The sequence below is a fragment of the Populus trichocarpa genome, chromosome 12 (assembly GCF_000002775.5).
Source record: "Populus trichocarpa isolate Nisqually-1 chromosome 12, P.trichocarpa_v4.1, whole genome shotgun sequence".
Classification (NCBI taxonomy): domain Eukaryota; kingdom Viridiplantae; phylum Streptophyta; class Magnoliopsida; order Malpighiales; family Salicaceae; genus Populus; species Populus trichocarpa.
This window is the reverse complement of record NC_037296.2, coordinates 3,699,355-3,770,720: the sequence shown is the minus strand read 5'-3', so window position 1 is coordinate 3,770,720 and position 71,366 is coordinate 3,699,355. Positions and strand designations below refer to the sequence as shown.

Here is a 71,366-nt window from a genome sequence, read left to right as displayed (position 1 = left end):
CACGATTTAGAATTGCGTTTACGATGCATTTATAAATACCTCTTTTTTTTTTTCATGGCCGCCACTCCTGAGAGAAGAAAAACCATATAAACCAAAAATACCCAAGAGAAAACAACTTCCAATTACCCAAAACACAAGAATAATCATCTTCCCCTTGTCTCCATGAGTATTTCAACTATTTTTTTGTTGCAAACTGTTGACCCCAGCTTCTATGTCTAGCCTTCCTGCCACCACAACTAGTGGAACTGCCACCTACACATCACAAAATCAAGGTAAAACATTAACATTGTCTATAAGTTTGATGGGTTTAATCATTGTATTGATAAATTTTGTGTTTTGATTTAATTAGGTATTTGTTTTGTGTTTGATTATTAGATAATTTGAGGTTTAGAATGTGGCAATCATGTGTTTTTAATACAATTGATGAGATTTATGGAATCAATTATGCTTGAATTAGAGAAGTTAGACTTTAAATTGATTATTGGGTTAGTTTTGGTATTTAATTTATTGTTTGAATTGATATAAACTTGATTTTAATTTATGCAATTACACAAGAGTTTGCGTTGAATTTTTGTAATTATATATTTTGTTCAATTGAGATCATTTTCTTTTTATTTAATATTCAATTATCATAAATTATTTTTTAATTGTAAAATTATTGTAATTGAGCTTTTGAAATTAATTATTGTTTTATTGCTATTATTATGGTCTACGTAATAGTTGTTGTCCCCTTTATATTTTTTAAGCTTGTTGAGAAACATTGTATAGACCGTGTAATACGATAATTTAACTTTAAACAACACATCTCATCTGACACAGATATGCGTGATCAGTTGTATTTCATTAGTTGTTTGAGTAGACACTCTGATTATAATTGGATGAGCCACCATCTCCAGCATGTATCAATGTGGGATGCACGAAGAAATTTTATTTTTAGAGAGGTGCATCCTGTAATTTCTAAGAAGGAGTACATGCGCTGGTACTTGAGTATAACATACCGAATCATTATTTTTAACCCAGTGAAAGTCCTTCCACGTGACGAGATGGAGTATAAACCACATGCATGTTGGATTCAAAATGTTATAAGTATTTATTACTTTTTATAGGCTTTGAATAAAAAAAATGTATTTTATTTATGGATGAATAATTTATATTTGTTTTATATTAGGTTGGATAATTGTTACATAATGGTCGACATGCTGCTACTAATCTTTGTGATCTCGACAATGATGATGGACTTGCTTGTTATTATGTATTTTCTCGGTTCAAGATATGTCGTACTACACTTGACTGTTAGGAGAGACATTAAGCCAATATGATGTTGTCTCAGAGGATGAGAACACACAGACAGATGGAAGTCATACTATTGATGAAGTTGGTCCATACACTAGTCATCACAGATGTTGTTACCCATTTTTTACCCTACAAAAAAATCAAGAAAAAAAATCCAAAAATATAAAAGGATACATATGAAGAAAGCCTAGAAGATTGCCTAAGTTAGTGGTGAAGGACCAAAATAAAAATTGGAAAAGTTTAAGAACCAAAATGTACAAGATTGGAAAAATTGCGCGACCCAATTTTGATTGACAAACGACCCATTCGGTGTAACTATTTTTATTTGGGGTAAATAAATACAAATTTGGATGAGTAAGAAATCAATAAGAATGTTGGAAGGCTTAATTAAAAAATCAGTTTTTGGAGTCAATTTGGGTGTTAATTGGAAGAAATTAAAGTTTGGGGGATGGAAATTGGACTTTAAAAAGTTTAATTGGTCCAATCAGAGATTTAATTGTAAAAAATTCAAATTTTAATAGAAAATTAGGGGTTTGAATGAAGAAATTCAAAAATAAGGATCAAATCATAAAAGACGCGAAACTTTAATGGCTGAAATTAACTAAATCAGGAGCCAAATTGAAGAAAACTAAAAGTTTAAATGGTCAATTAAGGGTTCAAATACACAAATTAGAAACCAAGAACCAATATGAAAATGACACTAAACTTTGGGGATGATGATTAGTTTGGCAAGGGTGAAATTGCATGAAATTAAAAGTTTAGGAGGTAATTACGGATGCAATTAAAAGCAATTGGAAGAATAGAAACTAAAATAAAATCTGTCATATCCCAAATTAAAAACACCAATTTCTAGGGGTTTAACCTAGATGATGCGCCATTCACCCATTCTTCATCTCCTTCATTGACAATTGTGGATGATCGGGTTGGCATCTTTTAGGGCTCGTCTTGGAGTTCTAGACCTGCAAATGGCTTGAGGTTTCTTGCAAATGGCATGAGGTTTCTTGCAATTGGAATAAAGACATCCCCTCTACAACCCTATTTACATGAAATTAGATGTTTACATTCCATTTCTTCCATAAAACTCTCAAATATCTTGTCCATGATCAATTATTATTGCATTTTCAGATTTTGAATTGATTAAGTAGCACCTTCAAGAGAATGAATATAGACCTCCAACCTCCAAATAGATCAATGATAGATCCAAATGAAAGGTTTGCATCTCCTCTACCAAGTTTAGGTGGTATCCGATGATGTTTACATTAGAGTTTATCCGGCAAAGCCTTGAAAGTGGCTAACTCAGTCAGCCTTGACTAAGATACTTATTTATGCAAAACCACCTAACCTTTTTATGTGTTCACACTTAAAAAATCCTAGAAGGTTCTTATCAAGGTCCATAAATCTTCATCCAAGAATAGAAGGTGAGAAATGCATGTCTTTATCTTCAAGAAAGAGAAAGCCACCTAGGCAAAATCATCCTCCTAAACAACCATTGAAGTACAAAGGTTCTAGCTATTAATATTTTTCTAAAGCTCTCTAATTTCGATCAAATGATTGAGCTTTAATCAATATTTGAGGGAATCCATTAAAAAAACATAGAAAAAACCTTATTAATATCCCTAGAAATCAAAGAAAAAAAAGAAAGAGAAAAAGAAAGAAGAACGTGAGGATGTACTTTGTAAAAAGACCTTCGTGTGAAAGTTCAAAGACTTAACATAGAAGGTGAAAGAGAAAGAAGGAAGGAAAAAAGTATGGAAGTGACATCTTATAACTTGTAAACTTGGAAAAGGTATATAACCATGTGAAAACTCAATAGTGGAGTCCATGTGGCCTACCCATTCATGATTTCTTAATGTTTAAACATGTTTTGATGTTGTTTTTTTTTCCGGAAGAGTCTGTTTTGTTTTTGTTCTTATTTTAAGCATGTTTTAGATTGTTTAAGCTTTTATTATGATAGTTTATTCTAGTTTTAGTCAATAATATGTTAGTGAGGCTTGCACTAAAGGCATGATTCTTGATTTTTAGCCCAATAACATGTTAATGATATATTTGAGGTATTTTGATTGGTGTTTGGATATGTTTTTTAATAAAATAGTAAGTTGTTTTTGTTTGTGGGTTAAAGATTTTAAAAACATGTGATCAATTTGATGTTTTTTAGTGCAAATTCATAGTTCATACAAGTATGTTTTGGCATATAGATTTTAAAAATATCATGTTTTGAATTCAAATAGCATGATTATGCTTGCTGTTTATCTTTGGTAGTTTTGAACTTTGGAACTTCATACATGTTATTGATGATTTGATGTTATTTGGATTCAACTATGCTTGGTATTGGTAATGTGGTTTGTGATGACTAAAAATAGTGTGTTTAAAGACCTAGAAGGTCAAATATGGGTTTTGACATTAGTTCTTCAATTTCTGGAAATTTTCTAGATTTTAGGTTCATGTTCTTCACATGAACTTTGTCGTAACCTCTTCTTTTTTAGCTATTTTGACGATCAAAAGTAATTTGTTTAGAGGCTAGGAAGCCAAATCTGAGTTTCGGCATTAGTTCTTTAATTTCTGATAATTTTCTAGTTTTTAAGTTCATGTTCTTCGCATGAACTTTGTCTTAGCCTCTTGTTTGTGAGTTGTTTTGGGTTAATTCTTAGCACAAACATGTTAGTTTGTCATCTTTAGCAAATAATCTAGGGTTAAAATGCACTAATAACACGTATTCATAATTTAGATTCTTTGGTTCTTTTGACTACCCAAATATATTTTGATCAAATCATAGCTTCTGAGTGTTAATCGAAGAACACGGATGCTTGATTTTTTTATCTTTGCATGATTATGAACAAAACCTTGCCTTTTATTGCATGAAATCTGGTTTGGTTTGGTTTGATTTTTACGTTGTCGTGTTTGAGTTTGAATGTCTTCATTGTTCTTCGTGTTCTTTATTTTCTTTGGTGTTTGATCTGTTATCGTTAGAAAATTTTACATTTTTTGTGTTTTTTTAGTTTTGATTTGTTTTGGTTTAAATCTCTGTTTGATTTAGTTTTTGGTGAAACCTTAGTTTTTTCTATTCTGTTCATGGTTGAACAAGTGTTTTTAGGTCGACCTTGTCGGATCAAAATCAGGTCAAATACTTAAGGTTTTGTTTGGTTTGCAATTGTTTTGATAAAAGGAATTTTGGCTTAAAGACATGTTTGGCAAATACGTCCTTAAACCTGTTTTGATAGTTTTATTTTGAACAAAAATATGATTTTGCCAAACATGACCTTAAAAGAAAAATAAAATAAAAAAATTTATTTTTTCTTACTACATACGACCCTATCCTTATTAAAATTACATTTTTATTTGTAAAAAAGAATAGAAATTTTAGCATGATTTTAGAAAACTACTTGTGTTGATTTTCCTTTACATCTTTTGTAATTTACACAAAGTTTGTAAAATTTCTTAAGGATTTGACCAATATTTCAATAACTCTTAAATTTTAATTCATAAAAACTGATGGTCAACATCCTAATATAAATGTTGAATCTATAAGTTGGCTGGTGTTTAAATACCAGGAGTTGATTAGAAAATTTTTAGAATTATTTTAATTGGAAGTATTTTTCACCAAAATATACAAGCTGTAGAGAAACATTTTACCTTTCTAGGATATGTGAAGCTTGTGAGGATACCTATTTAGTACATTGCTAGCAAACATGGCAGCTTCAACGTGCATTAAATGCTTATCAGTTTAAAAAGCTTAGACCCACCCGTGCTCCCTCAAACCTGTCTTTAGCATACTGAACTTCCCCCAGCTTGAGCAACCTCTTAAGTTTATTTTTAATAATGTTGTGCGTATTATAGTTGTGCATATAATAGTGATGATTTGTGTCCCAAGCTAGGTTATCAAATTTAAACAGCCCAAGTGACGAAAGCCCAAACAAATTCGGCAATTGAATTCGGCCATGAAAAGCCCTGAAAAGTTCATAAAAACCCACATGTTTGACCTAATTTCCAGTTAAATTTATTTCTAAATATATATATATATATATATATATATATAAAGAGAGAGAGTCTGGTTGGTTTTTTTTTTTTTCAAAAACCATACCAAATATGGGTTTTGACATTAGTTCTTCAATTTCTAGAAATTTTCTAGATTTTAGGTTCATGTTCTTCACATGAACTTTGTCGCAACCTCTTCTTTTTTAGCTATTTTGACGATCAAAAGTAATTTGTTTAGAGGCCTAAGAGGCCAAATCTGAGTTTCGGCATTAGTTCTTTAATTTCTGAAAATTTTCTATTTTTTAAGTTCATGTTCTTCGCATGAACTTTGCCTTAGCTTCTTGTTTGTGAGTTGTTTTGGGTTAATTCTTAGCACAAATATGTTAGTTTGTCATCTTTAGCAAACAATCTAGGGTTAAAATGCACCACTAACACGTATTTATAGTTTAGATTCTTGGGTTCTTTTGACTACCCAAATATATTTTGATCAAATCATAGCTTCTGAGTGTTAATCGAAGAACATGGATGCTTGATTTTTTATCTTTGCATGATTACGAACAAAACCTTGCCTTTTATTACTTGAAATCTGGTTTGGTTTGATTTTTACGTTGTCGTGTTTGAGTTTGAATGCCTTCATTGTTCTTCGTGTTCTTTATTTTCTTTGGTGTTTGATCCGTTATCGTTAGAAAATTTTACATTTTTTGTGTTGTTTTAGTTTTGATTTGTTTCGGTTTAAATCTCTGTTTGGTTTAGTTTTGGGTGAAACCCTAGTTTTTTCTGTTCTGTTCATGGTCGAACAAGTGTTTTTAGGTCGACCTGGTCGAATCAAAATCAGTTCAAATACTTAAGGCTTTGTTTGGTTTGCAATTGTTTTGATAAAAGGAATTTTGGCTTAAAGACGTGTTCGGCAAACACATCATTAAACCTGTTTTGACAGTATATGGTTTTGCCAAACATGACCTTAAAAGAAAAATAAAAAATATATATATTTTTTCTTACTGCATACGACCCTATCCTTATTAAAATTACATTTTTATTTGTGAAAAAGAATAGAAATTTTAGCATGATTTTAGAAAACTACTTGTGTTGATTTTCCTTTACATCTTTTGGAATTTACACAGAGTTTGTAAAATTTCTTAAGGATTTGACCAATATTTCAATAACTCTTAAATTTTAATTCATGCTAAAGAAATGTTGGACCAAGTCTATATTTCCCGCATATGAAAAGGCAGGATAGTACATTGCTAGCAAACAAGGCAGCTTCAACGTGCATTAAATGCCTATCAGTTTAAAAAGCTTAGACCCACCGGTGCTCCCTCAAACCTTTCTTTAGCATGTTGAACTTCCCCTAGCTTGAGCAACCTCTTAAGTTTATTTTTAATAATGTTGTGCGTATTATACTTGTGCATATAATAGTTATGATTTGTGTCCCAAGCTAGGTTATCAAATTTAAACAGCCCAAGTGACGAAAGCCCAAACAAATTCGGCAATTGAATTCGGCCATGAAAAGCCCTGAAAAGTTCAAAAAAACCCACATGTTTGAACTAATTTCCAGTTAAATTTATTTCTGAATATATATATATATATATATATATAGAGAGAGAGAGAGAGAGAGAGAGAGAGAGAGAGAGAGAGAGAGAGAGAGAGAGAGAGAGAGAGAGAGAGAGAGAGAGAGAGAGTCTGGTTGGTTTTTTTTTATCAAAAACCATACCAAATAAAAAAATATTGACCTCTAAATACATATTCCACAGACATGGATGGACCCTTAAAACTTCATTACAACAATACCCAGAATTCACTTGCATTTTTTGTTCAAGAGCAGTCACTTGATAATATAAAGCGTACTACTATATATTAATTATGTCTCAGTTTTGTTTTATGCACCATGATAGTTGGACCAGCTGGGTAGTGTTTAGCATCGTGCTAATAATTGTTTTATAAATTATTATTTTTTTAAAAAAAGCAGGCATGATTGCATAAAGAAATATATTTTTAATGTCACGTGAAATAACAAGGAAGGAGGGCTTCTATTGATGGGTCTTTTCATCGGTACGTTTAATGAATTTTGGCCTCTACAAATCAGTGATGCATGTGGGCCAACGTCAGAATTGAATGATTAGTTGTAAATTAATAAAAATTAAAAAGCCATGAAATTATTATTTGAATATTTCTACAGAAGAGAAAAGGAAAAGTTTGCTAATATGGTTGAATATCGGGTCAGGCACAGACCATGGAAGCCCGGCCCGGCCCAAATTTCCTCAACATGTTTTCAGAGATGTATTCGCTTCCCCCTTTGATGCCTGGTTGGTGCTAATTTCTATAAATTGTGTTTGGCAATTCGTTTTGGATAAACTCGTTTGCTGCTTGTCGTTTATAAACTATTTTAGCATTAGCATGGCTTAAATTATACTTGGTCTCTGTCTGTACTCTGTATGAATGAAATTGCCCCAACAATTATTATTATTATTATTATTATTATTATTTTGGAGATGAAATGGACAAAGCAGTAGACTGTTGTGGTTCAAAAATTGGACAAGGCAGAAGGTCATAATTGGTGATGAGCAACGCGAGAGAAGATCGCATAACGACCGTATGTTTCACTATAATTCATGGAAATCCCTTTTGCATGGAAATCTATAAATTCCACGATCACCCCTATTTGCCTTTTCCAACACTAGAGAATTGATAGAAGGTGAAATATCAATTCAAATTTTCACAATTAAATGAACGGTTAAAATAAAAGGTTTTACAATATTAATTAACTAGTTATCTGACTTGTACTTAGTCATGGATCAAATGCATTTAATTAAATGAATTGAGAACTATTTGTGTCAATAAAAATAAAAAAAAGTGTTAACGCATTTATTCAACTCACCTTGTTGTGGGTCGAATAATTTTTTCTAAAAAAAATAATGAACGTGCAGGTGTTATCAACGTGTTTTTTTTTAGTAAAAAATATAACTGTGAATCAAAACGTCAATGATTATATATAATAAAAAAAATCTTAATCATAAATCGAAAAGCTTTTGCATGCATTTAATTAATTAAATTGAGAACCATATGTGTCAATAAAAAAGTAATAAAATGTCTATTCGACTCGCCTCGTTGCGGGTCAAATATTTTTTTAACGCAAAAGAATGAATGTGTAGATATTATTAACATGTTTTATTACATCGAGTAAAAAATATAATTGTGAATAAAAAAATCAATGCTTATATATAATCAGATAAAGTGAAGATTGTATGTGTTAATAAAGACGTGTAAGATCTCAAGTTAATTTTTAACGTGGTAGAAAAATGAAACAATGTTGCAATTGTTATAATGAAACACCATTTTCTTTTAGTTTTGTATAATAATTTTTCAAAAAAAAATATAAAGAAAAAAAACATAAAAGAATAAAGATAAAAATAAAAGGAATGATACAAATAGATCAAGCATATAATGATAAATATTTCAAGTATAAAAAATAAAAAATAATAATTCTTTTTCCAAAAAAAATCTAAAGAAAAAAAACCTAAACAAAATTGCATAAAAATAAAGATAAGAACAAAAAATGATGATAAATAGATAAAGTGTAAAGTTAAAAATATGTCAAGTCTAAAAAAAAAAAACTAAGCAACTTCTTTTTTTAAAAGAAATAAAATTACATATTTTCCACCGCTGCATCACCCTCCTAATGGTAGAACAATTTATAATTATATAATTTCTACAATGATTTACTATTATCTTTTAGAATATGTATAATGGGTGGGTTCTATATATATATATATATATATATATATATATATATATATATATATATTCACATTTTGCTCGGATATAAGGAGAGAATATTGATAGACTAAAAACTAAACTAATAGTTATCTCGATAAAGCCAGGAGAATGATTCTTATAGTGTAGATGGGGCAGCAAATTTACAAGTGTTCTGACAGCCAAAGTAAGTTACAATCCTCCTTTTGACCATAATTCGCAATGAATGTGGAGTCTGTGTAGTTCAAGTCAGATTCAGACATTCAGTATTCTGGTTGAGCAAACAAATACAAGAGAGAAGACTCTCTTATAGAGTGTTGTAGTCTAGGTCTCTCCTTGATGTTCAAGCCATGCAAGGCAATGTCACAATCTGTGTGACATTGAAAGCTCGGTCGCCACCAGTTTAACCCTCGTGTCCTTTCCTTCCCTTGAATCCTGACTACCTACACAGGGCGGTGGTGTTTTCTGTTTTGTTAGCCTCGGTTCCCGAGGTGAAAAGGAACCAAGAAAGTCAAAAAGAAACTCCTCAAATCCCAGATAAAGACAAAGCATTCCAAACCCACCATTTTTCACCCTAAAGCTCGACATATACCTATTCCATAGACTTTACTTGCTATTATTTCTTTCTTTTTTATGTCAAAAAGTTTAATGAGATTGCTCGATATTATCATAATATTAATCTACAGTCAATCGTATAAAGCTTCTCGCCCTCCCTCTCTCTCTCTCTCTCTCTCCCCTCATCCACCTCCACTTCAATCATGAAGCACTCGATTGCAAAATCATTTCTCACTCGTCTATTTGTATCCTGAGTGCCCGTACCTTCTTGGGACTCGCCATCCTGTTCTCTTTCTATGTTCAGCCTATTAATAGATTCATTCAGAGCATTTAGTTTGGATAGGAAAGGATGCACGCGCAGCAATTAAGACTTCATCCATAAGCTCTTAATTACTTGTAGGAAAACGAGATGCTTTGTCCCTTTTCTTTCCGGGTTGCATTTGAATGGAATTTTATCAATTGGTGGTGGTGTGTTAAGAAAATCCCACATCTTAAGTTTGTGCTTAATTTTGAGTGTTGATCAAGTAATAAAACATTGATCAACGATAGTTATCCCCAAAAAACAAAATGATAATATTCTAATGGGAATTTAATTAAAGTACCACGAATAAGATATGTCGATCATGTTAATCTTGTTCTTAGAAGGATTATTGAATTGTTAAGTGTTATATATTTAAGATATTTATAAATCCCAGAATTGTAGATTGAATTCTGTCAATTTATGAATTTTTTTAAAAAAATCTTTCCCCTCTTTTGAGATGATAGTTTTGCCTCTTGGAAACATTCTCTACATCAATATATACCTCAATAAGTACACGGGGGGCTAGGTGTTCAAAATGTGTATATATATATATATATATATTGCTAGTCGCAAAAGGTTGTAGTAGCCAGCCAGCCAGCATGTCCACCTTGTAAATATTGCAGCATGAGCACCCTTTTTATCGTATCCTCTACATAGTCAAGCTGATGTTGATAGTCGGTAATGCTCTTCTGTGTGCATGGGAAGAAAGATATATTAGCTGTATGGCAACCTTGACAAGAGAGGCAGAGAGATCAGTGATCTTGACTACCACAGGTAATGAATCCCATACTGTTATGTACTTCAAGATGCTGCTGCTTAGAACCACCAAAATTATGAGGACAAGGACGTTTTCTAGCCCAGGCTTACAAGCCCAGTTGGAAATTTAAGAAGCCAACTCAGACGAACAGTGAAGTTGATGTTTGTGCAGATAATAAATTAATCAGTTAAAAAGAGAGAACGATTTCGTGACTTTTTCTTCCTTTCATTTCATGAGACTATTAAATGTCGGCCGCGACTGTTACTGTATGTTCATCACATGCTCGCTAGTTCCCATGCTCTACGACTCACGCGTCCTAAGATTACAATCCAATAAATGAAATTGTGAAATTGAATTGCAACTTCTTATGACTTAATGATGTAGTAGTGTTTGGGGAATTTGAGTTGTAATTAAACTACAGGGAACGTGTAAGAAATATTTTACGGATTAGACTGATAAATTTAAACTCAAAAAAAAAAAAAAAATTGGATGCTTTAGATGAATTTTTTAACAAAAAAAATATAAATTTTAATTTTAATCCTAATTAATCTAGTTTTTTACCGTGTTATTTTTAAACTTTATAAAAGTGCATTCAAAGAATTGATTTAAGAAAAAATATTCAATTTAAAGTCTTAATTACTTTCCAGTCAGAATATTTTTTTTTGAGAAATATATAATATTTTTTAAGTTCCATAAATAGATTACTTATAAAAATGTTAGTAAATTACATTATTTGGGATCTACCCGTTCTGGATTCAAATTGAAATGGTGATTTAAAAAAACTATAGAGAAATCTCCATGATGTTTACTATATTGTTTCAAACTTTTTCATATAATTGTATTAAAATAAAAACATTGATCTAACAAAATACAGAGCTAATTAACAAGATCATTTATCAATTAAAAACATTGAATTAGCCACACAAAAAAAAAAACAAATGAAGAAAAAAAAGAAGCAGAGAAGAGAATATTGTGGACTGACGGGATGATGGCACCCTTGATGATGTTAGGTGTCATCAAAGACAGGATTCGAGGAGAAAAAGACAAGACAAAGTGAGGAATGAGGACTTAATGAGCACTTGACCAATTATATAGCTTTTGGTTACTTCCCCGGAATATAAGAAATGAAGATAATGAAGATAAAGAAAAACAAAAAGATAGAAAATAAGATTGTGACAGAAGTTTGTTTGATAGTAATGTAATAGATAAAATTATTACCTTTTTATTTTGTTTAGTTATGATGGATAGGATATAATAAAATATACATAAAAAATTAAATTTATATATTTAAAAAATAAAAATTTAATAATTTATTTTTTAGTTTAGTTTATATCGAGTGTTGAAATTAATAATATTATAATAATTCTAATTATAAAACCAGTATTAACTTTGATGGGTTGATTTGAGGCCTGAACTAGTTCGAGTTTAAGAAAAAAATAGAGGAATGATTGACTCGACATGACCCGGTCAAAAACTCAAGTCAACTCGAAACAAAACATGGGTCAAGAACTCGTTGAATTTTTTTGAAAAAAAATAAAAAGTTTTGGGTCCACTGAGTTAACCCTCCCAACTCATGACCTAAATCTTGCCTCGAGTTGACTCCCAAGTCAGGTTTTAAGACTAAAATATTTTATCCATACATTAACTCATGTTAACCCGTGTTGACCCTTCCAACTTGTGACATGGACTTTACCCGAGTGGCCCCTAAGTCAAGTTTTAAAGTTATAATAATAATTATTATTATTTTTATATTGATTTAGATCAACCCGAATTAACTTTTCTTATCTGTAATGGTGGCTTGCTTTGAATATATATATATATATATATATATATAAAAGCTAAATAAGTGATGACTGTATTAATTAAATTGAAGAATCACCTTCAACCCAGTGAATCATTGAACCAAAGCATTCAAAAGGTTCCTTTCTCATTTCATTTATGATAATTATGGATTTTAGTCTTGTTTTTTTTGTGTATACCTCTTTTGACCTTTACGGTAGCAATTAAAAGCCCCAACTTATACGGCCAATCTGATTTTATTAACATGAACAATTAAAACTAAAAGAAAAAAGATTTTGTAGACATATTACAAAGTCACTTTAAATTTTATATATAGAGCAAAAGATGGCAAAAATATACTCATGAGACAAAAATATTCAATTTTATTATAGTTTATATCCCAAATTCCATATAGTTTATTGTTTGAAGATTCGGTTTTTTGCTAGTTAATTTCAAGATTGTCAATTTCATTCTGGTTAGCGTTATAATTTTTTTATTGGAACAATAAATTTTTTTATGGAGCATTTCAAAGTTATGTTATATATGGAATTTTAGATAAATCATTCATGTTCTAACTAAATGTATTTATTGTTTCGATAATCTTCTCATGTAATTGACTCCAATATGGTTTTTGAAAAGCAATTGTGAAATAGTCAAGTAAATTTGTTCTATTTTTCTTCTTCTTCTTTTTTTTTTTAATAATATTAGATATACCAACCATTCCGTTCCAAACAAAACTGAATTGACAGGTTGCTTAATCTTGGTTTTCTTTTTTAAATTGCCCAATCATATTTTGGAAAGCTTCTTAATTTATTCGTGCTTGCTTAGCTATACTAGCTACAAGGTTTGAACTCGATATTACCAAAAAGAAAAGTGGGCATTTCCTACTCCCAAGTCCCAAGTATATACGGAAGAGAAGACTTGTGCAATATAATATTATTAACCTACACTTCTACATCCATTAAATGCATTGAAGAAAATAGAGCGCACCCTCTCTTGATACAAGAGAATATTTACGTGCCGATATATATATATATATATATATATATATATATATATATATATATATATATATATATATATTCTTTGAATTAGATTTAGACTAGGGCTTGTGAAATTCATTCAGGTAAAAGAGTCAATTGGGCTCATGTGGGGATGACATAATAGGATAGACAAAGTTGTTGTTGGAGGATTAGAAGGGAATATTTGGGAGAATTGAAAAGGAATAAGAAACTTACAAAGGTTTTTGTGGAGTTGAGGATTTTAGGGTTTACGATTATCACCATATGAAAGCAAACAAACAAGCCTTTAAGGTTCATAACTCTCAAGTCTCCACACTCGTTCAGGTCAATGGGTCCATCATGCTTATCAATATAATCTTGACATCACACCAAAAGTCCAAAACCCATTAAATTCATCTACAGGGAACACCATCTCTACCCAAGGATTTATGGTTCTTTTCACCATTGCCGAAATTAGCATAGACGTGTCACAAGCTTAGCCTAATATCTTTGCCCGATGTAAATTAGCAGGTGGTGCCGGGCAGAGCTCCATGTGATTATTCTAATGGGGCCATGGCACCCAAAACTTTGAGAATCCTTCATTTTAGTCCTTCTACTTGAGGCTTTTGTCATTCTATATGCGTACTTGGCCCTCCAAAATATATTTTGTTTCTCCGAACCCTTTCTTACTTTATTTTATTCACATCAATCCTTCTATTTTCATAGTCGGCTCCCCTTTTACAATGTTGTGATTCTGCCCACTTTGACCAGTCCTAAATTAATCATAAATTAACCCCATAATGTCTCTAACTAAACGTCAAGCACATAGGGAAAAACATTAAACATTAATTCTTCTCCACTGCATAGATGAGTGAAACCCGATTGGTGTTCTTCCCTTTTGTCTATGGGCTACAGCTCTTTTCAAAATCACCATTGTTAACTTCCTTAGATCTATGTGAAGCTAGAATAGTTTGATGGGTATTTCTTCTCTTTCTTTTTATTTCTCCCCCTATGTACGAAAAAACACTTTTCCTTAAAAAAAAAAACAAAAAATAACGTTGGGTTAAGCACGAATAGAGTAAGGAATTGATTTTAGTTTACATGGAAAATGTATTGAAAAAAAGCTATGCGCGCGGACAAATTATTCTAAAATTCTAGACAAATAGATAGATGACGAGTTATGAATCTCGTAAATATCAGACGTTTGGTTAAGCACGAATAGAGTAATCTTCACTTGGAGATTTTGCATGATGATTTTGTATTAATTATGCCTCAACTTTCAAGAGTTAGTGTATTCAATCTTGTAGAATAACTTGGCGTCACTGATCAATTAGTTAGCTTAGCTAAGCCCTGGAATTCTCTTCTTGAAAAAACCTCGAGGAGTTGATCCACTTTTCAAATGATATTTTTTTATCAATCAATTTGTTCAAAAGGTCTGCATAATATATATATATATATAAACAAGACATGGAAATCGATGATATTGTGCTAGCTAACTAAGCTATAGACTAATATTATTTGACAAAAGAAAATAAAAAAGAAGTATTGTCACGTTAGAACCAATGAAGGATATTTCAAGTGCCCAAACCCGGCAGCTAATTTGTTGGTTTATATATATATATATAGGCAAGCAGGGCAAGTTGAAGAATAACAAGCCAAAGAGGGCTGCTAAATTATAATTAGAATGGAAACTACTCCACTTAATATTTCCTATGTAGTAAACAGTACGGAGACCTTATTTTTGTTGATTTGTCACTAGTGCAATTCTACTTTTTAAAAAAAGTAAGTGGCCATAAAAAGAGATAAAAATAAGAATTTATTTCTTCGAAATAATAATTTACATATCCAACCTATATAAGATTAAGAAAATCTAGGATATGATGGGGGAAAAGTAATTGTTATTCTAATTAGAGTTTTTCAAATTGTAATTTATATCGATTTCCATAGTAATGGCTTGTTAAGCTTGGGATCGATCGAAGGAGGGAGTAATATTTATGAAAAAGTAGTATGATTCTTTGTGTTTCTTTTACTCCACGAAGACTTGATAAAGTATTTATTTGGTCATTGGATATAGAGATGATCATAGCTAATTTCACAATGTCCCTTTATTCCCTTTACAATAAGAAGAAGAAAAATGCAAGACTCTGCAATTATCTCCTTGCTTTTTGACAAAGATTATCATTGAACCAAGACAAGACACATATGATGTCTTGTTTATCTCATACGACTAGCTAGGTGGTCATTGCATTATTGTTTTCCTCGTTTCCCCCTTTTTTTTCTTATGTAGTTAATGAGAGAGAGGCCCAATAGGGTGGGGGAGGGGAGAATTGAAGAATATTTAGTGCTTACTACTCCTTCCTTCCTCACTATCTCTTTCGTATGGTATATTTTAACCCCGTTGTCTACGGGGAATTTTAATTTTTAATAGGAAAAGAATTGCAAAAACCTTTGCAGTTTTGCGTGTATTGACTATGGAGAAAATGAGAGCTGATCAGCTTCTGTACAGAGGTATAGAGAGAGAGAGAGAGAGAAAGAGAGAGAGAGAGAGAGAGCTTTGTTGAAGTGTCATTTTCCTATATCTATATACTCTTGAGGAAATAGGAAACCAAAATCCCTCACCTTCTCTCAACCCTTTCCCACATTTTTTTTTCTAGCTACTCTTCTTTCATAACCACACATCTCTCTCTCTCTCTCTGAGTGGAGTGTGTCTGTTTCTTGGAGAAGAGAAAAGGACCTTCTTTTTTTCAGTTTTTGCATTAAGGCACTCTCTACATCAGACTTTCTTTCTTTCTCTTCTTTGGTTTTGTGAAGTTATCAGAGGGTTTTGCCTTCTTTAATTTCATAGTCATCTACACTTCTAACCTCCTAAAGATTGCTTTTTTAGTAAGCTTAGAAAAGATCCCACTTCAAAAATCTACTCTATTTTTTGTGTTCTTGAATCTTGGCTTCTCTTTAATTATTGGAAGAACAAGAACAACAGCCTGCAACCATTGATTTCTAAGGGAATATTAAAAATGTCCCAGAAAAGAATTTTTGATAAACAGTCTTTGAATCTGATTCCAGACCTTTCACTGCACATAAGCCTTCCAAACAGCGCTCCTTCTTCGATTTGCACTGGCACAAATGATAGTGATTCTGCTTTTGATATTTGGCTCAAAGATGATGGCCTAAAATCACATAGTGATAGTTCCATAAGGGTTGGGTCTCAAGCAGACACTGAACTCTCTCTTGCAAATCCAACAAATACTGCTTTGGAGGCAGAGAGCCCTTGGAGAAGGAACTTTTGTGGGAGCGGAACTGGCAGTGTTGAAGGTCACCATGGTCAAGCAAGGCAAAGAAATCTTCTTCTTCAATGTTCTGGCAATGGCCAAATGAGTCATATAAATCATGGGATCTCAATTCTTGATGTCACAGGATTGAAGCCTATAAAGGGGATTCCAGTGTACAATAGCTGGAATAGTTCAGGAGATATTGATCCTAGATTTAGCTTAAACCAAATGCCTTATTCACCTTCTTGCACCCCTTACTCTTCTTCTAACCCATCAGCTGATCACCATAAATCTCCTTTCCAAGCTTACAGAAAGGATACTGCTGCACCAAGATTCAATGGAATGTCAATGGACACACTGAGAGCCCCACAATACCATCAATATGGAGCTGCAGGTGTAGGGAGTGGTCCTGGTGCAGAGGTATATGGTAGTGGCATGATCAGATCAAGATTTATGCCAAAGTTACAAAACAAGAGGAGTATGAGAGCTCCAAGAATGCGTTGGACTAGCTCACTCCATGCTCGTTTTGTTCATGCTGTTGAGCTCCTTGGTGGCCATGAAAGTATGAATCTTTTCTCCTTCTATAATAACCACTCACTCACTACATGATATATATAGTTCATTTCTTGCCGTGGTGCAAGAGCAAAATTATAATATCATATAGTACTTGAGTTAAATTAAGAACTGGTTTTATGGACTTTGTTTTGCTCTAATCTTTGTCGTGATTGTTTCCTTGCTATTAGGGGCAACTCCAAAGTCAGTTCTAGAGCTCATGGATGTCAAAGATCTAACACTTTCTCATGTTAAAAGTCATTTACAGGTCTGGCATGAAAACTCTGTGCTATTTTCCTTCTTATTTGATCTTCTTTTTCCATCCTTCACAAGAAACCAAAAGACTACCTCAATAGCCCAGTGTTTATTAGTTTAGAGTCCTTTCTCTCTGTGTCCTCTGTGTGTGTGTGTGTGTATTGGGTAGTGAAGAAGACTTTGGCTCAGGCTATCCAACTGGCACGAGAGCCGATGAACGCAGTGAATGAATGAACAGTTGAGTCTGCTGTTTTCTGATACAAGACAACTTCTACTTTTTGAGAGAGAGAGAGAGAAAAAGTAGCCATCATTTCTCAATAATACAAGCAATTACTGACCTTACCAAACATCAACCTCGTGGTTAATAAACAAGGGAAGAGAAATTTAGAACAAGAAGCATCTGATTTGATTTTTTTGACTGGGGCTTTTCTTCTTCCTTTTTCTTTTGCCCTTTTAAATTTATTCAAATATTATATATACTGGTGCTATAGGAGCATAGATAGGTCTACCTTGTGTTTTCTATTAATTTTCTTTTGTCTTCTTTTGCCTTTGCAGATGTATAGAACTGTTAAGAGCACTGACTGCAGACCTGCAGCTTCCTCTGGTAATTCGTCTTCCCTTTCTTTAATTTTTAGCCTAATTACTTCCCCGATTTCCGCTACCCCATTTGCAATTTTGAAGATTCCTCCCTTATCCTGTTACCATAATAAAAACAGTGCGCATTCCTATATGTATTAATGCACCTGTACAATGTACTTTATTAAATTACTCATAAAAACAAGCTTGGCATCCACAAAAATCATCATCTTATGCACTTGGGCTGACTTGAGTTTTATTGATTGTCTATTAGATGGCTCTGGTGATGAAGATTTCATGCCTGGAACAGCTTGCTTTAATCAAAATGCCAACTATTTACTCACCCAGAAAGGAGGTTCAAATGTGCCTAATTTACAGCATGATAATGGTTTCTCTCACTCTCCCACCACTCTATGGAGCAACTCTTCTAGGTAACACCCCCTAGCTCTCTCCCCCTCCTCGCCTCTCACCTCTCTCTCTCTCTCTCTCTCTCTCTCAGACACACACTCCCACGCACTGCATTTATTGATTTTTGTCGAGTTTGTATACTAAAAAGGGTGCATTGCTTTTCTCTTTTATGGCTTCAGCTTTAAAGCTGGTTTTTACCCTTCCATGCATGGGTGACTTTAGCTTGTGCATTTAGGAAAACCAAATCCACGTCCTCCGAACTTTCCCTGAAACTACTAGGAGCTATGTACCTTCTTTCTCACAGCTTTTGCTTTTGATATATTTTGCTTTCTTTCTTTTGTATTTTTGCTTGCTTTTTCTGCTTTTCTTGGGATGGTCTTCTACATGGCCATTGATCATATTTACCTTACCATGGATCGGGAAGAAAGTCCAGTGATGGAAAACAAAACTGTAGATAACTGTTAGAGAATAAGTTTAAGTTCTTGGATTACTGAGATGTTTGTGTTATTACGAGTTCGAATCTTAGCTAAGATAATTTAATTTTATAAAAATAGTTCTTAAATAATCATTCAACTTTTTCATGTTTCCTTGCCACCCCTAGCTAACTTTGATCATACTAATACCATCTATAACAACTGAGAGCTCCAGAATCTGTATTAATGGATCCCATAGCAAATTATTTAAGAAGAGTTCATAAAACACTCTCTTCAGATGTATTTCAGATTCTTATAATGGTTGGAACTCATATAGTTTGATTTGAATAAGATTTGAACTAATGAGAAAGATTAATTAACTATAAATCTTTTTACATAATTAAGTATGAACAATGAGCAAAATTAAATCAGCACCATATTTGTCATATTAATTAAAATGGGTACTTATTATTTAATGTAAAATTATTTGATAATTAATTAAGAGATGTTAAAAAAAAATAGCATTGAAAATTTTATGCCTTGAGAACTGATAGGACTGTTTTACTATTCCATTTTGTATTTAAATCTTTCTTGCATTACACAGGTTTATGGCTAATGAATCAATCGTACTTTCCCAAATTGTTCACAGAATTCTAAGGTTTTTAATAGGAAATTCTTTATTTTTCCCTAACTTAATTCTAGAATAGCAGAAAGCGAGCAGTTTTTTCTCGTATTAACTCAGACAACTAGGAGGATTTTTCTCATAAATGTGATTGAAAATTTTATTAGAAGCTTAATTAGAAGAAATTGTCAAATTAAATAAATACTACAAAAAGCTAACGAGGGGGATGGCTTAGCAAATAAAGGACCAATTAAATCACAAAAAAAAAATTAAAATTAAAAGGATCACTAAAAAGGTTTTGGGCATCTAGATTTATTATACCTAATATTCAACCTCATAGAAAATGGTTATTATGAACAATTTTTAAAGGGATATGTGGCTAAGAAGTGTTTCTTCATTTAGTGCATATATATTTTATCCTTATGGTTAGTGGCTAGCACACCAGGTTTAACTAGGGAGTAGTAGATGGATTCGGGTGTATCAGAACCATCCGGAGTTCAATCTCATGGATTCGGGCGTATATATCAGCTTCATGTAGAGTTTTATCAGTGAGCTTCGATCTTATCCAAAAATATTGTCTTGTTGGATCTTGCGACAATCAAGTCAATCTAATATGTTTTGTAGGTAAACTTAGATTTCATCTCGTTGTAATCCAAGGCTAAAGGAATAATTAAATATGTAATCAAGGAAAATCTGTGCTTCTAATCTTAAAATGTACAGAAACATAGTGAATAAGTGAACAATCAAACCCAGAAAATGATCATGCATTAAAAGCCTTCTAGACGTGATGGCCATACAAGATTCCGATAAGTCATTTAAAAGTTAAGATGGCCATTTTATGCCAGGATCAGGCGTCGCCTTCCTAGGGTTTCTTCTTGGTTTTGTACATGAAAAGATTAATTAGCCTTGGAAATCATGGCCTTTATATAAGATCCCAGCATTGTACATGAAATAATGGTAGAGCTAGCTACTATCATTTTACTTGTAAGCTTTATTTTTCATTAACCAATGTGGTCTGAGTGGTTGCTTGATATACCACGCTACCGAATTAGTATCTGAGTGGAAATCTCACTCCCTGGAAAATATATTTTGTGGGTCCAGGTAAGTGAGTAAAATCTCGGCTGTCTCAGATTTTTACAAGAATGCACGCCCTAACTCGAACTCGAGACTTATTTGTAGATCTCAAACCCTTTACCATCACGCTACACCGTTCAAGTAAATTTTTTAGATTTATAGCTCTATTATGCAAAATGGTACTGGAGAAAAACAATCAGAGCTAAAATATCAAGTTTCTGAGCATAGGCCCAACAGTATTAACATCTTAATTCTTCTTTTTAATGAATGATATCAGAATTTGAGTGTATGAACTTTAAGATTACAGGAGTATGGGTTTGTAGGGAAAAAGAAACATTAGAGCCATCAAGGAGATGGCCATAGCAAGACCTCAAAACAACATGTACATGAATTAATTAGTTAAGGTAGCTTGTATTGAGTTATAAGGATAATGAGTTTTTCACTCAGCTGCGGCCATCTCTTCCAAGAGGTATTGAGGCCCGACTTTCTGTTAAGTTCTTTTATTCATAAAAAGGTTAATCATCTTCAAGCTAATTTGATTTGGATAGCTTCCACGTCTGATATTTATTGATGTTCTTGCACAATATGCTGAGTGAAAAACTCTTCTTTTTTCCTTTTCTCCTTGAGGTGCTTGCTAGGTTTTGAGCTACACAGTAATGATGGCCTGCCTCTATTTCCTTCAATCACTCTTTCTTGACGTGACAAAATTTAAATCCATGTTACCTAGTATCATTGCGGGTGACTTTGCAAGCTAGCTAATAATACCAACCCTACCTAGGTTATATCATGGCGAGTGACTTTGCTAGCTAGAGGTAACAACAACCCTACCTCGTGTGCAAATGGGAGCATTGGACTGATCAAGGCAGTAAGGTTTCAGCGACAATCCCATCTTAATTTAGCTAACAGCTAGGTCAGAGGAATTAATCCTGTGGCAACTAAATGCATTCCTTTTGGTTTTCTTTTGATTAGGTCTTGTTCATCAACTAAATGCATGATAGATGTATTAATTTGATATATCTGCTTCTCCTAATTAGGCTGGTTTGATCGTGCAAGGGGACCTGTTACCAAGAAAATTAAAGGAGCATTTTTCTTCATCTGACTCCATGGATGTTTCAATTAATGATTGCCATTAGTATTGGCTTAGGAATATATGTTACAGTTTAACATTTTCTCTTCGTTCAGAAATTCAGAAGCAGGTCAATGGTTTGATTGTAGCTGATAGTATTTATTAATTGTTGCAGCAAAGGAGGAGGATGGCATAACAGCTCAAGAGATCTAGATGGGCTGAAGGGAGAAGCTCTATCTTCTCAACAAGTGTCGGGAAATAAACTGGACGTGAGTATCTAAACTTAGTGAGACAAATATAGTTATCAATAAGCATCTCCATAACTCTATTGACTGCCATATATGTGCCAGTATTGTCCTTAAACTAATTAATATTTCCATCTAAATTAATTGCTGGATCCTATTAATAGTTGCATCTAAATTAATTGCTGGATCCTCTACGCATGCATCCAATAATGCCAATACTGCAATTCTATTGTACAGATGCTTGTTTTATGGAAAATAAGCTGCTTTTTATGCCATGCGCTCTTGGATAACTTCTCAGAGAGAGCTTCATTAATTCTACATTGCATCCATGCTGTGGAGCCAAATATATGAAATCACATAATTAAACAAAATCTTAAAACAAGTAATCGATACAAGTTTTCAGTTGAATTCCCAATATAGAGTATCGGTCATAAGCTCGTAATAATTCTAAGGTTCTGAAAGCTAGCTTCAACATTGCTAGCTTCTGTATTTTTTTTCTTATTGTAATGTTTTTCCCCCCTCAAGTATGGACGGGTCTAAAACATATTGCATGTGGGTTCAACAAACGCTTGTCCCAATTCTTATACTTGCAGGGAGTTGGTTTTGCTCAATCAAGAAGCTTTACAGGATTCAATCAAGAACTCAAGAATCCAATCCTGGAGATTTCCTTAGGGAGACCAGAGTACTGGCAAAACGAAGAACATGAATGATTTAAGATAGAGTTGTGCTGGCTAACAATGGCATGGTATTTAGAATTCCCTTTTTCTTAAACAAAAAGAAAAGGATCATAGATGATATAAATAGATATAGGGCTTTGCAAGGGGAGAAGAAGAAAGTCTTGTTCTGTCAGTTCAGTGCATGTCTGTCTGTATATTCTTTTTTAGACCATTGTTGGACTCTGTTATGAGTTGATGTTAGTCATTACATGGTGCACTCAACGAAGCAAAAAGCAGTAGAGAAGAAGGAATCAGTTTTAATGGTGCATGATATATATATATATATATATATAATCTCTCTCTCTCTCCACTCCTTTTCTTGCAAGATCCTCTCTCTGTTGTCTCTTAGGGTGTGAAAGCTTGACTTTAATTATCATCTTTTTGTGTCATTATATCAGCTTTGATTGAGTTTTGATGTGCATGTCCAGAAAAAGTTGATAAAGCAACAAGGCACTAATTGCTGTAAAGAAATGAAAAGAATATTGGGATTTTCTTGCTTTCTAGTGCAAATCAGATCTCTTTCAATCAGGAATATCAAAACTGTACTGTTGCTGCATAAAATTTCCCAGGAACACATCATCACCTTTTGCATGTATGATTCCATATTATTTTCAACACTAAAATGGGGTGTTGGGATTGTGGGTTGCATGTATGTCCCACAAGTTAATCTACTTTAGTCAATTCTGAAAGGCAGGCCGTAGGTAACTGCATCAAATCTAGCCATTAGATATCATGAAATGTCATTATCAACTAATTATCTTGTTGACAAATTATTAATGCAGGCCGTAGCCTATCCATGCAGCTGGAGGCTTAAGGCCTCGGTAAAGTTCACCGATTTGAATATCGTCGGCCGATCGCAAATTTATTGCGTTGGGCCGTAGCACAATAACCATGGCTAGCAAGCGGCACGAAGGTATCCAATAATAATAAAAAAAAAACCTCCAGAAAACAGGAAAATAGAATAAATTGTGAAATAACATGACATTGACAGTAGGAACAAGTCATAAACTTATTAAAGACCATAATAATTAAACATGTGCTTTCTGATACTACGAGGACTTAGCTATAAAGAACTTTAACTTTCTTCTCTTTCATCTTATACTAGTTAGTTGTCTGTGTATTGTAGTGAAAAGCTAGTCAGTAGTTTTATTAAACATGATTTTATAGTTAATATGATAACCCATTAATCTAGGCTTTGACTCAGATTGAGTTTCAAAGTCAACCAATTAAAAGTTAATCTAATGTGATCCAGTCAACTTTAACTTAATAAGTTTACTTTTAACTTAGTTAGTCTAGTAAAAAATAGCTTCAACTTTTTAGAAAAACATTTAAAAAATAATCTCTATTTAGCGTTTTTTATAAGAAAAACATTGAAGTGATAGATCGACTAAGTTCCAACAATGTTAACTCTCTCAACTTATGACCTAGATCATGAACCGGGCTTGACCGAGTTTAATAACTGTATTTTTAAAATTTATATTTTATATAATTGTATGATAATAAAAATATACATGCGCATTAAAGAAAATAAATAAAATTATTAAGAAAAAATGTGTTTTTCATCAAAATTGTTTGCCTCGTGTATTTTTTTTATTTTGACAACAAAACCGTTTTTTATTGGCAACATAGTTCATTGGATAAAAAGAGACATCAATGAAGTAAAACAATTATGGAAAACTATAAAAATTTGAACTAGAAAGGAAAATATGTATATTTTTAATAAAAAAAATATAATTTTCCTATTCACACATTTCTTTTTTATTTTCAAGAAAATAAGTTTTTTTTAATGAGAAACATTATTTTCAAAGCAAAAGGTTATTATGATCATGAAAGCAAGCATTAGTTAAAAAATTAAAAACCACGAATTGATCATCTCTCCGCAACAATACGAAGTATGAGAATAATAAATTTGAGAAAACTTTATAAAAGAAATTATAATAAGAAGTTAAAGAAATAGATATGTTATTCTTATTTAATATAAATGAGAAAATTATTTTAAAAATCCTACATATTAAGGTAATACATAATTAACCATAAAGTAATCTATAATATCATCATAAAAAAAAAACTCTAATCGTCTTAAAAATAATTGCATTATGTTTTATTAGTAGCATATATTTTGCATAAAAGGCAACAACAATTAAAATAAAAGTTTATTAAAAACTTCAATCATTTGAAATAAGTAGGAAAATATATCTCTTTAATCTAAATTTTATTTTCTTATTAATGCATCTCTTTATTGTTTTAACAAAAATATATTTTTTAATCAAAAATATATTTTTTAATTGTATGCATTTTTTAAAAATAGATATTAATCATGATCTCGAAAGCAAGTTATATTAAAAAGAAGTATCATAATAACATGTCAATAATTTGTATATGATTGAAGATAAAAAAAAATAATGTTATAAAATCATATCAAAAAATAAAAATAAAAATTTTATTTTCATTAAATATCCACGAGGAAGTGTTTTTCCATATCAGGAATATAATAATTGAAATTAACATTCTCATAAAAAAAGTTTAATATTATTTAAGAACTATGATAAAATGACCAATAATTTAAACATAATGTTAAAGTATTTTATTTATAACACATTTCAATCAAAGTCTAAAATAAACATTTTGGAAGAAAAAAAAACATAGAAAGAGGCCTAACACCTAGGCTAAAAAAATTAGGACTTGTGCGTCTGACCCAAAAAATAAAAAGTTTGGCATGCAAGGGTCTGTCGCATAGACAGGCCATAGACTTGGCCTTTTTTTTTTGTTTTTGTTTAAGGGCGAATCACACATTTCATGCTAGCACGGGTTCAGCAACTAGAAAGGTGGCTAAAAAGTTGGGTCAAGATTTTTTTAGTCTAAAAATCTGTTTTTTCATATATTTTCATCAAAAACATCTAATAAACATCATCAATAATCAATTTATAACCTTAAAACATCTTTGATATACATTTTTAGTGTGATGAAAGCTAAAAAAAAACACCTAGAATGAACTTTTCTTATCAAGATAAGCTTTTTAAATAGCCGGAATGTGAACAACCAACCACTTTCTCTCTACTCTCAAATTTAAACAATTAAAACATAAAATTAAAGACTAAAAAGCGAAATCCTAAAAAACTAGAAACCAAAATTAAAAAGGAAAATAAATTAAAGGACCGAGTGAACAATTCACGCCTCATGAACAACTAACTAAGTTAAAAAAAAAAAAAATAGGTTTGTCTCTTTCTACCCGTTTAAAATGTGTTACTTGTTAATCCTTAGAGGTGTAGTTTAATTGATCAGGTCTTGAGTTTGTTCTTTAGAGGTCACCAGTTCGAGTCTCACAAGCCTTAAGGCCACTAGAGACTTACATGGTCGTTAACTTTAGGGCTCATGAAATTAGTCGAGGTGCGCGCAAGTTGGTCCGGACACCCATGTTAATCTAAAAAAAAAATTTGATACCTATTAATTGTTTTAACTGATTGTATCAAACACTATTTTATAAAATTGAGCTTAAATTTAGTACTATTGCATATACAAAATAGCAAGTGATTCCAAAATTATCAAGTTTAAAATCGTGTTAAAATAATATGTAATAATGAAATTTTTTAAAAAAAGTACTTAAACAAATAATGGAGCAGAGGCCAACATAAAATTAAGAGAGAGAGAGATGAACCGAAGCAGTGAACAGTGAAAATGGCTCCCATTCTACCGTAAAAGAAACAGTGAAAATCTCTGCACTTTTATTTTATTATAATTATTTCTCTTTATCAAAAAAAGTCTTGAAGAATCAAGACAAAGAGGGAGAGTACAACCAAAAGAAGTTTCATGGTAATAATGGCGATGGGTCGATAAATCAGCACTGAATTTCTTCAAACTGTGGGCTACCCTTTACTTTTGAGTTCCATTCCCCCAATCATTCATTCTTCATCAATCTTGTCCACACCACTACTTCCAAATCCATTACTCCTTTTATTTTTTTCTTTTTAATATGAATATCATATATCTTAATTAATTTTATGAATTTTAAAATTAATATTCATATAAATTTTCAATAATCCTAAAAAATTTTGAATTTGTAATTATTAAAAAACAAATTTAAAATCTCAGAGTTGATAACAAGACGTACTTCATTTCCCATGGGATTGATTTATTTTAATATATATATATATATATATATATATATATATATATATATATATAAAGAAATTAAAATTGCCCGCACGATATTTCTCCTTTTACTGTGGAAGATAGTGCTCCTGTCCACGAAAGTAGAGCTCATAGAGGCTAGCACAGAGGGGGAGAGGGAAATGGCAAGTGGAGAAGTAGTGGAGAGAGCTGAGTGTGGGCACTGTGGTACGCGGGAAGAGAGCGCCATGGAATACGCCGGTTGGTTTCAGGAGAGGTTTGGTGGGTGTGGTCTTTGTGAGGAAGCAATCAAGGATGAACAAGCAAAGGCTTGGAGTAGGAGTTGAAGTTGCTTCGAGGGTTCATGCCACCTTTAGAGAGACTGAAAGTGCTGGCCCTCCCATTCACATGGCTCAATCCATTGTCCAACTCCTCGAGAAGATCATGTCCTCCACTTCTTCTTCACCCCACTAAGGTGCCTTTGCCATGATTCTAGCTTTGATGGTGCTTGTGAGAATGCTGAAGGGAGAGTTGACTAATATAAGCTTGTTATTCTCGCCTGTAAATTAGCTAAGCTTCATGCTCCTTCGTGATTTGGATATGATAGCAGCTCAGTTATTTAACAGATTCCTGCTTATATTCGTAAGATTTAAGGTCTTACTTTGCATTACTAGATTTTCCAGAGCTAAGATCTAAAACAATCTAAAGCCTACAAGATGGTGAAACAATTCAGGAACAAACTCAAGAAATTAGGATTTTTAACAGAAAATTTGGATTGAAAAGTGCTAAATCCTTAGTATTGATGACTAAGTGTGTTTGTTCTTCGCATGATTGTTGGGTGAATGAAAAGATTCCAATTGACATTTCCAAATTAATGTATATTACATATAATTAAGACAACATTGCAATGGAAAGCATGGTTTGAAATTGCGTTCTAAACAATGTTTTATAAAAATTTTATTTATTTATTTTTATTTGAAATTAATTTATTTTTTATGTTTTAGATTGTATGTCAAAAATAATATTTTAAAAAATATATTATTTTAATATATTTTCAAATAAAAAATACTTTAAAAAACAACCATTACCACAATTTAAAAAAAAAACCAACTTAGATATAATAAATCCATATATACATGCATACATATCAAAGAATACATCAACAGTGAACAAAGAAACTACAATCACAAGACACTACTATCTTCTTTACAGCACCGTGTCTGAACTTCGTATTTACTCAATTCTAAGAACAGCAATCTCTTGTACACACACCAATCATGTCCATAAAATTGCATTTACATGCTGTCATTTGTACAAGCACCAAGCATCTTCAACTACTGGTTGGGCCCCAAGAGAGCGAGAAGGAAAGCTCTGTAATGACCTGAAGTTTCTGAGTGAACGGCATCGTTCAATGTCTTTCTGTACTTCTTCAGATATTCAGCTTTTATATATTGCATGTCAATCTCAGTCCTTGTCACAATTACCCTTATAAGGGCAGTGTCATTGGTTCCCAGGCCTTTCATCGCCTTGCGCAGCAACTGCAAAGTTTTATGAAATGATAGGATTTATCATTGACTTCAACATAAATAACAATATCAGGTAAATAAATGAACTGAACAATATCACAAGAGATGGGGTTCAATCCTGATTTCACCCAGATGCAGGGAGGGTCACCCCCATAGCATCCTCCAACTATTGAAATATATTAGGGGAAAAAAGAAGGAAAAAGGAAAATTCAAGTGCATGTCCTTCCTAAGGTTTTGATTGCTCAAAAGCCTGGTGTAAAAATGATAATTAGTTAAGATGACAACAGCTGTGGGATACCAAAAATAGTTATGTGATGCATTATGTGAGATGATCAGGCCATAGATGGCCAACTCATGAGCTTGCTTATAAGTCCACTGTTACTCGATATCAGAAGATGCTGACTTGTTGGACAAAATCAATTTCGATCTGTTTCAACTTCAATATTCACAATTTTCTTCCTTTCTACATGATCTCTATGTTGCGATGATTTTTTTAAAACACTTAAGGCTGAACTGCTGAAATGTTATTCACTGAAAACACCAAAAGAGTGTGTACCCCATGTATGAAACAAGCTACATTCCTGTCATCTACACATCGTTATAGTTTACCACATCAAATAAACAATTTAATGAAACCATAATATTTAATGTGCCTTCACAACATGGATACATGGATTGCCTGCATCCCATACTTCACCTCATGGACGAAAAAAAAAAAGTTTTCACGGGAACCAGATGAAGCAGAGAAAACCAAATCAAAGAGGTTAAAAATTTGGAAGGATACCTTGACAAAGTACTTTGCCGGATTCTCTGAGCATTGTAAAATTGTCTTCAAAGCATGCTCAAAATGTCCTGAAGTTTCCTTCTTTATAGCCTGAAATTGTTCCAAATGAATTTGCCTCACAGAATAACCACAAGATGAAAGAGAGGCAAGAGAACATTAAGAAAGTTTACCTTTTTCAGAGAGTTTCCATACATGTTGTGATAGGCAGAATCAACAGCAGCCAAATGTGCTGCACTTCGTTCACTGAATACGCGGATGAAAGTCATCTCATCAGTTCCCAATCTCTTCTCACCTGCTTTATAAAGAGCCTTTGCATCCTTCTCAACCATATTTCTGTCAACTTCACGGCCTTCATAACGAGGCGTGCTTACATATGCTAGCAGGAGCTAAATCAAGTATATTATGATAACACATCAGGAATTTCAGTTTCCTTTAATGAATATTGAATAAAAAGGCTGACATATATTCTGGGTGGAAAAAAAGAAAAGGTGGTGGATGGGGAAGGTCATACTAGAAATCCCAATTAACAGCATAAAAACAGAGTGGACACAATTCTATAACAAGGGCGAATGCTGTTTTAGCAAAAAATCCCAAATTATTCAGTGAAACTCCAATATTGTAAGTAGAAAGAAATCTAACGGTTGGTAAGTCCAACTGAACTTTTCCATGCTTAAAGCAGCAGCCACACTATTCCCAAATCTTAGAAAGGCGAGCAGGGACAAATTGTTCAGTAATAGACATCTGTTTTTGAGATTCAAGGTTCATTTTACTTTTTATGGGCATAAAACTATACAGGATCATCTCACAAAATTTTACATCGTGACAATAGGCAAATGCTACATAAGGTTTTGTAGCCGATTAAAATATCGTGCGATCAGAATGAAGCTGGCCTTCAACAAATAGACTTATATATATATATCTAAACCGCGTAGAAAAACTAGAACCCCAAATTGCTACAGAAAAAATTAACTGCTCCCAGATGGACTTTATTGTCGATCAATGCTTTTGCATGAACAAGGAAACAAAGGCAAACCTATCATGTCCGAAATCTTTGTAGATGTGATGCCTGACAATACAGGAGCTAAGAATACTACCCAATCAAAGCAACAAAGATTTACCAACCATCAAGCACATCTTTTTAGAAAGAATGGATTGCTAAAGTTTACCTTTTTATGGTCTCCAGATGCCCGTAATTCAATATCATGCTCAAGATGAACCCCAAATTTTGCATAGTAATGCTGTTTAAATACTTGTATCTGGGATGACGTGCGAGAACAAATTACTTCAGTTGCAGTTTCCAGATTCAATATATCTGCTATAAGTGCCTGCCTGACAATAATTGCATCACGACCAGGTAGATCATGCATCCACAACAGAACTGCTGTCTGAAATGCAAAAGGAACAGATACATGAGATGTCTGGTTTTCTGATATAAAAAAAAAGGTAGAAATACGAGACATGGTACCTCCAATTTGCCAGTAAGCTCCGAAGTCAAGCGTTTAAGAAGATCCTCAGCGTACAAAGCTCTGTACTCATGTTGGATGAGAGCACGCTGAGCTGCATCTCGATGAGCCAGGATACTGATCACGGCAGATGTGTCAGTTCCAAATCCTGGAAGGATAAACAAAACAAAAACAAAACAGATTGAAGTAATATCATTTATTTATATTTCTTCAAACTTTCTTAATGATCAACAAACATATCTAAGTAAACAAATACCCTTAAAAGCACGGTAGAGATGCATTGCATCATCTCTAGGGGATGAAAGCAGTGGCGGAACAATCAAAGTTGACATTTTTTAAAACAGAAAAGGGGACGACAGGTTGGGTTGCAGTTTAATCAATTTCAAGGTCGCCGGAGTTGCTACTATGGACGACCTGTTGTCCATTTATCTTGCGCGGACTACGGGTTGTCCTCTGATTTTATTTTTTATTTTTTTTAATTTTAGAAATGTCCGGGTCAGACTTTTCTGGCTAGCGTGTGCACACGGGTTGAGGCCGCACATCTGGGCGGCTGCCCGACTCAGAGTTTTTTTTCAAACTTGTACGTTGGAAAAAAAATATTTACCGAGCGGAAAAAAAAAACATTTATAAACAAGCATAGTTTAATTAGGTGTACACGTTTTATCTGCGCTCCTTGAGATATGCATGCTAAGAAAAAATAACTTTTTTTTTGTTAATTATTTTTTTTTTTATTCTCGTGGTTTTTATATTTAGTTCCATAATTTAGGTATTTAACTAAATTTAATATTTATTTTTTAATGTGATTGCTAAAGAAAATTGTTAAATTTTGCCCAAAAAGTTATTATTTTTGCCCAACTTAAATAAAAATAAGTTTAATTGATTGAATGATGGTATTAATGGAACTAAAATTAAAATCATATAAACATTAAGGGACCGAATAAAAGTTTGGGTAGAGAAAAATATAAAGAAGAAATAGGCTTAAACATTAATCGGAATAGTCTAGAGAAAATAAAAAAAGAAAGGAAGAAAGAAACACATTATCCAAGTTGATAATTTTTAGATTAATTGATATTTTTTTAATTTTATTTTTAAATATTAGATAAAATAGAATTGAATTTCATAATTTTTTATTTATTTTTTATAAAATTATCTCATTCACATGACTCGAGTTGCATGTTTGGATTTAATTTCATCCTTCAACATTTGTTTAATTAGAAATTGGATTTCATATTTGGATTTAATTTACTTTATATTGGATTATCTTGATTTCGTGATCTGAATTGTAAATTTAACAGATCAACCCAAATAAATCCAGATCAATCCAATATATTATTATTCAAATTATTTTTAAACTTATCAAATTATATCAAATTAATTCTTATGTAATTTAATATATTTTTTCTAGTATAACACACGTAAGTATAACGTAAATATAACGCACAGCATCTCGCTATGCATAAAACAAAAAGGGAGCTTAATTCCATTGCAAGTTTCTAATTAATTAAAAAGAGGGACTTTCTCACACGAAAGAAAGCACTATAACACCGATGGGCATTATCTAATTAATTGATGGCCACATTTATCTATTTTATATATTTCTTAAGCAACTTTATTTGTGATTTTCCCCCATAATTTAGTGCCATGACTGATAGCATTCTGAATTACTTTGATAAGAATTTCGACCTCTGAAACGGTTTAATTTTCAATTATTTCGTTTTTGAACGTATTTATTACAAGCTTTAAAATGTATTAACAATATATTTGGAGATTTCTGAATAGGATTAATTGTTTCAATAAATGATATTTTTAGCAAAAAGAATAAGCCCTGTTTGTTTTTGTGTGTTAAAAGTGTTTTTGAAAAAAAATTAAAAAAATTTTATTTTTTTTCTTGAAATTAATATTTTTTAATGTTTTTTATATCATTTTGATGCGTAGATATTAAAAATAATTTTTTAAAAATAAAAAATATTATTTTGATAATTTTTTAAGTGAAAAGCAACCGCAACCACACTTCTAAATATTATTTTTAGTGTGTAATCGCTATCGATTTTGGATGAATTTCCAAATTGTATTTTGAAACATTTATATTTGGAGATTTCTGAATAGGATTAATTGTTTCAATAAATGATATTTATATATATATATATATAAAAAGACTATATATGCGTGTAATCGCAATCAGTTTTTGATGAATATATTTCCAAATTGTATTTTAAAAGATTTTTTTAAAAAATTAATTATATTAATAATGTGATGAAAAGTGTTCATATGTATGTGCTTCTAAACTCAAACACACAATTATAGTAGGAAAATGCATTGTAACGATTGTTTCTATAAAAATATTAAGGTTAAAAGTGTTAACGATTTTTTTTATTTTTTTCTCTCCATTTCATATCTATCTTTCTTTTAATGTTCTAAATAATGCTAGTATTTAATATGGATAAAACTATATATATAATTTCAAATCATTTTTCTCTCATTTTTAATTTTTTTATTCAAACACATATATATAACCAAACCCTTTCTCAATTAAAATTTTTGTCCATAAATTTTTTGTTGTTTTTTTTTTATTTTTGAAACTTTAATTATTGTGCGGATTTTACGATATATAATATTCCTCAATGCCAATAACTCCATTTGTATATCAATTTTGAAGAAGATAAAAAAACGCACGTAGCCGCCGAGACCTAGAGAAGACGACGCGTAAGCGATGGATTCAGACATATGCCGCGTCTCACAAGCTGCCCGTTAAAACAGGACAAATGTCCGAACAACTAAAGTTACCTCTGTCCAATGAGAACAAGTTTCAAGTTTCAAGTTTCTCAGCGAAGCTAAATTCTCAGCACACCTGTTGTCGGCACTCTAGATGGATATTAAAATCATACTTTATTATCAAAGTCCTAAGATTTTAGAAAATCAAATAATTCAAATCCCTTATTTTCTTTTTTCATAAGATGGTACTAAAATCTTAATTTAAATTGTTGTGGTAAAATCAGGAGTTAATGGGATTGTTTTATGATTTGAAATATGTTGATTGGTATTTTCTTAAGCATGATCATTGATAATGTAATTCAATTTAATATTTTTTTAAGTGTTTTTTAATTGTTTTGATAAAAAATCTTTTTAAAAAAATCATCATTTTAATGTATTTTTAATTAAAAAATATTTTTGAAAATCATCCAGTACCGCATTACATAATACTTTTGAAAAACATTTTAATCCTTTTGTGGTCTAATTCTATAAGATAAAGTTTTAAATTAAAATAGAAAGACAAAACTAAAAGTGAGAGGACCATAATATAAAATATGGAGAAAATATATGGTCAATCTCATTTTCATCATTCTTTAATTTTTTCCATAGATATTTTTTTTCTTTTCGATTTAATACTTTTGCAACCTATTTCCATGGAATAAAATTTAAAATTGTAGTAGAAAGAAAAAATTAAAAGTGAGAGGACCATAATAAAACACAAAGAAAATGCGTGGTCAATCTCAAAGTTTTTAGAATTTTTCTTTGGGTCCAAAAAATTATTTTGTTTATTTCTTAGTTTCTATGTTTGAGAGAAAGGAGAGAAAGTTGCCAAAAAACTATGAATGAAAGAGAAAGTTAATGGTTGGCCATATTGCAGCAATAAAAATGGTCGATCTTATTGTTAAAGGGTTTTATTCGACAAAATGAGTTCAATGACAATAATTTATTCTATAAACATGCTTGAAAAATAGATCTAGATTCATTTAAGTGATTTATAGGTAGATGGTTTATAAAAGTTTTTATGATGTATTTAAGTGAGAACGAGTGAGAAATGAATTTTTTGATTCAAACCCCTTTCTAATTTTCCAATCAGCATAGTGATAGTTGGATTTTAATCAGCACCCCAATAAGAAGTGAATGACTAATGAGAAAAAAAACAAAGCACGAGCCTATACTTTGAAGCCCATGTGTGCCTAAGCTTTTTTCTTAGGATTGGGCAAGTAGAGCTAACCCATCAATGTTTGACCTGTTTTTTTTTTATTTTACAAAATCTTAATTAATACCCCCTTCTTGTATTTTATTTAGTTTTTACTTTGCATGAATTTTTTTATTTAAAATTCAATTAATACTTCATCTCTCTCTAATCTTTAAAAAAATTTTGCTAGCCTTTTTTAAATAGTACTTATTATTCAAGAGTTTCTTTCTATTAATTTCATCTTTTTTTTTCCTCAATTTCATTCTTTGATGTTTTTTATAGGTCAACTAGGTTGTCTTTGGACTAACTAAGTTGACCGGGTCTAGATAATGTCAGAGTAACTTTCACACGGTTTAATTTTTAAACTTGAACTAGACAAGAAATTAGATCGAAAGATTTTAAGGTTGACTCGTTGAGTTGGGTTTAACAACAATGTCAAATAGTTTTTTACAACTTGGATATTATTTATTATATTAAAAAAAATTGATTTGACCCGCAATACAGCGCAGGTCAGTAAACTATTTTTTATATGAAAAATGATTTAAAAAACAAAGAAAACTTATCTGAAAAATGTCTATTAATTATTAATTCTTTTCTTTTGGTTTATCCTTACTTTATCCATATTTGATATCACCCTTCTTCTTCTTTTTTCCTATGCATATAAGTTGGATTCTCCTAAAACAAAATGATCTTTTTTAAGTGAATAAGAAATGATTTTAATTACTATTTGAACATATACTTTTCATGTATTTTTATATTTATATTCGTACAGTGTATCAAATATTACATACAATGTGTTAAATCTAATGATTTATTTCTGAAATTTTCTTAGATTGAATTTTATTTCTGATCCTAGAACCTTAACGATCCTAGTTAAAATCCCAATTATTAATAACCTTTAAATGTTTTGTTTTGAAGAGTTCATTAAAATTTAGCTGGATCCCAAGATCCATGAAGACTAACAAGTTGCTTTCAATTTGAAGGGCCAGCCCATTTCAACCCCAATATCACATGGAGAAAGCCCCTAGTCATAGTTAAAATCCAATTTCACTTGTGAAATATTTTTTATACAGTTTTTTTTATATAATTCATGATAATAAAAAAAATTATTAAATATTTTTTTAAAATATAATTACAACGAGCTGTAAGGTAAGTATTTGTTCATATCTCAAAATGATACTGACAAAGTTCATGCAGAAGGAATTTTATTTGGAGGGATAGACATGGCCAGGAGATGAAGAAATGCATTTAATTAAATGGGATAAGGTATGTGAGCCAAAGCTTAGCGGTGGGGGGAGGTATCTGTAGATCCACCCTGTGAATAAAGCTTCCGTCGGCGTCCGACTCCGATTCATGATAAAAGACAGTCTTTTGGCCGCGGTTCTGCGTGGAAAATATGTGAAGAATGAGGAGACGATTCTGGCTATAATAATATTTAAAAGTCAAGAATTTAAAATCTATTTACGAGCATGAACGTGAAATAATATTTTTTTAGAGGTAATTTAACAATGAATTTGGGTCAGTATCATCATAAATTGAAGGGGGCTGATTTTCCTTTGTGGAAAGCAATTTGCAAGGTTTGGCCTAAGGTAGCACAGGGTCTATAGGGAATGGCAGTGGAGTCAGGTTTTGAAGGTGAAAGACCTCTAAAGGATCATTCGCTTCAGGAGATTCCATTGCTTAATCAGGAATGGATGTTTCGTGATGCTGTGAATGCTCAAGATCAATGGAATTGGTCGTTATTTTCTCATTTCTTTCCTGCGCATATGCTCATGAATGTTTTGGAGACACCCTCCTGATGGCCTTTTTACTGTTTCATCGGCTTACTCTCTTCTCCTCTGTCAGGTTTTGCTGATAATTTGCAACAATCCTGAAAATCAAAGGCTGAAACTGGAAAGATTTATATAATGGGAAAAGGCTGAATTACAAAGAAATTGAATCTAATTGAAATAAATTAAAAATTCCCGACTATTAAACCAGCTTAATCAAAGTCATTTCTCAATGAATCCAAATACTATGACCTTATTCAATTTATAGTAGTAAAATTTGATTAGACTTGTAAATATATTTGAATAATAATATTCATTGAATACTCTTTCATCTATAGTCAAAATGTCCATTACATAATCCTTACTGTCTGTTCTGTGTATGGTTCATGTTCTTAGGGATTGGCATCATGCTCCAAGAATATGGGACCTGTTTTTATTCATCAGAATTTAGTGGTTGAACCCACCATCGGTCATCTCTCTTCAAGAGTGATGACGGGAGAAGGATTTCCGTTGATTTTAGGAGTTGCAGTGTGGCTGATCTGGAAATGACTCCACTACCAGCGTGTGTTCAACGAGAGTGTGGAGGAGGGGTTTACGCCTTCTTGTGCTATATTAGAAGCTTGGCCCTGGATAGATTATAAAAACCAGGAACTCCAATCCTCTTAAGAACGTACAAGCTAAAGAGAAGCGATTTTGGCTGGCTGGCTGGCAATATCCACCAGCAGACTGGGTTCAGATGACTCGGTGGCAGCAGGTGCTGGAGAATTATTGCGGGACAATTTTGGGTGCTTGGCTGCAGGGTTTTTCAATGAATGGTGGGTTTTGTGCTTTGGTCAAGGCGGAGTTGTGGGCGGTGGTGACAGGTTTGGAGTGAGCTTGGTCTTATGGTTGCCGTAAGATTATCTTGGAAACAGATACAGCAGTGGTACGAATGCTAATTTGGACTCGATTTTGAGAGCTAAAAGGGTGCTGGAGAGAAATTCAACATCACCAAGATAATCTCATGCAATATATATTAAAATAAATTATAAATTTTAAGGATAAAATTAAAAAAAAAACTAAAAAAAAACTGAGAGAAATTAATTATGAAATTTATTTCTCAATCAACTCAATATTAAAAGATTAAATTAAAAAAATAAATGAAAAAAAAATAATCCAAGTCAATCCTGATTAACATACTACGCTCGAGTTAAGAAACTATGATAACTTCATAGAAAATAAATAAAAAAATATTATAAAGTCCAGTTCTCAATCAACCTAATATTGAATGATGCAATTAAAAAAAACAAATATTCAATTAAGAAAAGAACCATAAAAAACCCAAATCAACCTGGTTAGTCCGCAAAATTCATTACCTAAATCATGAGACTGTAATAACCCCATATAAAGCAAATTAAAAAATAATTGTGAACTCCAATTATCAATAAACTCAAAGTTGAAAGATAAAGTTGAGAAAAAATAATTAAAAATGACCAAAAAAAAATATTGATCATAGTCAACACTCTTAACCCACAGAACTCGAGACCCAAGTTATAAGACTAAGATAACTCTATAAAAAACAAATCAAAATAACTTATGAAGTCCAGTACTTAATAAACTCAGTGTTGGAGGTTGAAATTGAAAATCAAATCTAAATTTAAAATTAAGAAAATCCTCAAAAAAAATTAGGGATCAAATTGAAAAAGACCTTGGCATCTCATCTTTCATTGCTATAGTAAAAATATCAATACCTTTTAGTATATGTTAATTACTAGCCATGGGCTCGCGCTCCGCTGTAGGTTCATGTTTTTTTGTGTAAAAGTGACGTCTAGGTGCCACATGCGTGTTTCAAAGATATAAAAAAAATGGAATAACTTCGGTTATTGCCATGACTGAATTGAATATATCAGTTTTATTTTAATGAGATGATAAAGAAAAAGCTAACGATAATAAACAAATAGTTTTTTTTTAATAAATAACCATGATAATCTAGGAAAAAAAACCTCTGGAACTATGTGATTGGATAAAAAAAAGGGACAATATATTGACTCGAGTAAACCTGAGGTTAACTTACAAAATTATAGGTTAGTTAATGAGATCGGGATAACTCGACAGATCACTGTTTTAAAACCTGTCTCAACCTAACATTTTGACCTATGACCCAGATGATCTAGGCCTAAATTAAGTTTAAAAAAAATAGAAGGAGAACTGACCTAGGTCAACCCACTTGACTCATGCCCCATGGCTTGCCCCGAGTAGACTCCCATGTTAGGTTTGAAAACCATGCAATAGATAATTCTTAAAACATGTGACACGAGTCAATAGATTGGAAACACTATACATGAAAAAACCGAGAAGTCCAATCCTCAACAAATTAAGTCCCGAATGATGAAATCAGAAAAAAAATCAATTACATGAAATGATCTTAAAAAATAGCAATTATAAGAAAGAAGGTGAAAATCAAAATTAAAACTAAATTAGAGGGCAAGAACAATTCTTTGATTGTAGGGTTAAATTGAAAGAAAAAAAATTAAAAGAATAAGGAACAAATTAGAAAGAACAAACTAACACAAACTTGTACTGGATGATGAAATTGAAAACCATCAAAACCATGACAAAAAATTCAAGGAAAAAAATTAGAAACTACAAGAAGAATGATCAAGTTAAAAAATAACATGACAACTTAGAATTGAAGATTAAATTAAGAATAAATAAAATTTTAATAAAAAGATCAAGGATAAAAACTAAAAACTAAAAGGATAGGGACTGAAATTAAAATACTACAAGCATGAAAGAGAGAAAAAAAAACAATGACCAATAAGAAATCAACCATAAGAAACCACCCAAAATTCATCATAGGCACCATATTGGCTGGAAAAGGATGCATTGGTACATCCAACAACCAATGGAAGGGCACTTCTGCCACTAGAAGATGACGCATCATCATTTAAAATGCGCGAGCGCATTTTATATTTAGACAAAATAGATTTTTATATTTTTAAAATAAATAATATATAACATACATATCTCTTTTATATTTATTATCTCATTTTTCTTATTATTATTATTATGAGATACGTAGTTAACTGCTACTCAATAAACACCACACAAATAACATTGGTGTTTTGAAAGAAAAGTGTTTAAGAACCAGACATCAGCTTACACGTGTCAATATCAAGTCACCTCGATAAATGAAACCATTAAATTGTTGACACGTGTATAGTTGCATATTCTAGGACTTTCCTGTACACACTAGTCGCCACGCGCACATATATGTGTACCCAAATCAATGATTATCCATTACGCCACCCACGTTCCTCCTTTTCACACGTGTCGTCAAAAGAATTCGGGGTCACGTGAGCCCCCTCGAATTAACTGCAATTCCAATCCCTACTCTATTCATTTCCATCCATTTTAGTCCATAAATTGTCCCCGTACATTGCGAGGGCCAATCCATGTTTTAGAATGGTAACTATACGTGTTTAAACTTGTATTTAGATAGAGTTGTTTTTGTCATTTTATTATGAACTTTTTATAATTAATAAATAGACTCGTGTGCAATTAAATCTTTTAATATATATAAAATATATATTTTTTTTAAAAAGTTGTTAGCACTTAAAAAGCTCACTACTTTTAGAAGACATGTGTGGGCAACTCCGGCTATCAAACATTGCTTTTCATAACGATAATAGGAGCAACGCATTGAGATTTTACTGGTGGCGGGGGTGCGTATTGGTGGCGGATCGACAATGTGACTCTGGTGAGCTTTTTTCTTCTCCTTTCTTTTTTTTCTCAATTCTCCATGGTAAAATACAAAAATTTCCTTTCATTTGTTTTATTTATACAATTTAGTTTTTATTTTTTTTATTGTTACTTATTTTTATTTTTTATAGATTATTTGTTTTCTTCAATTTCATCTCTTATTATTTGATCTCATTTGGTTTTCATTCTTTTAATTTTTATTTATTTATTTTTATCCCTTTTCTAATTAATTTTGTTTTTAATTTCATCCCTTAACATTTAATTTTGATTTATTTTTATTTCAAATGTGGTCCATTTTTTTTATTGCTGTTTATTTTGGATTCTTTTCTATTGCTTTTTTTTCCTTTCCAATTTCATCCCTCATTATTTTATGACTGAAGATTTTACGTCATTATTTTTTGGGTTTGTTTTTATGGGATTAGTCTCGGACTCATAATCAGGATCATAAGTTTCAAATATTAACACGAGTTCACCTCAATCTTTTTTATATTTTTTATTAAATTTTATATTTTTTTCATTCTCATTCTTCAACATTTTCTTTATTGAGAAATGATCTTTACATTTGTTTTAAATTTTTTTTCTATGAAGTTATCTCAATCTCATACCTATGATCGCGAGGTTAAAAGGTTAACTCGGGTTAACTCGAATGTGTTTTTTCATTGTTTTTTTGTTTTAATCTTGCCTTTTGATATTGGGTGGTTTGATAATTGAACTTCATTGGTTTATTCAATTTTCTTTCAAGAGGTTACCCTAGTACCACAACCAGGTCGTAAATTTGACATACTAACCTGGATTGGTTCGTGTTAGTTTTTCTTATATTTTTTTTCTTTACCATCTGTTTCAATTTTTTTATTTTCATTATAATATTTTATTCATATTATCAAAATCATTGACCTTAATAAACATAGTTAAGTCAATAATTTAAGTTTCAATTTTTTTTTGCTTCTTTAAAAATGCTTGCATCAATTTAGCTTTTTTTTTTTGTGACAGAAAATTTAAGCCAGCGCTTGGTGTAACGCGAGTCATGTATCCGGCACATGTCATTCCTTGAACCATGCGGTTATTATCCCATGCTGTTCACGTATTTATAATTCATAAGATTTGGTTATTCTATTATACTTATATGTGATTTTTATTTTAAAATTATTAAAAAAAATTATTTTATATTTTTATCTCTATCTATGTAACTGATCACTATATATATATTTTTTGTCATAATATATTATCCAGATAGATGTGAGCAAAAAAACCAAAAAACCGATTAAATCGAGAAAACCGGAAAAAAAACCAAAAAAACCGAACCGCAAAAAAAAACCGATTAGAATTTTAAAAAAACCGACCGGTTCGGTTTTTTAAGCCTGAAACAAAAAAAACTGGAAAAAACCGAGTCAAACCGGAAAAAACCGTGCCAAAACCGAGCTAAACTGGAAAAACCGAGCCAAATCAGTTTTAAACCGATTTTTGTTATAAAAAACCGAATCGAAACCGGTCGGTTTGAACCGGTTTCAGTTTTTTAAAAAAAAAATAGTCAGTCTGGTTATTTTTTTTATAAAAACCGAACTAAACAAAAAATAATCATCCCTATCTAAGATAGAGTATATAAAATTTGACGGAAAAGGAATTTTTGGTGAGGCAGGCCAGCAAATATCCATTTAGAGTCACTAATTGAATTGTCTCCTAGGATGCATGTAAGCAATTTTCTTTGAATTAAAAAAAATATAGATTCATTGCATTCCCTTATATTGTTCATGAAAAATAAATATTTTCTTCTGTATTTGTTTTAGTAAAAAAAAATCAACGAGTTGCAACCGGGTTTTTGACCGGGTCTTGCCGGGTTAACCGGGTCACACCGGATTTTTTCTTTCCCCTATGTTTTCTTCAACCTGGTCTGGTTCCAGCCCGGGTTAGCCCACCTGGCCAGACCGGGTCTGAAAACTATGGTTCTACTTGTGACGGTCTTATGATTCTTTACCATTTTAATTAAATTCCTTTGCATCCTCATTTTAATAGTTTGATTCTCTAGGCCTCCAAGGTCTTGGAAATCAAGTTCTTGCCTAATTCGTGCTTTAGAAAGACTCAATTGAATTTTAAAATGCAAAAACAAAAACTTTTCATAGTTAGAATTAATAATGTAATGTAATTTTATTCTTGAAATATATCATACAAAAGTGTACTAGCAGTCTAGCACTTGCAAGAGTAAGTATTAATTAGAATTAATGATGAATTGAAAGATTGATTAAGAATGTTGATAATAGTTATTTTTTAAAGTATTTTTTATTTGAAAATATATTAAAATAATTATTTTTATTTTTTAAAAATTATTTTTGATATCAGCATATCAAAACGATATGGAAAAAAATTTAATTTTTTTTAAATATTTTAAAACACAAATAGTACTTAATAACAATTGGACCGAAAACTTTACTAAAAAGAGTTTTTGAAGCAAACGGACCAACTAGGATAAAAAGAAAAAAGAAAAAAAAAAAGAAAAGAGTAAGGGCTTTCTTGAAATATACAGAAAAAGTGTACTAGCACGTGCAAGAGTAAGTGCGCAAAGAATTAATGATGAATGGAATGACGATCGTACCGAAGACCACGCCAATAAAAAAAAACGTAATGGCTTTCTTCTCTTGTCAAGGTTTGATTTTTTATTATTATTTATGATTGTTTGGCGCTGCGGTTAGGTAATATTATTTTGATACGTCAATGATACAAATAAATTTTAAAAAATAAAAAATATAAATTTAATATATTTTTAAATATAAATTCTTTAAAAAACAATACCAAATTCACTGTCATAAATAAAAGAAAATTATAAATTTCATAGTTTTTAGATCCGGTCCGGTTTAAGATCCGAGTTCCGAGTTTTGACCGGGTCATCGAGTCAATTTTTTTTTAAAAAAATTAAAATGACATCGTTTTAGTAAAAAAAATCAACGGATTGCAACTAGGTTTTTGACCGGGTCGCCGAGTCAACCTGCCGGGTCATACCGGGTTTTTTTTCCCCTGTTATTTTTCAAGCCGGCTCAGTTCCAGTCTTGAGTTGGCATGACATACCGGGTTGAATTTTAAAACTATGATAAATAAATTGAGTGATAATTGTCATTGAAAAGATGCATTAACAAGGTTTTAAACCAACACTCACAAAAATTTCACGTTAACAAGACCAAAATTCGAACTTGAATTCCAATTCTTACTCTTTTTATTTATTATAATAATAACCTTAGGCTACTGGTCTGAAAATATGTTTCATTTCTTAATCAGATTAATATGAAAAATGCATCATTATTGCTATTTAAATAAATAATTTAGTATCATTAACGTATAGACTTTATGGAAAATATTATCAATATCAATTTTTTATTTTATAAAAAAAAGTATAATAAAGCCCACTTACATATTAACCAAAACTATATCTGTTAAATAATTTAAAAAACACATCTCTAATATCAACATAGTACATTTCTTAAATTTTAATAAAAGTAAAATGGTAGTAATATATATATATATAATTCTTTTCTTTCATTATTTTTTAAAACGTGATAAAACGTGATCACACATGGTGGAACCTTCTTTGTTTGGTTCATGAGAAAAAGAAATTGAGGGCGTATCTGTCACTAAAATTAACCACCCATTTCCTTCTCTCTTTTTTCCTCGCTGTTTATGTTATATAAACAACAATCGTTTTCTTAACGTTATAAAAAACCTCCCTTTCGCCCTTTTTTTTATGTTTTATGTTCAAAAATCATTTTCAAGACAAAACCAAGCGCAAGTTTTAAGAATTTAAAGGCACTGGTAGTTATCAAGAAATTAAGGATTAATCCATGGCTTCAAAGGCAGCTACACCATCATCGCCGTCCTTTATTCTAACGTCCGGTGCAAGTGGGAGAATTACTGCATTATTTTCCGTTCAAGCGTTAAAAAGCTTGTTGATGCTGATAAATGCATTCTTTTTGATACTTTTAGCCCCTTTCCGCGGCCGGAGACGGATGGTGGTGGTGGCAGCGAGGGGGTCATCTTCGTCTTCGTCAGGTGATCAGAAATCCAAGGATGATAGGTTGTTGCAGGAAACTAGTAGTGGGGTCCACCGGACCAAGTTGCGGGTCCCGGCAACAATTGTGCCATGGAAGAGTGCTGGTGGTGGTGGTAGGGTGACGGCGGTTGTGGATCCGGAAGTGGGGGGCAGGCGGGCCATTGCGATAAAGAGGGTGTTACAGGATGATGACACCAATACGGTTAGGGAATTTTCACTGTTTGTTACTGCTCGAAGTGACAACCTTTTTACCCAGTCGTGGACCCCAGTTTCTGCTAAAATCAGGTATGTTCGTTGAATTTTATGTTTTTATTATTATGATTCTGTCTTAATTTTGAATGGTTGATTAGTTGGTTGTTTATTGGTGATAATTCAATTAATTTGATGAATTGTGTTCGATTAGGATTCACATAAGGACACTTCCTCATGTTTTTGGTAATTGGATGGTTAAAAGAAAGGAGTTTCCTGTTTGTTGTTAGCAGAAAATTCAAGGATGAGACTGGAGAATCACTGCCACAATTTTTAAATTTATTGATGGAATTTTCTTTCATTCATGGACAAAATTAATATTTCAGAAAAACTCCCGTAAGTGATTTATGATTTATTGGTAAGTTCATGCATAATAATTTTACTAATAGATTTATTGAAAGTAAAAACGCGCAAAAAAAATAAAATCAGTGATTAAACAGTGACAATGATATTTGTAATACTTTTTTTTCAACTCTTTAAAATTTATCGATAGACTAAGTTTGTTCGTAACCCCATTAGCAATAATTTAAAAATATTTTTTTTTCAAAAAATCTATTAAACACAAGTAGAAAATAATTAAAATAAATTAAATTAATATAAAAATCAAATATTTATGACAAATTTAAACATCTATAAATTCAAATACAATTAATCTAGAATAGAGGCGCTGGAGAGGAGGCGAGTCTTCGCCGGGACCGTGGGGCCAATAAGAGGGAGTACATATACCACCCATCTGTGATTTAATCTCCATTACCAATCAGCGGAGTTTGACTGTCTCAGCATTGAGTCGTTCATAATCAGCAGTAAGATGAGTCGTCCGAGTTTGAACTTGTTGATCAAAAATTGCCTCAAACTTCAGAGTTTTAGTGCTCGGAACCAATTGCGAGCATCCAACATTTGAAACACTACGGACCATCCACAAGTCCTCGATCGTAGTGTTAAAGATATCGTACACTCGACGATCCTGCTTCCAACCACTTGTGCAGCAACCGATAATTTACTATGATTTGTGCACCCATCTCATAATGATTCGTCAAATTCTTTCAAAAGATAAAAAAATCTAGTCGTGTTTTCATTAGGTTCTTCATATATGATTGGATATTAACCGGTATAACCCTAATTCATTCTAATTGTATTCATAATTATATTCCTATAATAATTGCTATTATCATTTACAACTCCATACATGCTGCTAGAATTAGAAGTTGACCTAACCATCGTATCTACCATGGCCTCGTGAGGAATATATGGTTTTCCATGAGTAAACCAACACAAGTATATCTCCATGAATCTTTTTTATAGAAGATGCATTGTTACAACATCTAGATCGAGATGTTTTTTATTTTCACACCTCTTACATGGACTTCTAATACCACCTTCACTTATATTTCTCGGATTAGTTAGTTAGTGCGTAATTAATAAAACTTTGAACCCCATTACAATAATCCATCCTACACAACCTTTCGAGTGAATCTTGATACATCTATGAACGATTGTCCATTACTTATATCAAATCTATATAGAATATTGATGACAACATGTATAAATTAATTACGTAAATTAAATAAATTTGCAAACATTAGTTTAACTCAAACTTATTCAATCTATTATAGTACTCTTAATTCATTATCAATTATCTACATAAATTTAAATTTCTATATTCGTTAAAAATATAAAACATAAATTTAATAGTACTCTTGTAGTGAAAATTTTTATTATTTTATTATTTTTATTATTAAAAATTTCTATACATTCCAGTTTAGTATATTCTGTTTTATTGTTTGTGTTAAGTAATTTAATTATGACCTAACTGTTTCTTTGAGTTTGTTACAAGGAATATGCAGATTGATCACCTATGTATTCTTCTTGCTTATATTGCCACTTATATTAAACCTGTTTCCTGGTTTGTTTTAGCTGAGTTACGTCACTGTTTGGAATGTGCAGATAGATTTTATGCTTATTCTTCTTGTTTTGAATTTTTGAATGCTGCAATTCAGAAAAGTTTCATGTTTAAAATATGTTGATGCGTTGCCTTCACTTTGTCTGTTGATGGGAACTGCACATAAATGGCTGCATTTCCAACAGCACTGATTAATTAGACAAGATATTCTGGGACATCACTATTGTTTCAATCACCTATTGTTAGAATACCGCCCCTTGTCTGGAAGGAATAATAAGGTCGGAGTAGATTGGCCAGGAACCCCCCCTCCCCCAAGTAAAGCCATTATTATTTGGCTGGTTTAAAATCCAACATCTCTTTCACCTGGTCCCCTCCTTCCTCCTTCCCTTGTCACCTGCATTATGGTGCCAGTCTTCAAAATGCCACTTGCATCAGAGAGATTGAATTCAATGCTGTTAATACTGTTTGTAGTGTCTGAGGCTACCCATATATTTTCTGACAAGCCCGTCTATAGGCACATGAGTCTAACGGATTGAATTCTTCTTTAACATGATTTGGCAGATGCTTCATATGAACATTCAGTTATGAGAAAATGAAACATCTAAAAGTATAGTTTTGTGTCGGATCAAACACAATTAAAGGGAATAAATAGGTTTGATTCACATTCTGTTTCTAATTGGTTTAGTAGACAGAGCAAAAACGAATTTATCTTAAGCAGAGCAGCAAGTTTGAGTCAATTTCTGCTGCCTGAAATTGTGCAACTTGTTTTGAGTTGATGACTAACTAGGCAATAGAGGAGCATAATGACACTCGAATGAGTTGTGATTATCAATCACGTGTGTAATACACATGCTGGAACCAGTATTCTTACATTCCATGCTTGCTGTACACACATGATGCAGATTTAACCATCTTGACAGTTGAAGCCCTTGAGTATCATGACATTTCTCTAATTACAAATTTAGCAGGATAAAACTTTAAATTTTTGAAAGTTTAGTTTCATGGTTTTTCACTGAATTAATAACGTGAATTTGCAGAGAATTTTTAAGGACACTGCCCTGCTACTGTTGGAATGTTTTGGCGTGCTTTTGGAATACCGAGAAAATGATTAACTGGAAAAACCAAAAGCTAAAATATTGTATGTCATTAATGAGACAATTTGTTTAGTTGGGGTTTTCACACCCTGCTAATCCATATAACCTCAAATCTTCATAGAAAATAGTACATCCTGTCCTTATTCTATAGCTTACTAACAATCACATGTAGGTGATTAAGCCTATATCCTTGGTGCTAGTGTGAAGGAAGTGATGCTATTTTCATCTTTTGTTTTTTTTTTCCTGCTTAAATCTGTATAACCTCAAATCTTCATAGAGAATAGTACATCCTGTCCTTTCCGCGGCTTACTAACAACCAACTGTAGGTGATTAAGCATATATTATCGATGCCAGTGTGAAGGAAGTGATGCTGTTTTCATCTTCTTCTTCTTCTTCTTTATGTTTTTGGTTCCACAGTGACTGTGAATCACTAGGCGACCTCAGGCTTAATATAAGATTTTAATAATTTCAATTTGTCTTCATGTTATGGAGTTAATCATGGTGGTTTTTATTTGTTATAAGTTCATTCCTTTACTTTTTTCTGGAAGAGTACAATGACTTATGCTTTCCTGGTGCAATGTCCTAACATTAAATCACATATCTTTTGTAGGGGGCTGGTTGTTCTGATGCATGGTTTGAATGAACACAGGTTTGTGTATGTGCCTAATGGTCCATTTGGAAGTCATTTTCTGTTGATTCTATTGTTTGATTATTATATCACAATACCATTATTTACAAACAGTGGCAGATATAATGACTTTGCAAAAGAGTTGAATGCTAATGGATTTAAGGTGTATGGAATGGATTGGATTGGTAAGTTTGAAATTTTACATGGTTGTTTGGATTTTTCATTCTTGATGAGACAAAATAATCTCTCTGTGCTTGCTTGGTATCACTACCTTGCATATTGGTGATCATAGTTGCAGTGGAATTTGCGTCTTTCTTGTACTCGAAGAGTTTTAATTTTTGACAACTATATCTTTCGAACAAAACCTTTTGGTTTCTTTGTGGAGATGAAAGTGAAACATATATGATAGTATGATCTCATGTCTTCTTGACAAATGTCTTGATTTGGCCCCCCTGGTATGAGTGTAATCTTAATCATTTGATGAGTTCCTCTAGAGGCCAAGATTTGTGGTTTCTGATTCATTAAGAGGTGCCGGGATCATATTCCATACAATCATGATGCTTAAAAGAGAGCTGAATTGTCTCATCATAGGATTCCCTTGAGCTTATGCAATGACACAAAAAGAAAAAAGAAAGTCTTTCTTATTAAGAGGAGTTATAAAACACAGGCTGTTATACTGACCTCGATTATTAAAACCTTTTCAACAATGGTCATTTTCTTTATCTGCTCATGATATTGCAGAGCAGCTTGTTTTACTCCTGCTGTTTCTTAAAGGGATCATGTGAAGCAGGATGGATCATTAAGTTCAGATCGTATTTCAAGTCGATGCTTATGAAATTGATTCAACAAACTTAGTAAAGAGTGCAAACTGGAAGAAATAAGTTGTCTATTTTAGTAGTGCAAATGCGCTGTCATGATAGCTGAGTGATAACATTGACACCTGAATTAAGATCTGGTATTTCTGTTGCGATTCAAATTAGCTGGTGAAGCTGCATGTCCCCCCCCCCCTTTTATGGCTTAAGCAAAAATGCATCTAGCTTCTTTATTTTGTACGTTGTTGATTTTCCTTGTGCAATCCAATTCACTTCACCAACAATTTTTTTTTTAATTTTATTAAAATGATATCTTTCTAAGTTCATTTTCATTTCCACTTCCCTCTCCGTCTGGTATGGGTGTGAGGGCTGTTGTGTAGCCACTCATATTGAAGGGCTTTAGCTGCATAGTTTCTGTCAGCAACTTGTTGCTTTGCTAATTAGATTACATGGTGCAGTATCTTCTGAAAATTAGTAACGAGTTTTTGTTTCTTGTATGTATTTTTTCTAACCTGTTCAATCCTTTTCTCCAAACCAGGACATGGTGGGAGTGATGGTCTACACGGATATGTTCATTCTCTTGATTACGCTGTTGATGATTTGGTATGTTTTGATTTGTATCCACAAGATGCTGATGGGTTTATTTTGCATCCGATGAATCTAAATGCACTCTATTCTTGTCCAACATTGTACAGAAATCATTTCTTGACAAGATCTTAACAGAAAATCCCGGGTTTCCATGTTTTTGCTTTGGGCACTCAACAGGTGCAGCCATTGTTCTCAAGGTATATGGTTGCTTTGCAATTATAGTCTCTTGTATTTCTCTAAATGTATCATTTAGTAGAAGCTCCCTGTTAATGTGCATGCCAGGGTCTATGCACCAGTTCCTTATTGCAGGGCAAGATCCAATAACAATATGTGAAATCAAGGTTCATGTAGTTATTTCTCTATCAATCTTCACTTCTTTTTATGAGTAAATTTGCAGGCGATGATGGATCCAGAAGTCGAAGCCCGTGTATCTGGTGTGGTATTGACTTCACCTGCAGTAGGAATTCAGCCATCCCATCCTTTGGTTGTGGTAAGAATCTCTGTTATACTCGACTTTCTAGTTCATAAACTACAGAAAGACATTGGGTGGTATTTTGTTGATGTGAGAACCGAAATCAAATCACCAAACGTGATGCCCTTTCTTTTTTCTTCATGACAGATACTAGCCCCAGTTCTGTCATTTTTGTTACCAACTTTGCAGCTTAATTCAGCAAATAAGAAGGGCATGCCAGTTTCTCGGGACCCAGATGCACTAGTGGCCAAGTATTCGGACCCACTGGTCTACACCGGATCTGTCAGGGTAAGGACTGGCTATGAAATTCTCCGAACAACTGCCTATTTACAGCAGAATCTGAAAAGATTGCGGATTCCATTTCTTGTTCTTCATGGTGCTGCTGACACTGTAACTGACCCGGCTGCTTCTCAAAGACTTCATGAAGAAGCATCCTCAACAGACAAGACAATCCAACTATTAGAAGGTTTCTTGCATGATCTCCTAATTGAACCAGAACGGGAAGAAATCATGAAGGACATAATTGATTGGTTTAATTGTAGAGTGTAAAAGGTTAGGTAGTGCAATGATAGAAATCATTGAAATCTTCACTAACCAAGAGACAACAAAATCATAAAGTAGTAGAAGGCTTCCCTTTGTTCAGCAGCATTTTTTTATGCTCTGCTGCTTTAAGTCTTCCATTTAAGCAGATAAGTTTTTATTGCTGAATAAGATTCAGCATTTTTTTTTTGTTGAAACTGGACAACGTTGTTTTTGTGCTCTTTTCACGTAGTGTAATATTACGTGGAGCATGAAGGAGCCATTCAAAACCCAAATATATATTGTAATTGTTGCCTGCAATGTCTTTGAAAAATGAGAATTGCTTGCAGGTCAGGAGCATTTTCCCATCATTGTTGTAGGCAGCCCAGTTGGCCACCATAAACACACCTTCAATTTTCTTTTCCTGACTGTTTGCATGCATAGTTAAACGAGTATTCTGCTTGTTAATAGAGACTTGAGCAACTTGTTCCACGACATATGGGATTCCAATTCTTAACATGTGGTCGCTTCCAGGTAATACTGATTTGATCAGAACCTGCCTGATTTTGTTTTACATGTATATGAAAAATAAAAATAACACCAAAGAAAATGAAAGGCTATCTGAGGTCAAGGGTGTGGCTGGCTGGGTTCGAGCATATTGACAGTGCAATGCATGGTCTAACTATGCAGGCAGACATGCCAGCCATGAGTCGGCACTCTGCCTTTATCCTTTTTTTATTTCCAATGGCACCATTTTTCAAAGTAGTCCACCAATCATGCCTGTTCTGTTCTAAATGATCCTTTGTCCTCAGGACAATATACCAAGGATTCAAATCTATAAACAGACATAGAAGAGTAGGGATCATGTGATCCGATGATTATCAGTCAGTCGCAATTTCAAGTATATATTGGTGGGGGCTAATAAACCATGTAAAAAATTCAGCTGATATAAATGGAAGAAGTTGCGAAAGTAAGTGTATTGAAATTCAATGGATGATACATCATTCTGAAAACACACAAATCAGCATAGAAACAAGTCAGAAAATCACATCCCCGAGTGAAATTCTTTTCAATATGTTTCTTCAACTCTGCTTTACCTCCTCGACCTTTCTAAGCGTGTTCACGTAAGTATAACTGGAAAATGATACAAAAAGCTTGCGGAACCTGCATAATGAAGCCACACAAAATGAAATAAGAAAGCGCATCTGACCCAAAGGAAAAACAGAAATGAAAGGAAACAGATTGGATACGTCTCAATCCTAAGTCAAAATATGATCGCTACTCTCTCTCAAATTGTGACAGCATACATACCAAACCCATTGGCTTGAATGTTCTGCCATAGCATGGAAGCTCTTCCGGGGATGCTCATTTAGCAGGCAGTGTGTCATTCCATCAGTGTATCTCAATGATAATAACATGGACAACCAAATATCAACAGGTCCACTGTACTTCCGCAAAATGCAGGTACTGATCTGAGAATGCATGGAGAAGAAAATGAACATTTTCATCAAAAGAGATCAATATAAATGATATAATATGGTCAATCATTTTGAGGGGAAAAGAAAAACAGTTAATTGAACTTCTGCTGTAACTAATATTCTCCAGAGACCCACATTTTAGCTGGCAAATGCAAGTATTCAATGTCAGCCCATCACCGTACTAAAATTAAATAAGAGATATTTCACAAGGGACTTCGGGGAGAAGGGAAAAGATGCACTTTTGGTAAGCAGAAGCAGAAAATATTCATCAGAAACTCCAGATAATATAAAACAATGGGGTTGCCTGCTCATATATGTTTTCACAGCATCAATGGATCCAGTCAAATAACTGAACCACAAAACTGGCATAAAATGTAACATTAGGGTAAACTAAAAGAAAGCTAAAGAACAAGCATGCTTACAAGTTCCCAGGCTTCCACACTTCTTTCTGAAACATTGTGCAGGAGCTGGCTGCATATGCATAAAAAGTGTAAAGTTAAAATAAATAAATAATCCATGAACAAATTGCAATTTTTTCAATGGAGCTATTTGAAAAGGCCCATTTTCTTAATAGCAAAAGAAAAGATTCAAAGCAGGCATAACATTTATCTTGCACTTGTGCACAATGATATGGCAGTTACGCAATCCAAAATGCAGCCCACATGTTACCTGCTACTCCACTACAGATAAAGCTTAAAACTTGGAATATTTAAAAATGAAATTCAGATTCAAAATGCATTCCAAAAGGATTAAAGGAAATTTTTACTGCTCTTTCATTTTCATATTCCTTACTCATCTTTAACAAGTCGTTCCAAGAGTCTATTATGATTCTGAGATTTCATACAAAATACAGTACTGGGACTTAATTTGTGCATTCTAGTTCCCCATTATCCAGTCCAACTCCCTTGTTCTATTACAAGTATCTGATTTTAAAAAGGACTTGAACGTTAAGGCTTGACTTGAATGGTGGACATACATTCCAAAATCTTGTAATTAAATGGAGTTATTAATGTTAATCAGTCTTAGTAGCAGGAGTTCACACTAAACAAAATGACAATGAGAACCAGGATTGAGAAAAGAGAAGTCTTTAAGCATATCCAGTTTACCAAACCTTAAAAGCATCAACTTACCACACTCCATAATGAACATCACGATGATTACAATGACCGGAAACCCCATAGTTATCAAAAGTAATAATCTGAGAAGTAAAGAAGTTGGGTTTAAGATCAGCGTACATGTATAGCATAAAGATTTAGCCAATGAAAATATACTCATACAAGCACCAAGAAAGCAAGTATTTAATGACCCTTAATGGTGTTAAAAATGGAAGCTCCATGTATCTAATGGGAATGAACAACTGAAATAGTTCACAGGAGCCAAAAATCTCACCATGTCAATGCCATGACTAGATACCTCCTCTTCAATGATCTTTGCCAACAATTCATGGTCCCAGACTTTGCCAAAACCATCCTACATGTTGACACTGTATCAAGTTTCAGAGGCCTCAAGATGAAAATTCAACTAAAATTAAAATACATGGGTTTCCAAGGATGGCTAGGAGTGCAACCTGCAAATCTGGATGGTCTAGAACCTTCACCTGTTGAAGTGGAACCTGCATAAGCAGAAATTGGAAGTACAAGAACAGAAATGTGGTTCAGGTAAAATGCTTAGAAAATTTTGTTTCTCAAATTTTGATTATGTTTTCAGGTTACATCAACAATAATCAATACAATTTCTAAATTTAAAACCTTGATTGTTTTAATATGAATATAAGATATTGGACTGCCAAATGTGCAGAGAAGTTTCAGTTATTTAGATTCCAGATTACAAAGTGCAGATTTGAAACCATAGATCTTTGATGTTCCATATTTTTAATCCACCTTGAGGACGGCACAAGCCTGGTAGAACTCGTCTTTTCTAGTGTTTCCCATACCATCTGCATTGCCTACATGAAAAACAAAATAAAATGAATTACAAAAAATGTGTTTTAAAAGTCACAAAATACACGCACACACCAGAGTGCCACACAAACTATTTAAGAAATTTATGAAACCATCCATAAAGGGAGCCTATACCCATTGCTTGGATGAATAGGGAACGCAAGCCTTTCCAAAATCCATTTCAAAACGGAAAAAGAAAAAGTAAAGTGCTGAAAGGAGAGGGAAAACAGAAAAGAACCAAAGACTTCTGTGCCTTCGAAAGGAAGATGTTTAGCTACGGCAGGTAAAACATATATGGATTAAAACTTCTTGAAAATGCAAGCCTCCCATAGTTTGCTATTTAAAGAGCTTTAGCAGCATGCTTTAAACTCAGATGCTTATATTAACTGTTTTCAAACTTAGTAAATCTAACTAACTACCCTAGCAAATAAACATGGAAACAAGATCCTAAAATCTCATTTCATAGATCATCTTTTGGCGAAAATATTAACAGGGTAAGAAATAAAAGCATTATATAGGTTCAGAGATGAGTTCAAAACCAACAAAACAAATTCATTGCACACTTTGAAATGCTAGTTTAAACTTTTTACTTGCATTTATCAAGCAGTGGTATGACAAAATTGCAATATTCGACTGCTTTCCACTGCGAGTAACATCTAATCAACTTTTACAATTTACTTAGAATGGCTTTGCCTTAATTGAAGCAAACAAAACAAAATAGCACGAAAAAAAGCATCACTGTAACAATTCGAAACCTGAAAGATCAACAACTACAGAGTAGGAGACACTTAATGAAGGAAGCTTAAAACTTCTCCCTTTCCAGACATAATGCCTAACAATCATATTAGGGCATAAAAAAATGGGCCAACAGAAAATCTGGCTCCATGTGGCAAATACTTCAGGGTTCTATTAAGAAAACTTCGTTGCAGCACAATCTCAATTTTGGCCTAAGCATTTCCTAATTCTACTATGACCAACCCCAATAGACATAGAATTACGTATTTCTCAACATGAAAGAATATTGAAACTAAATCACATATTAATGAAAAAACATTACCAATTGAAAAGCATAGTATGTAAAGATTATGCCCTCTGGAAATCAAATAGTTTATAGTTGGTGAGAAGAACCTGTAAGAGATTAAAAAAAAAAGCAACACAAATTTCAACATAACATAAAAAAATTCAACTTTAAATGCCAAACACAAAAACAAGAAGAAGCTTTACATGGACTCATCGTCTGGGTGTGCAACAACAAGCAAGACATTTCTCTTGGAAAGAGCTCTATCTGAGTTTAATAAGAGCAAAAGGGTGTCAAATCTTAAAAAATAAAAACCATAAACAACATATTATTAAAAGAAAACAAAACAATGTTTATTACATAGAAAATTTCCACCAACCATCACTCAGAAATGAAGTCTTTGAGGATGAAGTTGATGATGACGAGAAAAGAACTTTCCATAAAGAAGCAATCCAAAGTACAATTAGCGAAACAACAACAAAACTCCATCCCATCTTTATAGAGCATTCACCTGTTAAGTGCAAAACACACACACACACCAATTCAGTTATAAGTAAAAAAGAATTACAACATTGCATGGAAAATTGAAATGACACCACTTTTTCAATTTTTCTGCTATGAATCCAAATGGGTTTTTGTTAAAATCAACAAAATTTCATATAGGTTTATGAGATGAGAAAAAGAAGAAGTTAAACTCACGCCGGTCTCAATGCCGTGCAGTTCACCGGTGATCTTGCCCTCCGTCTCTGTTTATTAAGCTTGATTGATTGATGATGGTTTTTGTGTTCTTGATGGTTTTGGTTCGTGGGCTTTTTGTTTTGGGGGGGAAATAGTTTGGGCTTTAATAATTATTAGTTGTGAACCTAAAGCTGGCTTATTTATTTCTTTTTTGATTACTTCTCTCCTTTCTTTTTGGGCTGATGAATAAATGGCCCAATAAGATATCCTTCAACTTCAAGGCTGGCGTGGGATAGCAAATGCTGATTTACTGAGTTAACCCATGAATAGACGGACCAACCCGGGTGTATCTTAAACAGATGTTGTTTCAATTAAAAAAAATGTGGAAATCTTGTTTTTTAAATAAAACTAAAATAAATTTGTTTTGGAATTTTTTTTAAAAAAAATCATTGAAATTGACACGGACACGATAATCATGTTGTCAGTTGACTTACCGGATCTTTCAAATTTAATCAGGTTAATTTTTAAAATTATTCAAAAAATAAAAAGAGATTTGGACCAAACTCCTAATAAAAAAGTCATCAAGTTAACCTGTTAAATCAAATTAGTTTAATAACTATTTTTATAAATGAAAAAATTAAATATTTATATTTTATCCAAGCTCTTTATACTTAAAAAAAACATCAGTTTCATTTCTACTTTTAAGCACTGTTCGACCACGTTCTTAAAAAAATTATTTTTTTTTGTTAAATTTTTTTTATATATTTTGGATTGTTTTTACGCTGATCTCAAAAATAATTTTAAAAAAACAAAAAAAAAACATCATTTTGATATATTTCAGCTCGAAAAATACTTTCAAAAGCAACCGCAACTACACTTTCAAACAGGAGAGCTAAGTGTTTCCCCGTACTTTCTATTATTTTCTCACAGCCAATGGTACTAGAGATTCGTGCAATGCCATCTCTTTTTCTCTTTTTTTTTTTATAGTTGAGAAATTTTTTAAAATTTATCCTTCTTCATTGAACCTATTCCATATTAGAATTGATGGTTTATTTCAATGAACTTGATTTTAGGTTCCTGAAATGTTAAAAAAACATCTCGATAATTGATAAATGCAAAAATTATGTTTAGAACTTTTGTTTTTCAAAAGATTGAAGATGATGAAACTAGAATGAAAATCCAAAAAAATGACATCTCCCTTTGCAATTTTTGTCACTAAAGGACAAAAGTGAAGAAATTGAGCATTCAAATAATGGAAAGGAAAAGAAAAATAAATTACTAAAGCCACACCAAAGGTATAACATTAACATGTGTTCGTATCGGGAAACCACACATGCCTCCTCAATACAATGGTCTTCTTCATACAATAGCGTGCTAGACATTTTTTTTCTTTTTGTTTAATTTGGTCCCTTACTCTCTTATAACTTTTCAATTCAATCTCGAATTTCATCCCATCCGAGTCCAATGAAGACCTAACTATTTTGTTTTTCACGTCGAGTGCCACCCATGTTTTTTCCACTCGAAAGAATTTTTTTTGTTTAATTGTGTGTTTTCAGACCAATTAAGGATTGTTTTTTTGTTGATAATTTTTTATGAGATTGTATAAATATTTTTAAGGTATTTTCAGTTTAAAATAAGTTGAAGAATTTTCTAATCACCTCTCTGATGATCATAATTTGAGAACACAGATAATATGTTGTCCTCTATAATAGACAACACAATATTTAAATTTGTTTTTAGTAAAAATAAATTATGGACGACACCAAGGTAAATTTTCTAAACGCAATTTAAAAAAAATAAAATTTTTTTTACCGGGTCGGACGCAGTCCAATGAACAATGGAGACACTATTCACGTGAACAGTGCCACATAAAATTCACCTGGCATGGATGCGGCAGAACGAAGAAGCAGCTCACAGTTGCTTTGCGCAAACCAGCGGTTTCAACATAAAATATATGGGTCCCACACAAACAGTAAATTGAGTTTGTATATTACCAAACATGTTGTTTACGCGGTTTGCTTTAAAAGCTAAAGCTATTGCGTAAACAAACACCCTCATATTACCAAAATTGGCTGTGTGCATGTGTGTATTACATGAGAGTGTATTTTCTTAAGTTATTTTTCACTACATAAATTTGATGAATATAAACAGTATTGCTGAATGAATTTTGGCGCGCTTTGTCTGTTTATAAATTTATTGGTAAATTTATTATTAATAAACTCACTGACAGACCAGAAATTACCAACAAGAGTTTTTTTAACGGATTATTTTTGTCCGTGAGTCTGTCGGTAAAATACTTACCAATGGACTGTGAGTGTAAATACCGATAAAAATTTTCGCCGATAAAACTGTTAAATTTGGTAGTGTTTTATATATTAAAAAAATCAGAATTTTGTTTAATTTATATTTGTTTCTATTTTCTAGGTTTTTAATTTTAGTCATTTATAATGTGTTTGTTTTCATAGTTAGAATTTTTTTTCAAACTGTTTTTCATTTTAAAAAATATTAAGTCGATGCTTAAGTGTTTTTTTTTAAATGATTTTGATATGTTAAAGCTAAAAATAAATAAAAAATTTTAAAATAATATTATTTTAATATATTTTAAATTAAAAAGTACTTTTGTAAAATTAGCTTGCAACACCCTAACCTCTTAAACAAAACTGTTGGTTTTATATTCGGACCTCCACCCACTCCCCACTGTATATATGTTCATGGTAGAATAAAAAATAGTCGGGTATTGAGACCGGGCCGGATCTGCAAGCCAAGTATTTGTGCTCAGACCCATTCATTGTCATTCGGATTTGGATAGATTAACTGGATAGCCCGACCCATAAACAGGTCAAGCTATGATCCACTATTTTAAAGTATCCAAAATAATAATAATAATAATAATAATAAAGAGAAAACATCGTTTTTTTTATGCAGCTTCTGCCAAACTTTTAAACTCTTAAGAAATTAATTATTAATTAATAGAAAATCTTAAATGCGTGGAAGAATTACTGTGGATCCAGACTCAATGGAACGTAGACTTGCAAAGTTGATCTCCACGCCTCTTTTTTCCCCCCAAGATGTGGTGCAATTTAATCGTGGTTTCAATATGGTTTGTTTTTTGGGGCTCTCAGCTGTAGATGATTTTGCTTTGTTCTTCCTGGCTCATAGAGATCGTTTGCGCATTTTTCGTTTGAGTTTTGTTATGTCGTCTGGGACAAACTGTGTGTTCTATGGCTTGGTCTGCTGTAGGTCTGTTCAGGCTCCTGTGCAACAGCCTTGGTTGGCTTTGGTAGTGGTTTGAGCCTCCAGGGGAGCCTTTGTTTTTGTGGTGGCTGCTCATATTCTTGGTCGATTGTGGGTGATGGCTCAGAAAAGATGGCCCGTAATGATGATTATGCATCAAATGCATAGCCCGCTTTCTGGGTCCTTGGTCCTTCTACAACATTGGGAGAATACCAATTGCTGCTGCTTCTTTGGGTAGGATTTGATGTTCGTTGGGGTCTGGGCATTCCAGTTCATGGAGTCTCTCATTTCTCCTATAAAATTATCCAGTTGCAGACAGGTTTGCTTTTTTTTTTTTTTTGTTGCTTTTTTAGACTATTTTAGTGGACCTCTGCTTGCTATGCTACCATTTTAGGTCTTGTTTTTTATTGGATTTTTCTATTCCGGCATTCTATTGTTGTCCTTGGGCTTTCCATGCTTTTACGTCCTTTCTTTGGGGTTGAAGGGTGTTCATTTGCATTCCCTCTTGGTTTTCTTCCATGCCTCTCTCTAATTAGGCCCGCATTCAGTTTCGTGCCATTTTTCTTCCTTGTGCTTGGTTTTGACAAGCTTTTCTTCCTTGGTTTTGACAAGCTTTTCTCCCTTGGTTTTCATTTGCGTAGTTTCTTTTCCTTTATGTCGACGCTGATTATTGCTTTGAGGTTGTCTCGCTAGTTCTCTACTATCTCACGTAGATTTCAGCAGACACTAGCGATGTTTGAAGATATAATTATGAAAGGAAAGTTAGTCTAATTGACGCCTCTTGTCGTCCAAATAAAAAAAAATAATAATTGAAGAGGAGTCATATATTGATATTAATGGCCACGGGGTAATTCATGCAATATTCACAATATATCACAGGTTAAAGAACAATATATTTGATTGTATGCCAAAGAAAGCTCATCATCTTGCTAGTGTGCCAAATTAGAACCATTTGCACGGGTAACTATCATCGAAAACCTATTTTTTTTGCCGGCTGGGCAATGGCAATGATCAACAACATTGTCTTCTCATGCTAAAGAAAAAAACCCTTCATTATTTTTATAGCTAGGCCCCGCCCTAGAATACCATGTACTATTTGCTAGCAAGCACTTTCCCACGGGGCACAGTATATCCAAGCCAAGTTGCTCAAAGCAGATTGTTACCATGAGTGATTGCTCTTCTGATATGTTTGCATTAACAACTACATTTTGTTTAATGGAAAAGTGGGCATCCATATGACCACCGGACAACATGAATGGAAACTGAGGGGGTGAGAAAGAGACTCATGTTAACTTTTTCAATTGTCTCAGATTTAGTTAATTCTATATCTTTTGCCTTCTGTAACTTATTCTACGAAAAGTTTAATAAAATATAGTTTGACTTACATCATCATTCACATCAGGACTACCCTAATATTGTAGCTATCCTTTCCAAGTTGCCCATTTGAGTTTTTTATAAATTTTTTTTGGTGGGTGCACTTGTGGTCCATTGCTCTCCATTTCCTGCCCAACCCGGCCTTTCTAATTCGTTTTCCTTTTTTTTTAATCTATAGTTTGCTCCATTCAATGATTTAATTAACCTCTTATGATCCCCTCTGCAAAACATTACATCACTGCCAACTAAACCATGCAAGGATTAACCAAGCACCCCTAGGCTCTCTCATTCTACCTAGCTGATCTCTTCTTTTTCTTTTTCTTATTTATTAATTAGCATATCATTCATTTTTGAAGGTCATGTGGCCTGAGTTTGTGGCTAGCAAGATCCTGAGGAATATGTTGGGTAGCAACAACTTGGTTGTAGACCTTCCAAATTCCACAGAGACCATGTTAGAGCTAGAAGAAACTTCTAGCTCTTCGGTTCCACCTTCGCTCATCAGTTCCAAGAAATACATCACTGATGATCAGGATAAACACAAGTACAAGCTCTCTCTTCAAAACAATAAGAGTCGCTTTATTTATCATGGTATTCATGGGATTTTCTTTCTTTCTTAATTTCTTCTATTTTATGATCATTAATATAGATATTTTAACAGGATCTTTGTTGGCACATGGAATGTTGGAGGCATTGCACCACCTGATGATTTGAACATGGAAGATTGGTTATGCACACGGACTGAACCTGCTGATATCTATGTTCTTGGGTGCGTTTTTAATATTCTAATGCTAATTAACTGTAAAACTTTTAAAAAATAACTCTATTGAAACTTCCTTTTTTAATAGAATATATATCTCACAAGAGATATAATCAATGAGATTTGTTGAAAGATTCGTGTTGAATATATATGCATTGGACCGTTTATGTTTGTGTTTCTTTTCCTTGTATTAATTATTCGATGAATAGACAAAATTTGGGACTCGAAGCTGAGACCTTCAAGCCCAATGATGTCTTGAATAAAAAAAAAATTTCATTCCATATATCTTACTTTTTATTTAACTATACTATTACATATAAATTTCAGGTTCCAAGAAGTCGTGCCTCTCAGTGCTGGAAACGTTGTTCCAGGTTTTGAAAACAGCAAGATTTGCACCAAATGGAATTCTCTTATCAGAGAAGCTCTGAACAATAGTACTTCGAAACCTGTTCACGAAGATAAGGTAGGAGAGTTTCAAAAGGTGCTCCCCGTGAAGAAAAATAGGAGTAGTAATTCTCTCGGCAAAAGCAGCAATATTTTTCCTCACTGCTTTGATTGTATCATAAGTAAGCAAATGGTTGGAATTTTTATCACTATTTGGGTTCGAGGTGATCTCCTTCCATACATACAACAAGCTAGTGTCTCATGTGTAGGCTGTGGCATCATGGGCTGCCTAGGCAACAAGGTATATATACATATATTCCTCACGTAATGAAAAAGGAAAAATCCATGCAAATAGATATGTATCAGTGCTTTTTTAACTTGAATATGGCTTGCCATGCAGGGATCTGTCTCAGTTAGGTTTTGCTTGCATGAAACAAGCTTATGTTTTGTGTGTAGTCATCTGGCTTCTGGAGGGAAAGAAGGAGATGAAAAGAGTAGAAATGCCGACGCTACGGAAATCTTGTCACGCACAAGATTTTCTCGTGGCCCCTTGCGCAATTTGCCACGCAAGATTCTTGATCACGAGTACGTATATTTATGTGTGAAAATTCTATATCACAATGATATGCAACCCTTTTCTGTATCTAACCAGTTTAGGTGATTGATCAGAAACATCAAAACATCACTTTCTCTTGCTCTAATATCCTTCCAATTTTTTTTTTGTTTTACTTTAAAATGAGGGTGTGAGATGCTGGTTTCATGACAAACTTTTATAGTGTGCTTAGCATTGAAAGTTTATAAGATTTGATTAAGAGTAACCTTTTGTTTTCATCATAAAATAAAGAGAAACTTAGACGACCACTTACAATTTGGAAAGTTTTTATAACAAAAAACTATCTAGTCGGTTAACACCCAACATGATAATAATTTACATGCATGTTTAATTAGATGGATTTGTCATGTTTTCTGTTGTTTTGAAGCTGATTAGCTAACCCAGTAACTAAAGCCATTTGCCTCATCATTTCAAGTGATTTGAATATTGATTTCGGCATTCATAATTAATTGCCGTGTGATTCGAAATTTATATGAACCGTAGACTAATAAATCTTTTTAAAAAACTCATGATGTATAATATCCCCCCCACCCCCCCACGTTTATTGGTCATAATGCTCCTCTAGATTGTCTGCAGGTTGAATCCTCAGCCATTGATTAGTTGGAGAGAATTTGTTTAATTAGATTCAACCGTTCTTGTGTGTTTTCTTCTTCTTCTGTTTTTTGTTAATCAAACTAGGCCAATAATGTCATTGAGAGAGACAATTTGTTTTCATATGATTAGTAAATTTATTACAAGTTGCATATGTTTAATTATTGTTTAACCCTATTTTGGCTATCCATATGCAGTCAGGTAATCTGGCTTGGAGATTTGAACTACAGGATATACCTGCCTGATACTAAAACAAGATATTTAGTACAGAAAAAAGAGTGGAACATCATGTTAGAAAAGGATCAGGTATATATGAATAAGTAATATTGATGGTGAAAATCTTATTATATCCTTTCAAAATGATTATTACAGTCCTGAGGAGGATGATAAAGTTAATTAAGTTCCTTTTGAAAATAAATATTTAGCTTAAGGCCGAGCTCATGGAAGGTCATGTATTCCAAGGTTGGAATGAAGGAAAAATTGAATTTGCACCTACTTACAAGTACTATCAGAATTCACAAGTCTACTATGGCTGTGATCAGAAGAGGAAGGGTGAAAAGAATCGTGCTCCTGCATGGTAACTTGTTGTTCTTCATGATATTTATCTTGAATCATCTAAAACAAGATAATTAACTATGATCGATGATGCCCAAGAGAGGTGTTTTTGCAGGTGCGATCGAATAATTTGGTTTGGAAAGGGACTGAAGCAGAAACAATACAGCAGAGGTGAATCTAGATTGTCTGACCATAGACCTGTCCGGGCAATCTTCACAGCAGAAATCGAAGTCTTAAGTAATTCCAGGAGATTAGGAAGCTCTTTTCCAGGCAGATTCGATTGCTTAAGAAACCATTTTGAAGCATGTAATGACAGAACAAGCTTCTATTTACAAGAATAATTGCAGTAACTTTCCATATGCTGTGTGAATCATGCAGAAGAAACTATGAATAGAGCATATTACATTATGATGGCTCCATGGTACGCGCATGCATACTATCAAACAGTGTATCAGTGCATATGTAAGATCAAGAGATTCGATCCACCGATCATGACGTCCACAATGACATCCAAGAAACCAAAATCGTCATGTAGTGAGCAATATTCATACACCATTCTGTAACACGTAACTGAAAGGGAAATCATTTATAAGGTCCGTCTTATGATAGTGTCATGATAGCAAGGAGAAAAAAGGTAGCTCTAGCAGTAAAAAAATAGCAGAAGTAGCAGCAGTGGTTAATTCAACATGTGTTCGTAGTGGCAGTAGTTAATTCAGCGTGTGTTTGCTAATAATCCCATGTTTTTGTATTTGCAGAAGCTCTCTCTTCACCTCTTATTAATTTCTTCAAATCTTCTCAAACCTTTATTCTTGTTCTTGATAAGGAAGATCTTTAACAATTGATATCAGAGAGTCTCATTCTTGAAACCATCAGTTCATTATTTTGTTACCAACAAGAGACAATAATGGAAAATAACAAGTTAAATGGCATTAGAAGAACACAACTGAAGAATTGATGAAGAAATGCAAGAGGTCAAGAGTTGCATGAGATTAAGGCTGGTCTTCAAAAGCAAGGAAAAGAGGAAACTAAGAGGATTGATAAGTTATCTAAACATATGGAAACAGGGTTGGCTACTCTCTAATCTTTTGCAGCTACTAAAGAAAGTATAAGGGATGGAAAGGAAAACTCTAGTCCGGGTAGGATTAATCTACCTTAAAGAAATTGCAATCGTGAAGAGAGATTCTTGGGCAACGAGAGAGCACTAAAGGAGGATATAATATATAACTTTACCAAGAATTGATATACCATTCTTTGGTGGTGAGAACCCAAGAGAGTGGATCCAAAAATATAGAAAACTTTTCAAGATGCATTATACCCCAATACACCAATAGGTTGAGATTGCTTCAATCTACATAGAAGGAAGAGCTTAATTATAAAATATGGCTTGAAGGGTTTATGTTGAGAAATAATAACATAAAAAACTGAGAGGAATTCTATAAAGCTCTTTGTGTAAGGTTTGACAATTGTAATGATGTGGTAGATAAGTTTAACAAATTAGAACATGAGAAAGGAATGGAAGAATACACAAATAGATTGAAGAGTTAAAGTCTTTAATGAATATTCTTAATTCAATATGTTACCTAAATCATATTATGTGTCAAGTTTTATTAGTAGATTGAAGGAAGATGTTAAACCAATATTAAAGACCCTCAAGCCTGCTACTTTAACGTAAGCTTTTAATCAAATAAAGTGGTAAGAAGAGTCAAGTATTGCGATAGCTAGAAGGAGTAAATTGGTTTCAAAGATCAATCCCTCATTACTCATTTAATAATGACAAATCAAAAGGTAATTTCACTCATAAGCCTTTTAATCAATATAGAACTAAAGTATAACTAAGTTTACAATAGTTTTTTAAAAATCTTTATGAGCAAAGAAGAAGACTTGGATTGTGCTTTAAATATAAGGATAAATTTTCTCTTGAACATAAATGTAGTTCAAAATGCATTCATTTATCTAGGAGAAGAGAGGGTGACGAGGAAGGATTTTTTTTTAAGTAGAAGAAGAAATTGATAGTGGTGCTATGAAAAATGAAAAAAAAATAAGGAATATAGGATGCCATTAAATGCTTTAACTAGTTGTTATGTTTATAACACAATATGTATTAAAAGAAGTTATCACATGAGAGATCTTATGATTTTAATTGATAATGACATCACTCACATTTTCACTGATGAAACTATGATTAAAAGGATTACTATTGTTATTGTTAAGACTACTATTTTAGTAGTGATAGTAGCCAATGACAACATCATAAAATATGATGCTCACAACCTAGAATTCTAGTGGTTCATGTAGGGGTATGAATTCCAAGCTAACTTAAGAATATTAAAGCTTGGAAGGTATGATATGGTGGTAGTAGTAGATTGGTTAAGAATCTATTTATATATCCAATTTGATTTTAACAAGATGACGACTTATTTCAAGAAAGATGGATGAATGATAGAGTTAAAGGGAATGGTAAAAGAGGCTAGTTTACAAATGATCTCAGCCTTGAAAGTACATGAAGTTTTAAGGAGGCAATTTATAACTACATTGACCAATTCTTATCTTTAGATGCTCAATAAAAGAGTGAGTAAAATATACAAATTGTAAATATAAAAGCTTTACTAGAAGAATATCAAATAATATTTCAAAAACCAAAGCATATTTCTCCTCCTAGAGTAATTGGACCATCAAATTCCTCTTATTCTAGGAGCTAAGCTAGTAAGTTTAGACCTTCCATGAGCTTATTCATATATAAAGAGGAAATTAAAAAAAAAATGGTTAAAGATATGTTACTCAATAAAATTATATTACCCAGTTGTAACCCTTTTGCTTCTCAAGTTTTGTTAGTGAATAAAAAGGCCAATGCTTGAAGGTTATGTGTGGATAATATGTAGCTTAATGATTTAATTATCAAGAAAACGTTTTTCATTCCTTTAATTAATGAACTTTATGGTTCATAATTTTTTTTTCAAAACTGGATTTAAGATCTGGATATCATCAAGTGATAATACACGACAATAATGTTGAAAAGATAACCTTTAGGACTCATTATGGGCATTATGAGTTCAAAGTAGTGCCTTTTGGTTTAACTAATACCCTTACAACATTTCAAGCATTAATGAATCATATATTGGAACCTTTCATGAGGAGATTTATGTTAGTATTATTTGATGACATCTTAGTATATAGTTCTACATTGGAGCTTCATCTTAACATCTAAAAGAGGTTTTGAAGATACTTAAGAACAACTAGTTATTTTTAAGAAGTCCAAATGTTTATTTTGTGAAAAACAAGTTGGATATTTAGGACATATAATATCTTCTGAATGAGTTGCCATAGATTTTTAAAAGACAAAAGATATTAGGGTGTGGCTAGTTCCAAAATCAGTCAAAGAGTTAAGAGAATTCTTGGGGTTAGTTGTATACTTCATGAGATTTATTAAAGGGTTTGGAGTGATTAGGAAGTTTTTGACAGAATTACTCAGAAAGATAATTTCAGCTAGAATCAGAAGTCATAGAAAGCTTTTGATCAACTAAAATCTACATTATGCCAATCTTTTATTTTAGCTCTACCAAAATTTTAGTGTGCCTTTATATTTGAAACAAATGCTTATTATACTGGGTTAGGAGTAGTCTTGAGCCATGAAGAAAGACCTTTAACCTTCTTTAATAAGTCATTAAGTCCTGAACACTAGGGACTGTCCATCTATAAAAAGGAATACTTAACAATTCTAATGGTAATGGATAAATGTAGGCATTACTTGGAGAATATTAGCTTGTCATCAAAATTGACCATGAAAGTCTAAAATATCAACTGGAACAGAAGATAAATACTCAATTACAAAAGAGAGGATTGGAAAAGCTGTTGAGGTTAAGATACCATATTCAATATAGAAAATGGAAAAAGAATGTGGTGGCAGATACATTATCCAGATCCATAAGAGCAACCAGTGAGTTAAAAGTTATGACAGAACATGTTAATATGAATTTAGAAAGCTTGGGATCAATTCTAGTAGTAGTGCTAGCTTGGTATGAAGAAATTAAGGATTCCTATGATAATGATCACCAATTACATGAGATTATGGTTGATAAAATATTGAATATTGATAACTAGACTAATTATACATTTATCAATGGAACACTAAGGTTTACACATAAGATAATGATTGGTAAGAAGGGAAATTTAAGGGAAATACTGGTATAAGCAAAACATTATTCATATATTAAAGGACATGCTGATACATAAAATTCTTATAAAAGATTGAAGTCTATGTTTTACTACAATTAATGAAAGCTTTAGTGAAAAAAATAGTGAATGAGTGTGATATATGTAAGGAGGAAAAAGTGGAAATAGTAGCCTATCCTGGAATTTTACAACTTCTACCAACTCCTGAATGTACTTAGAGGAATATCACAATGAATTTTATAGAAGGTTCTTTGACTTTAAAAAGAAAAGGATATTATATTGGTGATCATTGATAAACTCACCGAGTATGATTATTTTATTGCTTTCTTATACCTTTTCATAGCTTAGAAGGTGGCTTAATTATTTTTGGATTAATTTTATAAGTTTAGTGGCCTACGAGCTGCTATAGTAATTAACAAAGATAATGAGTTCATAACTCTATTTTGAAAAGAACTATTTAAACTTCTAAGAGTCAAGCTCCTCATGAGTTCTTCTCACCATCCTGAGAATGATAATCAATTTGAGAGAGTTGACTAGTGCCTAGAGATTTATTTAAGATGCGTGACCATGCATAATTATAAACGGTGGGATCATTGGCTATCTTTAACTCATTAGTGGTATAATTCAAGTTATCATTCTTCTATAAAGATGACTCTATTTCAAGTATTGTATAGCTATTCACATCCTAATTGGGAGTTGATTACATAAGAAAAAAACTATGTTAGTTGTTGTAAAATATATAATAAGGGAGAGAATCAACATGAACTATGTATTGAAGAAAATAGTTAGAGATTGTCAGACATAAGATGATAATATACAACAAAATCATAATTAAAAAGAATTTCAAGTAAGAGATCAATTATTTCTTAAGCCGCAACCTTATAGATAAATAAACATGGCTTTAAGAAAAAATTTCAAGTTGAGCCTGAGATTTTATAGACCATTCTTAGTTATACAAATGGTGAAAGAAGTGGCATACAAGTTACAATTGCCAACATGTTCAACCATACATCCAGTGTTTCATGTTTCATTATTAAAGAGAAAGGTTGGAAGTAACGTTGTAGTCACTTCTATCTTACCTAGATTGGATGAGTATAGAAGGGTCAAGGTGTTACTGGTGGAACCTCTAGATAGGAAAATCATGAAAAAATGTGACATAAATTTTGTTATATGATCAATCAAATGGTCTAACTTGTTTTATAAAGATGTTACATAGGAGAACTTAAAGGAATTAAGCATGCAATTTCTAGAGTTTAATGTGGATTCTTGAGGACAATAATCTCTTAATAGAGAAGGTATTGTTATGATAATAAGGAAAATGAGTATATGTAATAGTAATAAAATAGCATAAATAATGACAATGGTTAATTCAACATGTGTTTGTAGTGGCAGTAGTTAGTTTAATATGTGTTTGCTAATAATTCCATATAATGTAAGTAAGTTAGTTGAATGTTAGAGTTAGTTGCAAAGCAATTTATTGAAGTTGTTGGTTAGTTAACACAATTAGTTAGCTTGATAAGATACTATAAGTTAGAAACTTAGAAGGTAAACAATAAAAAATTTTCATTTCTGTATTTCCAGAAGCTTGCTCTATTTACCTCTTATTTCTTTTAATCCTCTTAAACCTCTATTCTTGGAAGTGTTACAAACCAAAGATTGATGGAAGGATATTAGAAATAACATGTGATAAATATATCAAAAAAACATTTACTCGTTGTTAACATATTTTGCATGTGTTGATTAACGTATTTTAGCATGTGAAGATTAGTTAGTTAAGAATTAGTTACATGAAAGTTAGTAGATAGTTATAAGATTAGTTCATTATATAAATAAGAATGTATGAGAATGGTTGAATCTAGGCAATAAAAAAATTGATTTTGATGTAGAATTGTATTATCTCACTCTTCTCTCTAATTTCTACTTCTCCCTCAATTTTCTTCTAAAACAATTGCTTATTAAGGAGAGATCTTTAATAATTAGTGTCAAAGCCATTTTCCAAGGGTAAAGGAAGGTAGCTTATGTTCAAGAAACTATTAATAATGGTGGAAAACAACATGGTGAAAGCTTTGGAAGAACACAACAAGAGATTTAAAAAGTGAATGTGAAATATTCACCACCAACTTTAAAAAATCATTGTTGTGATTCAGAAATGAATAATTATCTTTGGTGATTTTTTGACCCACAAAAAGCATTCCAAACAAAAGTCAATCATCAAGACAATATAAGTCTAACTTCTTTCAAGGAGGGGTTGTTGGAAAATATCTGAACCTTTTAAAGTTATCCATGTTTGTAACATGAGGTGTGACATTTCTGAAATTGACTTGTTTCAGATGTTTCAGTCATTTAGGATTATAATGAAGCTTGTTATACTTCATGATAAAAATCATGCTTTCCTTCAAATACAAGATGTTATTTCCACGATTAATGCTCTTCAATATTATACAAGCGTTCAATTAACCATAAGAGGAAGGAGTGTTTATGTTCAATTCTCATCACATCAAGAACTTACTACAATGGATCAAAATACTTTCAAGGAGGTAAAATGCTCTTCTTTAACTAAATTTGAGATTAGTTTTATAGAGAGAGAAAAAAGTGAGTTTTGAATAAAATGAAGGAAAGTTTGATTCTTTTAATAAAAATAAAAATGTTGCTTATTGTGAATTATTGTTTAGAGTTTCTAAAAGTGAAGAGTTTGATGAAAATCTAGAGAGTTCTAGTGTGAAGGTGCAAGAAGCTAAGAATTATATGGATGATGAATCAAAGAAGTAAAATAAAGCGAGATTAAAAAGGATTAAAGAGAGTGGATCCAAGAAGAAAAAGATTAGGGAGGATTTGTGACAATTCAATTACAAGGAGAAGCCTATTTGGTTGTGCAAGCTTGAAGAGATCACCAAGGAGGAGTATACTTCTTCCTACAAGAGTTTGACCAATGTTTGGAATGATTATTTGATTGTTAAGCACTTCTCTATTAAGGGTCAACTGGAGTTAAATGTAGTTTTTTTTGTGCCGAAGAGAGATCCATTTGATTTGTTTGACACTCACAATATGAAAAACATTAAGCTCTATAACAGAGGGTCTTCATTATAGATGACTCCAAATAAAACTCTTAAGGTTAATAGAAAGAACTCAATGAATAATTTTTAAATATTTGCAAAAGTTCTTGTGTACAAGGATCTCTCGAAGAGGGGAGTATTGTTACGAGCCAATGATTGATGAAAGAAACTTAGCAACAACGTGTGATAAATATGGCAAAAATACAGTAGTCATTGTTAGCATGTTTTGCACGTATTAATTAGCGTATTTTACGTATCAAGATTAGTTGATTGAATTAGTTAGTTAGTTAAGAGTTAGTTACAAGTTCGTAGATAATTCAAAGAATGCACGAGAATAGTGGAATCTATACCATAAAGAATTGATTTTAATGTAGAATAGCATTATTTCGCACCTCTCTTGTTTCTTCTACTTGTTCCTCATTTTTCTTCTAACAAAATGAATAAAGAGATTCAATAACACAGGAGAGAACTACCTACCAACTCCACCCATTGATTTACCAAATTAGAATATATTATGGAACCCTCAGCGATAAAAGGCACTTTCTTGGAGTGCATATCTTAGGTAATAATTTCTCAGATGAGTAATTAATCCATAATAATTTAGCATTTATGGCCGCAGCATTTTTCTTGGAGTGCAACTGTGCATGGAGCTTTCCAAAAGTGAAATATCTAATATTTTATCACACGCAAGCAGATGCTATTTGTACAAAGTAAATGCTTTTGGAAAGTAGCATAACGTTAAATAAACATCACCCAGCCTCACATATTCCATGATGAATTCTCAGAGCTGTCTGCATTTAAGTGGACCACGTTGCTCATCCCACCAACAACATTGCTGATGATAAACCTGGATGGAGTCGTGGCTGGCGTCTCAAATGCTATAAATAATGGGCATGACTCACGGGGGCCTTTGTTTGGTAAGCTTTTGTTTGCTTTCGGGGTGATAGCTCACCTTTATCCTTTCGTCAAAGGTTTACTCGGGGTCGTTAAATTCTTTTACATGATTATTATTTGTTTTTCAGAGAGATTGGATGTTGCTCTGTGGTTGCAAATTGTTTTTTAAAGGTTTCTGGGTGAGTTTTCAGGTATTTTTAAGTGGAAACAAGTCGAAAAAATAAGTTTTTTTTTTAAATTCTGAAACTTAAACACCTATTGGAGACTGCGACAAGTTATTTGCTGCCGTGACAGGAGATATTCACCATTTATTTCATGGCATGTAGCAACCCTCTGCTAGTGGTTTATCCATTGCCTAAGTCAGTAAATTGTTTTCTAATACGCCCATAATA

The 71,366-nt window shown here is 32.5% G+C and overlaps 5 protein-coding genes across 11 annotated transcripts; 3 read left to right on the top strand and 2 right to left on the bottom strand.

Moving 5' to 3' along the window:
• Nucleotides 1-15,713: 15,713 nt before the first annotated feature.
• On the top strand, nt 15,714-22,865 carry LOC18103683 (transcription repressor KAN1). Of its 2 annotated transcripts, XM_024581956.2 has the most exons (6): nt 15,725-17,239; nt 17,421-17,497; nt 18,040-18,088; nt 18,335-18,491; nt 21,819-21,912; nt 22,482-22,865. In XM_024581956.2, the coding sequence occupies exons 1-6, from the start codon at nt 16,423-16,425 to the stop codon at nt 22,596-22,598; spliced, it is 1,311 nt and encodes a 436-aa protein (XP_024437724.1). In that variant the 5' UTR covers nt 15,725-16,422; the 3' UTR covers nt 22,599-22,865. The 2 variants fall into 2 exon arrangements, with proteins under 2 accessions (XP_006376702.2, XP_024437724.1); XM_006376640.3 differs by lacking the exons at nt 21,819-21,912; nt 22,482-22,865 and adding an exon at nt 21,356-21,782 and having other exon boundaries at nt 15,714-17,239.
• Nucleotides 22,866-27,804: 4,939 nt separating this feature from the next.
• LOC7485180 (annexin D5) lies at nt 27,805-30,916 on the bottom strand. The gene is made up of 6 exons (XM_002318275.4): nt 30,741-30,916; nt 30,487-30,632; nt 30,188-30,406; nt 29,192-29,407; nt 29,022-29,111; nt 27,805-28,249 (listed from the first exon to the last, which is right to left on the bottom strand). Exons 1-6 carry the CDS (start codon nt 30,814-30,816, stop codon nt 28,046-28,048), a joined length of 951 nt encoding a protein of 316 aa, XP_002318311.1. The 5' UTR covers nt 30,817-30,916; the 3' UTR covers nt 27,805-28,045.
• A 12,580-nt stretch (nt 30,917-43,496) lies between these two features.
• On the top strand, nt 43,497-50,603 carry LOC7454007 (uncharacterized). 2 transcript variants are annotated; one of them, XM_006376639.3, is made up of 8 exons: nt 43,497-43,822; nt 43,907-44,258; nt 47,827-47,865; nt 47,959-48,029; nt 49,195-49,259; nt 49,352-49,441; nt 49,642-49,734; nt 49,864-50,603. In XM_006376639.3, exons 1-8 carry the CDS (start codon nt 43,765-43,767, stop codon nt 50,263-50,265), a joined length of 1,170 nt encoding a protein of 389 aa, XP_006376701.3. In that variant the 5' UTR covers nt 43,497-43,764; the 3' UTR covers nt 50,266-50,603. The 2 variants fall into 2 exon arrangements, with proteins under 2 accessions (XP_006376701.3, XP_002317713.4); XM_002317677.4 differs by having other exon boundaries at nt 43,497-44,258.
• Nucleotides 50,604-51,166: 563 nt separating this feature from the next.
• On the bottom strand, nt 51,167-55,516 carry LOC7485181 (uncharacterized). 3 transcript variants are annotated; one of them, XM_002318276.4, is made up of 11 exons: nt 55,371-55,516; nt 55,051-55,182; nt 54,878-54,938; nt 54,711-54,781; nt 53,594-53,658; nt 53,281-53,325; nt 53,103-53,183; nt 52,844-52,911; nt 52,136-52,184; nt 51,547-51,707; nt 51,167-51,399 (listed from the first exon to the last, which is right to left on the bottom strand). In XM_002318276.4, the coding sequence occupies exons 2-11, from the start codon at nt 55,163-55,165 to the stop codon at nt 51,318-51,320; spliced, it is 798 nt and encodes a 265-aa protein (XP_002318312.3). In that variant the 5' UTR covers nt 55,166-55,182; nt 55,371-55,516; the 3' UTR covers nt 51,167-51,317. The 3 variants fall into 3 exon arrangements, with proteins under 3 accessions (XP_002318312.3, XP_024438281.2, XP_024438282.2); XM_024582513.2 differs by having other exon boundaries at nt 55,032-55,182; nt 55,371-55,387; XM_024582514.2 differs by lacking the exons at nt 54,711-54,781; nt 54,878-54,938; nt 55,051-55,182 and having other exon boundaries at nt 55,371-55,479.
• Nucleotides 55,517-58,332: 2,816 nt separating this feature from the next.
• LOC7454008 (type IV inositol polyphosphate 5-phosphatase 9) lies at nt 58,333-63,614 on the top strand. Of its 3 annotated transcripts, none has more exons than XM_052445820.1 (8): nt 58,333-58,902; nt 60,314-60,498; nt 60,604-60,723; nt 61,042-61,399; nt 61,499-61,683; nt 62,500-62,608; nt 62,728-62,879; nt 62,957-63,614. In XM_052445820.1, coding segments are annotated over exons 1-8 (1,185 nt in total). In that variant the 5' UTR covers nt 58,333-58,827; the 3' UTR covers nt 62,958-63,614. The 3 variants fall into 3 exon arrangements, with proteins under 3 accessions (XP_052301780.1, XP_052301779.1, XP_024438035.2); XM_052445819.1 differs by having other exon boundaries at nt 58,334-58,902; nt 62,973-63,614; XM_024582267.2 differs by having other exon boundaries at nt 58,335-58,902; nt 60,616-60,723; nt 62,973-63,614.
• Nucleotides 63,615-71,366: the final 7,752 nt, after the last annotated feature.

Coding starts and splice junctions, on each gene's coding strand:
- LOC18103683 (XM_024581956.2), top strand. CDS start 16,423: ATGTCCCAGAAAAGAATTTTTGATAAACAGTCTTTGAATCTGATTCCA. Junction 17,240..17,420: donor GCTCCTTGGTGGCCATGAAA/GTATGAATCTTT, acceptor CCTTGCTATTAG/GGGCAACTCCAAAGTCAGTT. Junction 17,498..18,039: donor ATGTTAAAAGTCATTTACAG/GTCTGGCATGAA, acceptor TTGCCTTTGCAG/ATGTATAGAACTGTTAAGAG.
- LOC7454007 (XM_002317677.4), top strand. CDS start 43,765: ATGGCTTCAAAGGCAGCTACACCATCATCGCCGTCCTTTATTCTAACG. Junction 48,030..49,194: donor GTATGGAATGGATTGGATTG/GTAAGTTTGAAA, acceptor TCTCCAAACCAG/GACATGGTGGGAGTGATGGT. Junction 49,735..49,863: donor CATCCCATCCTTTGGTTGTG/GTAAGAATCTCT, acceptor TCTTCATGACAG/ATACTAGCCCCAGTTCTGTC.
- LOC7485181 (XM_002318276.4), bottom strand. CDS start 55,165: ATGGGATGGAGTTTTGTTGTTGTTTCGCTAATTGTACTTTGGATTGCT. Junction 53,184..53,280: donor TAGACCATCCAGATTTGCAG/GTTGCACTCCTA, acceptor GTCAACATGTAG/GATGGTTTTGGCAAAGTCTG. Junction 52,185..52,843: donor GATGTTCATTATGGAGTGTG/GTAAGTTGATGC, acceptor ATGCATATGCAG/CCAGCTCCTGCACAATGTTT.
- LOC7454008 (XM_052445819.1), top strand. CDS start 58,828: ATGTTCGTTGGGGTCTGGGCATTCCAGTTCATGGAGTCTCTCATTTCT. Junction 58,903..60,313: donor AATTATCCAGTTGCAGACAG/GTTTGCTTTTTT, acceptor TCATTTTTGAAG/GTCATGTGGCCTGAGTTTGT. Junction 62,609..62,727: donor TCATGTTAGAAAAGGATCAG/GTATATATGAAT, acceptor ATAAATATTTAG/CTTAAGGCCGAGCTCATGGA.
- LOC7485180 (XM_002318275.4), bottom strand. CDS start 30,816: ATGTCAACTTTGATTGTTCCGCCACTGCTTTCATCCCCTAGAGATGAT. Junction 30,407..30,486: donor AGCTTACTGGCAAATTGGAG/GTACCATGTCTC, acceptor TTTGCATTTCAG/ACAGCAGTTCTGTTGTGGAT. Junction 28,250..29,021: donor CGGCAAAGTACTTTGTCAAG/GTATCCTTCCAA, acceptor AAAACTTTGCAG/TTGCTGCGCAAGGCGATGAA.